A 71,993-nucleotide genomic window follows, 5' to 3' on the forward strand; every position below is an offset into this window, starting at 1 on the left:
ACTCCCTAGAAAGGCCAAAACCTAGGAAGAAACCTAGAGAGGAACCAGGCTATGAGGGGTGGCCAGTCCTCTTCTGGCTGTGCCGGGTGGAGATTATAACAGAACATGGCCCAGGGCTTCTAAAACTTTTTCAGCTCGAGACTCAAAAGAGAAGTTGACCATCCTCCCGTGACCCAAATCATCCTCCCATCACCCAAATTAAGACTAAACTCTATATTTAATTTCTTGTGTTATACACATCCAAATGTAATAAACACAATTCGCTTGACTGTTTCTCTTTGTCCAGGGCACACTGGAGCACGAGGAATCCAAGATTCTGCGTGTGCAGCTGGAGCTGAACCAGATCAAGGGTGAGGTGGACAGGAAGATCGCTGAGAAGGACGAGGAGATGGAGCAGATCAAGAGGAACAGCCAGAGGGTGGTTGACTCCATGCAGAGCACCCTGGACTCTGAGGTCAGGAGCAGGAATGATGCCCTGAGGGTGAAGAAGAAGATGGAGGGGGACCTGAACGAGATGGAGATCCAGCTGAGCCACGCCAACAGGCAGGCCGCTGAGTCCCAGAAACAGCTGAGGAACGTCCAGGGACAGTTCAAGGTAAAGGGACTGGGACATCAGGCTCAAACATCTAAACATGGGGAGGTATTTGTTTGTGAATCTGTAGAAAAGAATAGAACAGAGGGATTCAATAGTGGATTCATATACTGTAGAAAGGTAGGGAAACTGGGGAAATTCTTACCAATTTACATTTCTATCAATGATCCTATCGCCCCTACTTGCCAATGAGTCCTAATGAACCCATGTCATTGTGAACCCCAGGATGCCCAATTGCACCTTGATGATGCCGTCCGCGCCTCAGAGGACATGAAGGAGCAGGCAGCCATGGTGGAACGCAGGAACGGTCTGATGGTGGCTGAAATCGAGGAGCTGAGAGTTGCTCTGGAGCAGACAGAGAGAGGCCGCAAAGTGGCTGAGACTGAGCTGATAGACGCCAGCGAGCGTGTTGGACTGCTGCACTCCCAGGTACGGGTCAAAAGCCATTTCTAATGAAACGCAACCAAGCATCTGGAATTCGACAGTGCTGCCTTTTTAGATTTTCATAATTTCTGCCCTGTGACTTGTAAGTTCTCTTGAGCGTCAAAACAAATGGTCTTGTTTCCTCCTCCAGAACACCAGCCTTCTGAATTCCAAGAAGAAGCTGGAGTCTGACCTGGTTCAGGTGCAGGGAGAGGTGGACGACATCGCCCAGGAGGCCAGGAACGCAGAGGAGAAGGCCAAGAAGGCCATCACTGATGTGAGTCCTTATGATCGATTGAAAAATGTCAACTTGATTTGTCCCAAAGGGCCAATGGTAGCTGGGGCTGGTTAACCACAACAAGGATCTCAGAGGGAGGTTATGATTGGTGTAGTCTTGGACATCCCAGATGTAGGGCAACAGCACTAGGTCTGGGAATCGTGTCAGATTTTCTTGGCCAATTTGGGGAAGGTGCTCTTCAGACTGACAAATCTTCCAACAAATCGTGAGTTTGGCCAGGCGGGGCTTAAAAATAATCTCAACGGAAACATGACAAAGGCAGACCCACAATGCGGACACAGATAGCTAGGCTAATTTAAGCCACAGCCAGTCATTATTATTATTACTATTACTATTATAATCATGACGCATGCAAACTATTTACATGGTCTTGCGAAATACACTAATTGAAAAATATGCTTCATCTAGCTAGCAATTGAAAATGTTTGGCAGGGTTCTGGACAGATTTTACGGCGCCCCACCCTGCCCTTTCCTCTCTGCCAAGCTGACGGTTGTTTTAGTGCGCCCATGTATGCTGGAACGTTGGTAACCCATCTGTCTGGGAGGCAACACATCTTTCTAGAGAGACTATGATTGGTTCCAATTGGTGCATAAATTAAACACACTACCATTCCAGGCGGCCATGATGGCTGAGGAGCTGAAGAAGGAGCAGGACACCAGCTCTCACCTGGAGAGGATGAAGAAGAACCTGGAGGTCACAGTCAAGGACCTGCAGCACCGCCTGGATGAGGCTGAGAATCTGGCCATGAAGGGAGGCAAGAAGCAGCTCCAGAAACTGGAGTCCAGGGTGAGTAAACAGCAGGGTGAGTTAACAGCAGGGTGAGTTACCAGCAGGGTGAGTTACCAGCAGGGTGAGTTAACAGCAGGGTGAGTTACCAGCAGGGTGAGTTAACAGCAGGGTGAGTTAACAGCAGGGTGAGTTAACAGCAGGGTGAGTTAACAGCAGGGTGGATTGAAAGGCTGAATACTGGACATTTATTTAATTATAATAAGGAACATTGAGTTATGACGTTCTGTCAATAATCCACCTTGACAATGAAAAGCTTTTATCATTACAGACCCTTCTATTCAAAGAGTTAAACTACATCGAAACAGACAACAATTGTGCCTCTGACTGAGTAGAATAATATCCATCTGTTTTGAAAATATTTGTTCTGTCTGATTTCACCACCTCAAATGCCTACGTTATTTTCTTCCATAAAGGTGCGTGAGCTCGAGACGGAGGTGGAGGCCGAGCAGAGAAGAGGTGTAGACGCGGTCAAGGGAGTCCGCAAGTATGAGCGCAGAGTCAAGGAGCTCACTTACCAGGTAAGAGAAAGTGTCTTCAACACACACTTGACACTAACACAGACAGGTTTGTGTGTAAAACTATGTGGCAGTGATTCTTTGATCCTCTCCCACAGACTGAGGAGGACAAGAAGAACGTTGGCAGACTTCAGGACCTGGTAGATAAGCTGCAGATGAAAGTCAAGGCCTACAAGAGGCAGGCTGAGGAAGCGGTGAGTCATACTTAGTCAAATACTCTGAAATCATACATTCAAAAACAGATTATCCCCCCTAGTAGACATTACAAAACGTAATGTCTATATAGTTTAGTGTAAGTGCTACTACACATCAGTCCACAATGACTCAACTGAAGAACTTATGTACATTTCTGAGAGCCTCAAATACATCTCTATGCCTATGTGTTGTTAGCAACTTAAAGGAGACGGGGTTGAATATTAATTTGCTGTGCCGGGTGCTGGTCTAGTGGTGGTGCTGCCGCCCCTGGAGTCAGCGGTTTGATCCCCTGTTCTGCATCTCACTTTCTCTGCTGTATCATCCATCTCCCTATTTGAATGCTGACGTTATACCCTCCTATTTCCCCTCACCCAGGAGGAAGCAGCTAACCAGCACATGTCTAAGTTCAGGAAGGTTCAGCATGAGCTGGAGGAGGCTGAGGAGCGTGCTGACATCGCTGAGACTCAAGTCAACAAGCTCAGAGCCAAGACCCGCGACAGTGGAAAGGTACAGAGCTGCTGCTGCACCTACACCTGATTCATCTTCAAATATGATCACATCAACACCACCTATGATTCAGCCTTCACAGAGGTCAATACTGACCTTTTACACTCACTCAAATGTATTGAACATCTCCAAGAAGCACATCAGGGCAACAACAAAAAAGAATCATTCAAACTAAGTTGGTATTTCAAAATCGAAAATTAAAACTTAGCATTGAGCCTTAAATGCTTGGTCCATCATACTTTATAGTGTTATATATTTAGCATGTTTATAATTAATACTGATCCATTCTTGTCTTTTTTCTTAAAGGGCAAAGAAGCTGCTGAATAAACGAAGATCAAAGTATTGAACATTAAAGTCTTTTCATTTTCCTGTGTTGGCATAAAATATGATTTTCATGGTAAAATGTTGAGCATTGATTAAAAACACCTAGGCCTACGTACACTTCCTTTCTGACTGTGGACTTATTACTCAGCTACCAGCTTTTTCATATTATATATTGTGCTTTAATTAAAGGAGCAATCTGGGAATCCAACAACAATACAGCGGTCACCTTGTTAGGTAAACAGCCACGGTGTGAGGTTGGAGAAATGTAACAACTCTCAAATTGATACAGAGCTATGGAGGAATGGACTGACCATTCATAACATCAAGAAAATAGTTTTAACCTTTTACAGTTGGGGGGGAAAAGAAAACAAGGCAACAGTAAACATGTTATCCCCCACATTCGGTGCAAGAAGAGTAGCGTTTTAAGTGTTTTTCACAAAATTCTAAATGGCGTAAAATCTATAATGGTGGACCATATGGGGCCCTGAGGCAAATGTGTCACTTGTGAGGATAGGGACCTACAGTATGTACAGAATTTCATGGCGTTAGGTCAAACGGGGTGAGGGCTGTGAACTTTCAAAGTTAGCATTTTCAATTTCTTATAGCGCCACCATCTGGCCAAGACGCATAATTCACCCAAATCGTCAAAATCGGGCCACTGTTGTCTGAGACATATTTGTGTGACTAACGTTGTATGAATGTTGGAACGTACTAACAGACAGAGTCAGATTCATAGTCCCCTCCCCGATTTCATCGTGGGGGACAAAAATAAGAGAAACACGTTAATCTCCCGTGGACAGACTACGTAAACATAAATGGTAATCGAGCATCTGACCAAATGTCGGTGAGAATTTATTTCTGGGTTATTATCAGAGTTCACACATAATTGGAAAAGGAAATGACGAACACGATATTGAGTGATTTTCAGCAGACATACACTTACAGTTGGCCTAGTGTTGGGCCAGTAACCAAAGGTTGCCAGTTTGAACCCCTGAGCAGACAAGGTGAAAAGGATCTGTCGTGTGTGTGTGTGTGTGTGTGTGTGTGTGTGTGTGTGTGTGTGTGTGTGTGTGTGTGTGTGTGTGTGTGTGTGTGTGTGTGTGTGTGTGTGTGTGTGTGTGTGTGTGTGTTCTGTCGTTCTTCCCTTGAGCAACGCCGATAACGCCACACAACAACAGCTCCCCGGGTGCCCATTTGTGGGCCATCAGTTGATTGATAGACGTAGGCCTTAATTAATTAATTATTAGTTATTTATTTTACTTGTCACATGCGGCGAATACAACAGGTGTAGTCCTTACCGTGAAATGCAAGCCCTCAACCAACAATGCAGTTTACAAGCCCTCAACCAACAATGCAGTTTACAAGCCCTCAACCAACAATGCAGTTTACAAGCCCTCAACCAACAATGCAGTTTACAAGCCCTCAACCAACAATGCAGTTTACAAGCCCTCAACCAACAATGCAGTTTACAAGCCCTCAACCAACAATGCAGTTTACAAGCCCTCAACCAACAATGCAGTTTACAAGCCCTCAACCAACAATGCAGTTTACAAGCCCTCAACCAACAATGCAGTTTACAAGCCCTCAACCAACAATGCAGTTTACAAGCCCTCAACCAACAATGCAGTTTACAAGCCCTCAACCAACAATGCAGTTTACAAGCCCTCAACCAACAATGCAGTTTACAAGCCCTCAACCAACAATGCAGTTTACAAGCCCTCAACCAACAATGCAGTTTACAAGCCCTCAACCAACAATGCAGTTTACAAGCCCTCAACCAACAATGCAGTTTACAAGCCCTCAACCAACAATGCAGTTTACAAGCCCTCAACCAACAATGCAGTTTACAAGCCCTCAACCAACAATGCAGTTTACAAGCCCTCAACCAACAATGCAGTTTACAAGCCCTCAACCAACAATGCAGTTTACAAGCCCTCAACCAACAATGCAGTTTACAAGCCCTCAACCAACAATGCAGTTTACAAGCCCTCAACCAACAACGCAGTTTACAAGCCCTCAACCAACAACGCAGTTTACAAGCCCTCAACCAACAACGCAGTTTACAAGCCCTCAACCAACAATGCAGTTTACAAGCCCTCAACCAACAATGCAGTTTACAAGCCCTCAACCAACAATGCAGTTTACAAGCCCTCAACCAACAATGCAGTTTACAAGCCCTCAACCAACAATGCAGTTTACAAGCCCTCAACCAACAATGCAGTTTACAAGCCCTCAACCAACAATGCAGTTTACAAGCCCTCAACCAACAATGCAGTTTACAAGCCCTCAACCAACAATGCAGTTTACAAGCCCTCAACCAACAATGCAGTTTACAAGCCCTCAACCAACAATGCAGTTTACAAGCCCTCAACCAACAATGCAGTTTACAAGCCCTCAACCAACAATGCAGTTTACAAGCCCTCAACCAACAATGCAGTTTACAAGCCCTCAACCAACAATGCAGTTTACAAGCCCTCAACCAACAATGCAGTTTACAAGCCCTCAACCAACAATGCAGTTTACAAGCCCTCAACCAACAACGCAGTTTACAAGCCCTCAACCAACAATGCAGTTTACAAGCCCTCAACCAACAATGCAGTTTACAAGCCCTCAACCAACAATGCAGTTTACAAGCCCTCAACCAACAATGCAGTTTACAAGCCCTCAACCAACAATGCAGTTTACAAGCCCTCAACCAACAATGCAGTTTACAAGCCCTCAACCAACAATGCAGTTTGAAGAAAATAGAGTTAAGAAAATATTTACTAAAACGAATGTCATGTTTTTTTTTTTTTAAGTAAAACAATAAAATAACAATAACGAGGCTATATACAGGGTGTACCGGTACCGGCTATATACAGGGTGTACCGGTACCGAGTCAATGTGTGGGGGTACAGGTCAGTCAAGGTAATTTGTACATGTAGGTAGGGGTAGAGTGACTATGCATAGATAATAAACAGCGAGTAGCAGCAAATGTAAATAGTCCAGGTGGCCATTTGAGTAATTGTTCAGCAGTCTTATGGCTTGGGGGTAGAAGCTGTTAAGGACCATTTTGGACCTAGACGCTCCCGTACCGCTTGCCGTGCTGTAGCAGAGAGAACAGTCAGAACACTTGGGTGACTGGAGTCTTTGCCAATTTTATGGGCATTCCTCTGACACCGCCTGGTATAGAGGTCCTGGATGGCAGGAAGCTTGGTCCCAGTGATGTGCTGGGCGGTACGCACTACCCTCTGTAGCGCCTTACGGTCGGATGCCGAACAGTTGCCATACCAGGCGGTGATGCAACTGGTCAGGATGCTCTCGATGGTGCAGCTGAAGAACTTTTTGAGGATCTGGGGACCCATGCCAAATCTTTTCAGTCTCCTGAGGGGGATAAAGGCATTGTCGTGCCCTCTTCACAAGTTTATTGGTGTGTTTGGACCATGATAGTTTGTTGGTGATGTGGACACCAAGTAACTTGCAGCTTTCGACCCGCTCCACTTCAGCCCCGTCGATGTGAATGGGGAGTGTTCGGCCCTCCTTTTCCTGTAGTCCACGATCAGCTCCTTTGTCTTGCTCACATTAAGGGAGAGGTTGTTGTCCTGGCACCACCCGGCCAGGTCTCTGACCTCCTCCCTATAGGCTGTCTCATAGTTTTTGGTGATCAGGCCTACCACTGTTGTGTCATCAGAAAACTTAATGATGGTGTTGGAGTAATGCTTGCCCACGCAGTCGTGGGTGAACAGGGAGTACAGGAAGGGACTAAGCACGCACCTCTGAGGGGCCCCGTGTTGAGAATCAGCGTGGCAGATGTGTTGTTGCCTACCTTTACCACCTGGGGACGGCCTGTCAGGAAGTCCAGGATCCAGTTGCAGAGGGAGGTGTTTAGTCCCAGGGTCCTTAGCTTAGTGATGAGCTTTGTAGGCACTTTGGTGTTGAACCCTGAGCTGTAGTCAATGAACAGCATTCTCACATAGGTGTTTCTTTTGTCTAGAGTTTCCAGGATGATGGTGTTGATTTGAGCCATGACCAGCCTTTCAAAGCACTTCATGGCTACCGACATGAGTGCTACGGGGTGGTAGTCATTTAGACAGGTTACCTTCACTTTCTTGTGCACAGGGACTATGGGGGTCTGCTTGAAACATGTAGGTATCACAGACTCGGTCAGGGAGAGGTTGGAAATGTCAGTGAAGACACTTACGCATGCTCTGAGTACACTTCCTGGTAATTTGTCTGGCCATGCGGCCTTGTGAATGTTGAGCTGTTTAAAGGTCTTGCTCACATCGGGTATGGAAAGCGTGATCACACAGTCGTCCGGAACAGCTGGTGCTCTCATGCATGCTTCAGTGTTGCTTGCCTCGATGCGAGCATAAAAGGAATTTAGCCAGTATGGTACGCTCGTGTCACTGGGCAGCTCACGGCTGCGTTTCCCTTTGTATACCGTAATAGTTTGCAAGCCCTGCCACATCCGACGAGCGTCAGAGCCGGTGTAATAGGATTCAGTCTTAGTCCTGTATTGACACTTTGCCTGTTTGATGGTTCGTATGGTGGCATAGTGGGATTTCTTATAAGGATTAGTGTCCCGTTCCTTGAAAAGCGGCAGGTCTAGCCTTTATCTCGGTGTGGATGTTGCCTGTAATCCATGGTTTTTGGTAGGAATATGTACGTACGTTCACTGTGGGGACGACTTTGTCGATGCACCGGTGACTGAGCTGGTGTACTCCTCAATGCCATTGGATGAATCCCGGAACATATTCCAGTCTGTGCTAGCAAAATAGTCCTGTAGCTTAGCATCCACGTCATCTGACCACTTATATATTGAGCGAGTCACTGGTACTTCCTGCTTTAGTTTTTGCTTGTAAGCAGGAATCAGGAGGATAGAATTATGGTCAGATTTGCCAAATGGAGGGCGGAGGAGAGATTTGTATGCATCTCTGTGTGTGGAGTAAAGGTCGTCTAGAGATTTTTTTCCTCTGGTTGCACATGTGACATGCTGGTAGAAATGAGGTAAAACGGATTTATGTTTGCCTGCATTAAACTCCCCTGCCACTAGGAGCGTCGCATTTGGATGAGCGTTTTCTTGTTTGCTTATGGCCTTATACAGCTTGTTGAGTGCGGTCTTAGTGCCCAGCGTTGGTTTGTGGTGGTAAATAGACGGCTACGAAAAATATCGATGAAAACTCTCTTGGTAGATAGCAGTAGCGGCAGCGTATGTGATGAGTCAAAAGAATTAGTGCAAAAAGGGGGTCAATCCAGATAGTAACTATTTGGTTAACTATTTATCAAATAAATAAACTTTGATTTGATTTGATTTCCGGCTTGGGAGTAGAGTCCGTTCTGACCGTTCTCTCGGAGGACCTGAGCCCTAGGACCATACGTCAGGACTACCGGGCATGATGACTCCTTGCTGTCCCCAGTCCACCTGGCCTTGCTGCTATTCCAGTTTCAACTGTTCTGCCTGCGGTTATGGAACCGCCACCTGTCCCAGACCTGCTGTTTTCAACTCTTAATGATCGGCTATGAAAAGCCAACTGACATTTATTCCTGATTATTATTTGACCATGCTTGTCATTTACGAACATTTCGAACATCTTGGCCATGTTCTGTTATAATCTCCACCCGGCACAGCCAGAAGAGGACTGGCCACCCGTCATAGCCTGGTTCCTCTCTAGGTTTCTTCCTAGGTTTTGGCCTTTCTAGGGAGTTTTTCCTAGCCACCGTGCTTCTACACCTGCATTGCTTGTTGTTTGGGGTTTTAGGCTGGGTTTCTGTACAGCACTTCGAGATATTAGCTGATGTACGAAGGGCTATATAAAATAAACTTGATTTGATTTGATTTGATGGCTTGGGAGTAGAATCTGTTCAGGGTCTTGTTGGTTCCAGACTTGGTGCATCAGTACTGCTTGCCGTGCGACAGCAGAGAGAACAGTCTATGACTTGGGTGGCTGGAGTCATTGACAATTTTTAGGGCCTTCGTCTGACACTGTCTTGTACAGAGGTCCTGGATGGCAAGGAGCTCGGCCCCTGGGAGCTCGACCAATGCATTATAACCCATTTATTAATAGTTTATAATGCATTTTACAAATGATTAAAGACATGCTCCGGTACTTTGACCACTAAGAAAGTCTTTTGTTAAACCTCCCGCTGTGGGCTGGATATGTTAATGTGTAGTTCCTACATGCATAATCTATGAGCAGAATTACTGCCACGAAAATCCCTAGTTTGAAAGCGACTGTTTTCTTGAAGCTGTGCTGCGCCATTTTCTCTACATTTTCTCCCACGTGGGCCAGACCTTTAGCAATTAGAGTTCTAGCCAATGAGCTTCAGCCTCCTTGCATTTGAGTGACAGCTAGCAAGAGGCCTGCCCAGCGTTATCCAATCAGGTCACAATGTATGTGACATAGTACACCAATTTCCGGGGACCACTTTTGGCTTGTGAGTGATACTTTCAGAACTACTGGCTAAAAAGTATACAAAAGTACCAGATAATCTCTTTAAATAACCAATAACAATGTAATTATTAACTTTAGAAACCCTTTACAAATAGAACCTTATTGTAAAGTGTTACCATAAAACGTGCTGATATAGTCCCTAGCTACTATTGTTGATGCAGGTTTAGGGTATTTCCTAATTGGCCCATTCTCTACATACTGTTGTGTCCTATTGAGCCTGGTCAATGCATGCTTACAATTTATGTTTTATTTTACACAGTTTCCTGTTAAAATAGTGTGTGTGTGTGTGTGTGTGTGTGTGTGTGTGTGTGTGTGTGTGTGTGTGTGTGTGTGTGTGTGTGTGTGTGTGTGTGTGTGTGTGTGTGTGTGTGTGTGTGTGTGTGTGTGTGTGTGTGTGTGTGTACAGCCCTATGGGAACAGATTCCAGGGCTTTGATGACCTCTCGCCTAAATTGTCTGTTTTCTGTTCTTCTTGTCTATACCTGTGACGAGAGAGAGACAGGGAAGACAGAGAGAGAGACAGGGAACAGCGAGAGAAAGTGAGAGTTCGAGAGAGACAAGAAACAGAGAGAGAGAGAGAGAGAGAGAGAGAGAGAGAGAGAGAGAGAGAGACAGAGACAGAGAAAGCAGAAATGAAAGCTAAAACCAAAACAGAGAGGCAGCCTGACAGTGAAACAAAAGAGAAGTTAAAGAAAACATGAGTACAACTCAGCCACTTCTTATGCAGAAACCTGGGATGAGGAACCTGAAACGCACGCACGCACACACGAATGCACGCACGCACGAATGCACGCACGCGCACACACACACACACACACACACACACACACACACACACACACACACACACACACACACACACACACACACACACACACACACACACACACACAGGTGATTAAAGCGCACCCTCTTTCTCTGATTCAAACCCAACCGGGCCTGTGAGAGTATGACATCATACATGAGAGAAACACAAGGGGGGTGTATGCTACCTATTCACACTACATCAAAAACACTGTTACCACCTTTAGGAGGAAGAGGAGGAGGAAGAGGAGGAGGGGGGAGCAGATAAGGAAATACACTTCAGATTTCAGAGGAAACAGGCATGTCATGGTTTACTGTGGTTTACTTAAGTGATAATGCCCGAGAAGCCGGTGTTTGGAGGATATATTGACACAGGTGTTGTTAGGCCCGAGTCGAGGGCCGGCAAACCGAGCCAATATACCCTCCAAATACCGGCTTCTCGGGCATTATCACTTTTATACAACGGGATACCAACATATTCAAATAATGATTGACATATATTCATTAAAAAATGTTATTTTGAGAAATTTATTCATACTATTTAATCCTTTCACAAGATATAGTCCCGACACAAATCTAGGGTTGCTACCTAAACCAGCTGGACGTTTATTCAGTCGGTTCGGTTACTAGAGACGCGACTCAGTCGTTTTAAATGTTTCATTGCCATGCTGCCTGGCAACGTTCCTATCCCTTACTTGCTAGCTAGCCAACTACGGCTAACTTACAGTCACGTCAAAAAGTGCAGCCAGAATAACAGCAATGAATAGAATAACAGAATAGCTGCATTTGTTTAATTTATTCGGATACATCCGTAACAATGAGCTAATGAGGTGCGATTTCCCCTGGCATAGAACATTTGCTGACTCGTCAGGACACTGTTGTTCAGAGGAGCTAGCCAACAACACATCTAACACAATCACTTAAATCTGAAGCTGGAAAGACAAACTAGCTGCACTTTATTTAGTTTGACATTTCTTTGTATATATCCATAAAAACGATGCCAGCTGACTCATGATTTTGACTGGCTGAGAAACGCTGCCTGCCTGCCTGTTTGTCTCATCCCGACTCTTACTATCAGACGGCTGGAGATAAAATCTGAATATTGAAACAATGTTGCAAATGTCAGAGAGGCAGACGGTAAGGTTTATACAAATCTCCGGTGATGAAAACTAAATGTTAGTCTAAAAGAAATATGAGATAAAGTCGAGATGATTTTTATAGTGGAGATCAAGTTTATAAATTGCCTGGCTGGGCTGATGAGACAGTGGATTGAGCAGACAGATGGAACAGAGTAAATAGGCATTTCATGGTCATAGAGTTGGCAGGTGGTCACTTCTGGAATAGACACCGACTGGAATGCGGTTTTAACCAATCAGCATTCAGGATTAGACCCATCCGTTGTATAATTTGTAGAGTTTTAGGAAATTTAGATTTTCACACGGTCCATTAAATGTTATGAAATGCCCTCAATGAAACACACATGCATTAACGCATATGAACACACACACACGCACAAACGCATGTGAACACACACACACACGTAGAATCTGATCGCGCAAGTGCAAATTCTTCTGAATAATCTTACCAATTATCACAGGGAATTTCACAGTAATTTCAACATGAGTCACAGTTTTTTAAGAGCGAAGAGGAACCAGTTAAAAGGTCTTCCACTTCCCTTCCCTTTAACTTCCAATGCATCAACAGTTGTGTCTCTCAGACGTCTCCAGCCCAATTGCATGTGAAACCCCACAACCACATGTTAGTAAAAACCTTTTGACTTGTCATACCAGTTGTCTCCAAATACAGTGTGGAACAATAGCCCCACCTGGTGGAGAAGGGAGACACCTTTTATTTAAACTCATCTGGAAAAATAGCAGTACATTTATGTAAATAATAATTATGAATAATGAGAGAAGCAGTACTACAGTGTGATGTCATCTATAAATATGGGTGGATTCTTCTCCAAACGCTGACGAAGACTGCGGCCAAAACGCGTGCGTTTGTTCTGACCGTCTACTGCTAGAAAAAATACATTTAAAAAGTAAAAAATATTTCAGTGACTGCAGGTTTTTTTTCAAGTATTTCGAACCCGGCATCCTAAGACTTTTTGTTACTGCAAACATTTGAGCAGAGCACGTCAATTTCTCTGTCTAGAGACACCAACATATGACAGAAATCATTTTGTGGAGGAAACAAAAGACAAGGGAGACGTTTGAGGTGTGATCACATGAACGTTTTTGTTATTTAACTACGTTGATAATGTCATACATACACGTCATATAGCATCAGACAGTGACTTCAGAAAGTATTCACACCCATTGACTTTTTCCACATTTTGCTGTGTTACAGCCTGAATTTAAAATGGAGTCACTGGCCTAGACACAATGCCCCATAATATACAAGTGGAATTTCGTTTTTTGAAATTATTACAAATTAATTAAAAATGAAAAGCTTAAATGTCAGAGTCATTAAGTATTCAATCCCTTTGTTACGGAAAGCCTAAATAAGTTCAGGAGTAAAAATGTGTTTAACAAGCCACATAATAAGTTGCATGGACTCACTCAGTGTGCATTAATAATGTTTAACATCATGTTTGAATGATTACCTCGTCTCTGTACCCCACACATATAATTATCTGTGGGGTCCCTCAGCTGAGTAGTGAATTTCAAACAAAGATTCAAACACAAAGACCAGGGAGGTTTACCAATGCCTCATAAAGAAGGGCACCTATTGGTAGATGGGTAAAAATGTAAAATGCTGACATTGAATATCCCTTTGAGCATGGTGAAGTTATTCATTACACTTTGGATGGTGTATCAATAAACCCAGTCACTACAAAGATACAGGTGTCCTTCCTAACTCAGTTGACGGAGAGGAAGGAAACCGCTCAGGGATTTCACCATAGGGCCAATGGTGACTTTAAAACAGTTACAGAGTTTAATGGCTGTGATAGGAGAAAACTGAGGATGGATCCACAATGTTGTAGTTACTCCACAATACTAACCTAAATGACAGAGGGAAAAGAAGAAATCCTGTACAGAATAACACTATTTCTATACGAAAACCCAGATCAAACTGCTTTCCACCAGACACTGGAAGATGAATTCATCTTCCAGCAGGACAATAACCTAAAAGACAAGGTCAAATCTACACTGGAGTTGCTTACCACAAATTATCAAGGAACCTACCGGGTACAACCCTAAATCTGTAAACATGGGCACCCCCTTAGATATCATCCTGACCAACTTGCCCTCTAAATACACTGCTGTCTTCAACCAGGATCTCAGCGATCACTGCCTCATTGCCTGTGTCCGTAATGGGTCCGCGGTCAAACGACCACCCCTCATCACTGTCAAACGCTCCCTAAAACACTTCAGCAAGCAGGCCTTTTTAATCGACCTGGCCCAGGTATCCTGGAAGGATATTGAGGTCATCCCGTCAGTAGAGGATGCCTTGTTGCGTTTTAAAAATGCTTTCCTCACTATCTTAAATAAGCATGCCCAATTCAAAAAATGTAGAACTAAGAACAGATAAAGCCCTTGGTTCACTCCAGACTTGACTGCCTTGACCATTACAAAAACCTATTGTGGCGTACTGCATTGGCATCGAATAGCCCCCACGATATGCAACTTTTCAGGGAAGTTAGGAACCAATATACACATTCAGTTAGGAAAGCAAAGGCTAGCTTTTTCAAACAGAAATTTGCATCCTGTAGCACTAATTCCAAAAAGTTTTGGGACACTGTAAAGTCCATGGAGAATAAGAGCAACTCCTCCCAGCTGCCCACTGCACTGAGGCTAGGAAACACTGTCACCACTGATAAATCCACAATAATCGACAATTTCAATAAGCATTTTTCTACGGCTGGCCATGCTTTCCACTTGACTACCCCTACCCCGGCCAACAGCTCTGCACCCCCCGCAGCAACTTGCCCAAGCCCCCCCCCCCCTTCTTCGCTTCTCCTTCACCCAAATCCAGATAGCTGATGTTCTGAAAGCACTGCAAAATCTGGACCCCTACAAATCAGCCGGGCTAGACAATCTGGACCCTCTCTACAATTATCTTACGAAATTGTTGCAACCCCTATTACTAGCCTGTTCAACCCCTATTACTAGCCTGTTCAACCCCTATTACTAGCCTGTTCAACCCCTATTACTAGCCTGTTCAACCCCTATTACTAGCCTGTTCAACCCCTATTACTAGCCTGTTCAACCCCTATTACCAGCCTGTTCAACCCCTATTACTAGGCTGTTCAACCCCTATTACTAGCCTGTTCAACCCCTATTACTATCCTGTTCAACCCCTGTTACTAGGCTGTTCAACCCCTATTACTAGCCTGTTCAACCCCTATTACTAGCCTGTTCAACCCCTATTACTAGCCTGTTCAACCCCTATTACTAGCCTGTTCAACCCCTATTACTAGCCTGTTCAACCCCTATTACTAGCCTGTTCAACCCCTATTACTAGCCTGTTCAACCCCTATTACTAGCCTGTTCAACCCCTATTACTAGCCTGTTCAACCCCTATTACTAGCTGGTTCAACCCCTATTACTATCCTGTTCAACCCCTATTACCAGCCTGTTCAACCCCTATTACTAGCCTGTTCAACCCCTATTACTATCCTGTTCAACCCCTATTACCAGCCTGTTCAACCCCTATTACTAGCCTGTTCAACCCCTATTACTATCCTGTTCAACCCCTATTACCAGCCTGTTCAACCCCTATTACTAGCCTGTTCAACCCCTATTACTAGCCTGTTCAACCCCTATTACTAGCTGGTTCAACCCCTATTACTAGCCTGTTCAACCCCTATTACTAGCTGGTTCAACCCCTATTACTAGCCTGTTCAACCCCTATTACTAGCTGGTTCAACCCCTATTACTAGCTGGTTCAACCCCTATTACTAGCCTGTTCAACCCCTATTACTAGCTGGTTCAACCCCTATTACTAGCCTGTTCAACCCCTATTACTAGCTGGTTCAACCCCTATTACTAGCTGGTTCAACCCCTATTACTAGCCTGTTCAACCCCTATTACTATCCTGTTCATCCCCTATTACTATCCTGTTCATCCCCTATTACTAGCCTGTTCAACCCCTATTACTAGCTGGTTCAACCCCTATTACTAGCCTGTTCAACCCCTATTACTATCCTGTTCATCCCCTATTACTATCCTGTTCATCCCCTATTACTAGCTGGTTCAACCCCTATTACTAGCTGGTTCAACCCCTATTACCAGCCTGTTGAACCTCTCTTTCGTATCATCTGAGATCGCTAAAGATTGGAAAGCTGCCATGGTCATCCCCCTCTTCAAAGAGGGAGACACTCACCCAAACTGTTATAGACCTATATCCATCCTGCCCTGCTTTTCTAAAGTCTTCGAAAGCCAAGTTAACAGATCACAGACCATTTCGAATCCCACCATACCTTCTCCGCTATGCAATCTGGTTTCCGAGCTGGTCATGGGTGCACCTCAACCACGCTCAAGGTCCTAAACGATATCATAACCGCCATCGATAAAAGACAGTACTGCGCAGCCGTCTTCATCGAGCTGGCTAAGGCTTTCGACTCTGTGAATCACCGCAGTCTTATCGGCAGACTCAATAGCCTTGGCTTCTTTAATGAATGCCTCGCCTAGTTCACCAACTACTTCGCAGACAGAGTTCAGTGTGTCAAATCGGAGGGGCCTGTTGTCCGGACCTCTGGCAGTCTCTATGGGGGTGCCACAGGGTTCAATTATCGGGCCAACTTTTTTCTCTGTATATATCAATGATGTCGCTCTTGCTGCTGGTGATTCTCTGATCCACCTCTACGCAGAAGACACCATTCTGTATACATACCCACCACTGCGACCTGTATGCTCTCAATGGCTGGCCCTCGCTACATATTTGTCGCCAAACCCACAGGCTCCAGGTTATCTATAAGTCTTTGCTAGGTAAAGCCCCACCTTAACTCAGCTCACTGGTCACCATAGCAACACCCACTCGTAGCACGCGCTCCAGCAGGTATATTTCACTGGTCATCTCCAAAGCCAACACCTCCTTTGGCCGCCTTTCCTTCAAGTTCTCTGCTGCCAATGACTGGAACAAATTGCAAAAATCACTGAAGCTGGAGACTTATATCTCCCTCACTAACTTTAAGCATCAGCTGTCAGAGCACTGCACCTGTACACAGCCCATCTGTAAATAGCCTACCCAACTACCTCATCCCCATATTGCTATTTTTGTTGATGCTCTTTTGCACCCCTGTATCTCTACTTGCACATCATCATCTGCACATCTATCACTCCCGTGTTAATGCTAAATTGTAATTATTTCTCCACTATGGCCTATGTATTGCCTTACCTCCCTAATCTTACTACATCTGCACACACTGTACATAGATTTTTCTACTGTTATTAACTGTACGTTTGTTAATTCAATGTGTAACTCTGTGTTGTTGTTTTTGTTGCACTGCTTTGCTTTGCTTTATCTTGGCGAGGTCGCAGTTGTAAATAAAGGTGAAATTAAAAATTACAACAAAAAATATATATTTTTTTTTAAATACCAAGAAGACAGTGAATGTTCCTGAGTGGCCGAGTTACAGTTATGACTTAAATCTAGTTGAAAGTCTATGGCAAGACCTGAAAATGGTTGTCTAGCAACGATCAACAACCAATTTGACAGAGCTTGAAGAATTTTGAAAAAAATAATGGGCAAATGTTGCACAATCCAGGTGTAGAAAGTTCCTTAGAGACCATAAAGATTCACAGCTGTAATCGCTGCCAAAGATACTCCTACAAAGTATTGACTCAGGGGTGTGTTAACGTATATATATTAGATATTTCTATTTCATTTTCAATAAATTTGCAAACATATCTAAAAACATGTTTACACTTTGTCATTATGGGATATTCTGTGTAAAAAAAAACATATTTAATACATTTTGAATTCAGGCAGTAACAACAAAATGTGGAATAAGTCAATAAGTCATATGAATACTTTTTGAAGTCACTGTATGGACACGGAGAACAGTAGTAATGCCATGGTGCTACAGAATACAAACAGGAATACAAAAAGGAATAACAGTTTACCTCTTTTAGAACATGTAGGAAAGTAACATAAGAGGAAGAGGAAGAGGGAGAGGAAGAGGGAGAGGAAGAGGGAGAGAGATGATCTTTTAGTTTTTTCTACTCCCAGAAACAGCTAGCTATTACGAAGAAGGGAAAAAAGAATCTGCACTATTTGACACATTTATCTGTATCTCCTCACTCTGTTATGTCCCCATTAAAACCTCCAGTTCATGTACAAATACTGTCCGACCTGTCTGATGACCCAGCAGCAGCAGCTGAGGAGGATGTCAATGAAGAGTAAACTGTGCCTGAAAGACCAACAGAAACCTCATCCTGCATATTTTCTGCACATCTGACAGCTTTCCTGCCATCCATCTTTTCTCGAGTTATGGAGATAGATACAGTGCCCTCAGAAAGATTTCAAACCCCTTGACTTATTGCAGATTTTGTTGTTACAGCCTGAATTCAAAAATGGATTAAATATACAGTTTGTTTTTTACTCACCCATCTACACACAATACCCCATAATGACAAAGTGAAAACATGTTTTTAGAAATCTTTGCTAATTTATTGAAAATGAAATACAGAAATATCTCATTTATATAAATCTTTAAAAACACCAGCAAATCAGCTCCAAGCGATTTTAAGTTATGAAATGTGTTCCTGTCACACCCTGACCATAGAGAGCCATTGTTTCTCTATGGTGTAGTAGGTCAGGGCGTGACTAGTGGGTGATCTAGTATATCTATGTCTATGTTGTGTTCTAGTTTCTTTTTCTATGTTGGTGTTTTGTATGATTCCCAATTAGAGGCAGGTGGTAATCGTTGTCTCTAATTGGGGATCATATCATACCACCCTCATGGAGTCTGTTTCTGACCGTTTGAGCAGACACATGCACATTTGTGGCCTGCTGGAGGTCATTTTGCAGGGCTCTGGCAGTGCACCTCCTTGCACAAAGGCGGAGGTAGCGGTCCTGCTGCTGGGTTGTTGCCCTCCTACGGCCTCCTCCACGTCTCCTGATGTACTGGCCTGTCTCCTGGTAGCGCCTCCATGCTCTGGACACTACGCTGACAGACACAGCAAACCTTTTTGCCACAGCTCGCATTGATGTGCCATCCTGGATGAACTGCACTACCTGAGCCACTTGTGTGGGTTGTAGACTCCGTCTCATGCTACCACTAGAGTGAGAGCACCGCCAGCATTCAAAAGTGACCAAAACATCAGCCAGGAAGCATAGGAACTGAGAAGTGGTCTGTGGTCACCACCTGCAGAATCACTCCTTTTTTGGGGGTGTCTTGCTAATTGCCTATAATTTCCACCTTTTGTCTATTCCATTTGCACAACAGCATGTGCAATTTATTGTCAATCAGTGTTGCTTCCTAAGTGGACAGTTTGATTTCATAGAAGTGTGATTGACTTGGAGTTACATTGTGTTGTTTAAGTGTTCCCTTTATTTTTTTGAGCAGTGTAGTTGATGATCCCTTCTATAGAAATGGTATCAGCTTGATCTCTGTCGAAGGCGCCTGGACCTTCTTTTTTTGATATTTTCAGTGGTATTGTTAACAAACACGCCCCCATAAAGAAAATGAGAATTAAAAACAGGTCCAGCCCCGTGTTCGACCGTGATCTTGCAGAGCTATTCCACCTCAAGAATTGCATTTGGCGAAAGGCTCTGCACACGCATTCTCAGGCTGACTGGCTCTCGTTCAGGCAAATGAAAAGTAAGTGCACTCAGGCTATCCGGAAGGCCAAAGTTAGTTACCTTAAGGAGCAGTTCTCTCTCTGTGGGTCTAACCCCAAGAAGTTCTGGAAAACGATTAAAGACCTGGAGAATAAAACCCTCCTCACAGCTGCCCATGTCCCTTAATGTTGATGATGTGGTTGTTAATGAGAAGGAGCACATGGCTGAGCTCTTTAATCACCACTTCATTAAGTCAGGATTTCTATTTGACTCAGCCATGCCTCCTTGCCCGTCCAACATTTCCTCATCTCCCACCCCTTCTAATGGACTATCCCTGATGCTCCTCTCAATTTTTACCCCTGCCCCACTACAAAGTTTCTCCCTGCAGGCAGTCACTGAGTCCGAGGTGCAAAAGGAGCTCCTGAAACTTGACCCCCTAAAAAAACATGGTTTAGATCCTTTCTTCTTTAAGGTTGCTGCACCTATCGTCGCCAAGCCTTTCTCCGACCTTTAACCCTGTCAGGGGAGGTTCCCATTGCTTGGAAGGCAGCCACGGTTCGTCCTTTATTTAAAAAGGGGGAGATCAAGCTGATCCAAACTGTTATAGGCCTATTTCTACTTTGCCCTGGTTTATCAAAAGTGTTTGAAAAACTTGTCAATAATCAACTGACTGGCTTTCTTGATGTCTATAGTATTCTCTCTGGTATGCAATCTGGTTTCTGCTCAGGTTATGGATGTGTCACTGCTGACTGCTGTTTGGTAAGAAGAGTCCCCCTCTCCCCACAGGTGTGATTACTACCTCTGAGGGTTTAGAGCTTGAGGTAGTCCCCTCATACAAGTACTTGGGAGTATGGCTAGACTGTACAATGTCCTTCTCTCAGCACATATCAAAGCTGCAGGCTAAAGTTAAATCTAGACGTGGTTTCCTTTATCGTAATTGCTCCTCTTTCACCCCAGCTGCCAAACAAACCCTGATTCAGATGACCATCCTACCCATGCTAGATTATGGAGACATAATTTATAGATCAGCAGGTAAGGGTGCTCTCGAGTGGCTAGATGTTCTTTACCATTCGGTCGTCAGATTTGCCTCCAATGCTCCTTATAGGACACATCACTGCACTCTATACTCTTATGTAAACTGGTCATCGCTGTATACCCGTCTCAAGACCCACTGCTTGATGCTTATTTATTAAACCCTCTTAGGCCTCACGAGCTGCAACAAACACTCAAACTGGACAGTTTTATCACAATCTCTTCATTCAAAGACTCAATCATGGACACTCTTACTGACAGTTGTGGCTGCTTGTGAGATGTATTGTTGTCTCTACCTTCTTGCCCTTTGTGCTGTTGTCTGTGCCCAATAATGTTTGTACCATGTTTTGTGCTACGACAATGTTGTGTTGCTACCATGCTGTGTTGTCATGTTGTGTTGCTACCATGCTGTGTTGTCATGTTGTGTTGCTACCATGCTGTGTTGTAATGTGTTGCTGCCTTGCTATGTTGTTGTCTTGAGTCTCTCTTTATGCAGTGTTGTCTCTCTTGTCGTGATGTGTGTTTTGTCCTATATTTATATATTTTATTTTTAATCCCAGTCCCTCCAGGAGGCCTTTTGCCTTTTGGTAGGCCGTCATTGTAAATAAGAATTTGTTCTTAACTGACTTGCCTAGTTAAATAAAGGTTAAATAAAATAAATTAAAATCCCTGTTGTAGAAGTACCCTTGGGTATGTACTTATCAGCTTTGATTAGTCTTGGGTATGTACTTATCAGCTTTACACATCTGGATTTGGGGATTTTCTCCTATTCTTCCTTGCAGATATTTCTAAAGCTCTGTTTAGTTATATGGGGAGTAGTGGTGAACAGCAATCTTCAAGTCTTTCCACAGATTTTCAAATGGGATTCAACTATTGGCTTTGGCTGGGCCACTCAAAGACATTCACATTCTTGTTCTGAAGCCATTCCAGCATTGCCTGGCTGTATGCTTGGGGTCATTGGCCTGTTGGAACTTAGATCTTCTCTCCCAGTCTAAGCTCGTTAGCACTTTGAAGCAGGTTCTCATCAAGGATTTGCCTGTATTTGGCTCCTTTCATTGTTCTCTCTATCATTACCAGTCTCCTAGTCCCTGCCACTGAAATGCATCCCCATAGCATGATGATAACACCACCATGCTTCACGTTAGGGGTGGTGTTAGACTGGTGATGAGCTGTGCCTGGTTTTCTTTGAATTCAGGCCAAACAGTTCCATTTGTGTCTCATCAGACTACAGAATATTTTGCCTTATACTCTCAGAGTCTTTCACATGCCTTTTTGCAAACTCCAGGCCTTTTGCCTTTTTCTAAGGAGTGGCTTCCGTCTGGCCACTCTCCAAAAAAGCCCAGATTGGTGAAATGCTGTAGAGACTGTTGTCCTTCTGGAAGGTTCTCCCATCTCAGGCAAGGAACTCTGGAGTTCTGTCAGAGTGTTCATTGGGTTCTTGGTCACCTCCCTGACCAAGGTCCTTCTTGCCTGGTTGCTCATTATGGCCAGCTATAGGCAGAGTCTGGGTAGTTTCATATTTAACATTTCCCAATGATGGAGACCACTTTGCTCATGGAAACGTTCAACCCTCTGGAAATTGTTTTATACTCTTCCCCAGATATATATCTCAGAGATCAAAGGACAGTTCCCTGGACTTCATGGAATAGTTTCTGCTCTGACATGCGCTGAAAACAGTGGGACCTTATATAGACTGGTGTTATTCTTTCTAAATCATGTTGGACACAGGTGGACTCCAGTCATGTTGTAGTGACATCTGAAGGACGGTAAAAGGAAATTGGATGCACCTGAGCTCAATTTGGAGAGTCATGGTAAAGTGTTGTGAATACTTATGTAAATTAGATATTTCTGTATTTCATTATTTTCATAGATTTCTACAAACATGTTTTCACTTTGTCATTATGGGGTATTGTGATGTCATTATGGGGTATTGTGATGTCATTATGGGTATTGTAAAGTCATTATGGGGTATTGTGATGTCATTATGGGATATTGTGTGTGAGAGAAAAAAAGACATTTAATCAATTTTGACTTCAGGCTGTAACACAACAAAATGTGGAATAAGTCAAGGGGTATGAATACTTTTTGAAGGCACTGTATGTGCCAAAAACACAATAACAAATATGTTGTTATAATCACAATTTTGGCAGCCATTTATCCCCATAGCTGTCCTTTCACCATGCCCATAACATAATACTAAGTCACATTTACAAATGCTTGTTATTAATGCAATAATGTATTTATATACACTGAGTCTACTAAACATTAGGAACACCTGCTCCTTCCATGACATAGACTGACCAGGGGAATCCAGGTGAAAGCTATGATCCCTTATTGATGTCATCCACTTCAAATCAGTGTAAATGGAGGGTAGGAAACAGGTTTATGAATGCTTTTTAAGCCTTGAGACCATTCAGACATTGATTGTGTATATGTGCCATTCAGAGGGTGAATGGGTAAGACAAAATATTTAAGTGCCTTTAAACAGAGTATGGTAGTTGGTACCAGGCGCACCGATTTGAGTGTGTCAAGAACTGTAACGCTGCTGGGTTTTTCACGCTCAACAGTTTCCCATGTGTATCAAGAATGGTCCACCATCCAAAGGACATCCAGACAACCTGACACAACTGTGGGAATCATTGGAGTCAACATGGGCCAGCAACACCTTGTAGAGTCCATGCCCCGACAAATTGAGGCTATTCTGAGGGCAAAAGGGGGTGCAACTCAATACTAGGAATGTGTTCCTAATGTTTTGTACATATCCATACCTCATATCTATTTCTATCTTTAAAAAAATAATTATTGAAGAAATTAAATATATTTACAATTCAGAGCTAACAAAATATTTAAATTATTTATGCAGAATCCAAAGGAATTGACAAAAATTATATTAAAAAAAAATGTAACTGTACAACAAAAGAGAATAACGGAAGAACGAAATACATTTAAACAAAACCATTTAAAAAAAAAAGAATAATAATACAGTTACAAGCTAAATGAACTATTGGTCTGATTGAATCTAGGCCTAACTCTTGTCCAGTGTGAATTCGTCCTGGCAATTTTTATGTTTCGCTAACCCATATTTGTCTTAAAGTTACATTACATAATTTCGTTGCAGATTATTTTGGCTCTACCAAACCCTAATCTAGGGCTTAATCCACAAGGTTTTGACATATAGAGTTTAAACCTAATCCCTAACTTTTTGCCAGCTCTAGTTTCCTGTACAGCTCAATCTGAACCTAAGGCCACACCTGACACCAACAAATGCCTACAAAGCCACCAAGAAATGTGTTGGGGTCTATTTTAAGATGAGTCCCACCCTAAAAAATATCCATATACTTTTTTCTATTACCAGAGAAAATATATACTCTTTTTCCGACTGAAACCCAGGGAAAGTGGCTGGTTGGACGCACCGTCACATATATAAAGAATCACGTGGGGACCATAGGCATGGTCAAACGCTAGATACCTCCAACACAGCAGCTCTCTCTGTGGTTCTTTCTCAAAGACTTTAAGGCATACACGAGAAACATTACTCTCTTTCTCTGTTACATACTACCAATCAGAATAATTTGAAGCATTTTAAAACGTTAAAACATGATTTTTCTCTTTAGTAGACCCATTTTACAATAGGGAGGTTTGGGTGGGGGTGGGGGTGGCCATGGTGATTATACAGCCTTCCAACCAACACATTCAGTTAAGAACACCAAAACACCTAAACAGACCTCCAAAGTCATACGTTGCTTTCATTGAACATCCTTCCTTCTTTATCCACCTCTACTGCCTTTCCATTCACACGGTTTCCCTCAACAATAATACATGACATCATCATTAGTCAATAAATAAACGTGTGTAAGTATATGCATTTACAGTATGTATGGATAGATATACAGACACAGAGTTCAAAGCTTAACATAGCCTCTTGAATCACTTGGTTTTGTCTGTAATCGTGGTACTGCAGCTTCTCCTAAAGCTGTGCAGTCGTATTGGTTAAGGGGTAGAGAGGCGGGGTAGGTGGGAGGAGCTAGGGTTTTGGGTTCAGAACAGGGGTGAAGAAACTGTAAAAAGACACAAAATGTTGTCCGTCTGTTGCTAGGTTACATGCACTAGGCCCGGCTCTACCCTTTTCTTTCCTGACACTTGCAGTGATAGGTCAGTTCATCCCATCCATCAAAACAACAGGATGTGAAGGGAGGAGCCAGAGGATGTTATTGGGCTTGTCCAATCAGAGTCAGGTTTGACAGTCCATCATTGGTAATCATTGGTAGTGTTCCCCTGCTCAGACATTGCATGCATCAACCAATGGTTGCGTGCCACGTCCGTGACTATTTCATCGACTGACAGATTGCTATAACATACGGATGATGTGGTTAGCCGATACGTAAAATACGTATCCAAGCGTTGTAAGATCTGGCATGCGTCAGCAACGCATGGGCAGAGGAACGTACCCATAGCGTTAACAAGATGATGAAAATCAGGAATCTGCAGATGACGATGAATTGAAGAAGCAAGTTTAAACCGGTTGTCCATTTGTATTGAAGAAGCAAGTTTAAACCGGTTGTCCATTTGTATTGAAGAAGCAAGTTTAAACCGGTTGTCCATTTGTATTGAAGAAGCAAGTTTAAACCGGTTGTCCATTTGTATTGAAGAAGCAAGTTTAAACCGGTTGTTCATTTGTAATGAAGAAGCAAGTTTAAACCGGTTGTCCATTTGTAATGAAGAAGCAAGTTTAAACCGGTTGTCCATTTGTATTGAAGAAGCAAGTTTTAAACCGGTTGTCCATTTGTAATGAAGAAGCAAGTTTAAACCGGTTGTCCATTTGTATTGAAGAAGCAAGTTTAAACCGGTTGTCCATTTGTAATGAAGAAGCAAGTTTAAACCGGTTGTCCATTTGTAATGAAGAAGCAAGTTTAAACCGGTTGTCCATTGTCGACAGCTGTCAGAACTCACAGCTGTCATACCCACAGCTATATCACACTAAGAAAGTTTGTATTTTCTGTTTTATAACAAAACTACTTTTCCTACTTACATCCTATTACAAAGCAGGGGATCTCTGGGTGAATGAAGCTCAGAGAATAGCATGTTGGTGTGGATCCATTGGATGACAAGTCCTTTAACCAGTCTCTGAAATTTTCCATTAACAATTAGCACTGGCATTAGCACTAGCATTAGCACTAGCATTAGCACTGGCATTAGCGCTAGCATTAGCGCTAGCATTAGCATTAGCACTAGCATTAGCACTGGCATTAGCACTGGCATTAGCACTAGCATTTAGCGTTAACATAGCATTGGCATTCAAAGAGTGGCACAGCTAGATGAATGATAGATAGAGTATGCTCTGTAGCATGGTAAAGTAAAGCACGGCTAGGGATAGTATACAGTATATGATGGGACCAAGGCAGTCTGTAGCTAGCCTTGTCTCCTTTCTGTAAAAGATCCCCAGGCAGTTTGGTGTGTGTGTGAGTTTAGTGGACATGCATACATAGCGTATTTGTGCCTGCATGCTTGCATGTGCATATATGTACATTAATGCATGTTTACGTCTGTGTGTGAGTGTGTGTGTGTGTGTGTGTTTCATACGCCTCTCCATAGTACAATAATTACACTTTAAACCAGTCATATCAAGGTCTCTCCTCCATGAGTATCCATCGTCTTGTGCTGTAGTATGCTGTATATCCATCTTTGGCCCTCTGAATCCTTTCCCCTATCCACCTTCCACCCTCATCCTCTACTGTGGCCTCTGGGCCCTGGGTTCAGTCTAGGGTTGCAAAGTTCCGGCAACTTTCCCGAAATCCCTAGGTCGGAGGATATACAGATGTCCTACTTATTCCCTCCTTATCTCCCAACCAGGATTTCTGGAAAACCTGAATTTTGGAACCCTAGTTGAGTCGGTCAGGTCAGTGTGGCCCCTGAGGCTCTTGGGGCGCCTGGCTGTCCTCCAGACCCCTCAGGGTAACGTAGATGAAAGGCACCAGGCCCCGCTGGGCCCCCAGGGAGCAGAGGAGCCAGTCGGAGTCAGCCCGACTCAGGACACTCAGTACGTCCCCTTTATGGAAACTCAGCTGGTCAGGCTCTGTGGCTATGTGGTGGCACAGGGCACGCACCTCACTGGGGGGGGGAGTGGGAGTGGGCGAGAGAGTGAGAGAGAGAGAGAAAGAAGGACAAAACATATTATTGCTTGTATCCTGTATTTTTTAATTGTCCATGTTTCTGTTTTAAGTGTAATTTCATTATATTGCTGTGTTTTTAAGTGTAATTTCATTATATTGCTGTGTTTTTAGTCTATTGTATTGCTGTGTTTTTAGCCTTTAAGTCTGATAAAAAAATCAAATAGATAATCGGATATATTGTATTTCGTACAGCTTTGGTTTATCTTACCACAGCTGTTTGGTGTGGCTCTCCTGTGGCGGCTGAGGAGGTGGAGAGGGTTGGTTCAGAGTGGGAGGGGCCGGAGGAGCTGAAGGCTCCACCCTCTTCACTGTCCCCGCCCCCACCGTCTGGGCTAAGAGGTCCAGCACGGACATGTCCAGACCTGTCAGCCATCCAGACGGCAGCCTGCGAGGGACAAACAGAACAAAGAGAAATGTATTATAAAGAGGTAACTAATTTATTACTGTAGCACCTGTTCATCACTTCACTTCAGTCACCTGCTCCTCTTGCTTTTGGATGCTCTCTGCTCTGCTCCGTCTGGCCTGGAGGGGGTGCCACCACCACCCATGCTGGACCCAAACAGTCTGACCCAGCGCATGCCCTGGCCCTGGGAGGGGTCTTCAGTCTGGGCCGCTGGCTGGGTCGCTGTGGCTTCTGTGGCCCTTGTGGTTCCTGGATCCTTCTCTTTCTCCTTGTCCTGGGTGAGCACTGACTCTGGGGGACTCCCCATCCAGGATGGTCTTCCTCTTCCCCTGGACCCCGTCCACTCACCACTGGAGCTGGAGCTGCTCTTCCTGCTTCTCTCCCTAAGAACCTCCTCTTCCTGGCTAGACTCTGCCCCTTCCACAACACCCTTCCTGGGGAGTGGGTGCTGACTCTGGCTCTGCCTCTCTGCAGACTTCTTCCTCTTCTCGCTCTTAACGAACTTCGACCCACCCTGAGCTGATTGGTCGATATAGACCTGGGAACTCTGCATGAGCTGGTACCACCAGCCCGCCTGGCGATCACGCTCCTGCTGCTGACGACCCTCCTCCGCCCAATCCCTCTCTCTCTCCTTCCTCCTTTCCTCCTTCTCTCCATCCTCCTCATGGCTTACTCCTTCCACCCCCTTCACTCTCTTTCCTGTGCCCTTCCCCCTCCCGCTCTCTCTCCACAGGTTTGCAAATCCTGTCCCTACTTCGGTTATCATTGGCTGTGCTTCTACAAGCCCCGCCCCTAAACGATCAATCCCCTCCCCCGCCCCCTCTCTCCTCGACCCCATCCTCTGCATCATCCCCTCTCTCTTCCCTCTCTCTCCAACCCCTTCCATCCTAGGCCACGTCCCCTCTCGTCTCAGCCCCAACCTTTCTCTGTTCCCCACCCCGCCTCCTTCCTTTTTAACCTCCGCCCCTTCTCTCATAGACTCTGCCCTCTGTGACTCCGAGCTCCACCCCCTCATGAGCTGGAAGGTGGAGCATGCTGATTGGTCCAGGCTCTGGCCGGCGGAGGCGGAGCAGAGCTGTTCCTTGCTTCTCAGGTGCTCCTGGCTCCTCTGGACCAATCGCGGCTCAAAGAGCAGATCCAGATCAAAGGGCAACAGAGACAGAGGCTGGAGGAGGAGGAGGAGCTCCTCCAAGAGAGGTTGGCACGGCCCCTGGGACAACGGCAGGAAACCCCACGGGTGGTAGTGAGCCGCTACGATGTCTGGGGAGACAGGCAGAGAGAAGAAGAACAACAACAAGAAGAACAAGAAGAAGAACAAAAGAAGAAGAAGAAGAAACGAGATGTTAGACTATCGGAAGCACACAATACCAAACCTGGGTGAAGCAAGTAATCTGTTATCTTTCAAAGACCTTAGCTAGGTGTGCTTGATTTGGACTTACCTTCATGAGTGTAGAGATGATTGAACCAAAATTCCAAAGATCGCAAGCTGAAACAGAGAGAAACAAAAGAGAGAGTCGTTAACTTGACTCTTTCACTTGTACATGCTGACAACAAGAAACCTGTCTGTTTGATGGTGAGGAGACACCAGTAAACAGTTGTAGTATAGAGCACATAGAGGGTACTCACTTCAGCAGTCCGAAGATGAATGAGTTGAGTCTCATGCTGTGGCTGGTGAGCTCTGAGTACTGGGACACCTTGGAAAACAGGCTGTGGACAACACAGGTGGACGGGCCTGATGGGGGGGGGAGAGAGAGAGAGAGAGAGAGAGAGAGAGAGAGAGAGAGAGAGAGAGAGAAAGAGAGAGAGAGAGAGAGAAAGAGAGAGAGAGAGAGAGAGAGAGAGAGAGAGAGAGAGAGAGAGAGAGAAAGAAGGTGGAGAGATGGAGAGAGTGAGGTCAGAATTACAACAGAAAATACTCTTTCATCTGTTCATTCACACATAAACATTATTGAATCATCTTCATAGTCATCATCATCATCATTAATACCATCTTCCTCACCACTCCACCTGCTCCATCCCCTCCTCCGCCTGCCTCCTCCTCGTCCTCCTCCTTCACTCTCCAGACATACCTAGTTGTGTGGAGGCCTCTACCAGGCTCCAGGGATTATGCTCTAATCATCATCATCATCATCATCATCATCATCATACCTAGTTGTGTGGAGGCCTCTACCAGGCTCCAGGGCTGGTTGCGTCTCTGTCCGATGATCAGGTCCAGGACGTAGGCCTTCAGCCCATCCCCCAGCACCTCCCTTAGAGCCGGACACAGGTACTTCAGGATCAGGTGGCCCACGTTGGGACTCACCCAACTGTTACCCAGCTTCGCCTAGAGGACGGGGGAGGGTAGGGGGAGACGAAGGAGGGGTAGAAGGAGAGAGTGTGAACGGAAGGAAGGGAGAGAGAGGATGAGAGAGAGAGAGGATGTGGAAGGAAGGAGAGAGAGGAGGTGGTGGAAGGGGAGAGTGTGAACAGGATGCAGGTGGAAGGAGAGAGAGGAGGTGGTGGAAGGGGAGAGTGTGAACAGGATGCAGGTGGAAGGAGAGAGAGGAGGTGGTGGAAGGGGAGAGTGTGAACAGGATGCAGGTGGAAGGAGAGAGAGGGGGTGGTGGAAGGGGAGAGTGTGAACAGGATGCAGGTGGAAGGAGAGAGAGGAGGTGGTGGAAGGGGAGAGTGTGAACAGGATGCAGAAGGAAGGAGAGAGAGGAGGTGGTGGAAGGGGAGAGTGTGAACAGGATGCAGAAGGAAGGAGAGAGGTTAGACAGATCGATAGAGAGAAAAGGGGAGAGAAATAGAGAGAGAAATAGAGAATTAGAGATATTATGATTAGGAAAAAAGACATTCTAATGTTGCAAAATCAAAACACTCCCTAGCAACCATCAAGAAAAGTATACTCACAGAATGCAATATAACATAATTATATAGTTGTCTTTAGGGGTAAATCACCCAGTAGAACACGATACCTTAACATCAGGGTCCCGACTGGTGCCAAAATGAGCCACGATTAAATCTACCGCTGTATTGATGGCTTTGACTAAACCTGAGAGAGAGAGAAAGGGAGAGAGAGGGAGAGAGAGAAGAGGTAGTCGATTACAAGAGGCCCTTCACAGCCTCTCAGCAGTAAGTAAGCAGTAAGTCTAATACAAGCTGCAGTCACACTCTTTTATGTTATGCTAATCACACTCGTTTCTCCTTTCCACAAGGAGAATTAGTTAGTCCCCAATGGACAACCTAAAGCAGAAAATGTTGATTTGCAAGGCTTGAAAGTAGATATACATTTCTTAAATTATTGACAAAGCAGTTGTGAAGATGGGGAGGGGTATGTCTGTTAGAAAAAAGTATTCTGCATTTGATACAAATCAACTGATCAGGCTCTGTTCTTTTGTTACATATTTTTTCTAATTTAACATTTATTTAACTAGGCAAGTCAGTTAAGAACAACTTCTTATTTACAGTGACGGCCGAGGAAACAGTGGTTTAACTGGCTTGTTCAGGGGCAGAACGACAGATTTTTCTTATCTTGTCAGCTTGGGGATTTGATCTAGCAACCTTTCGGTTACTAGTCCAACGCTCTAATCACTAGGCTACCTGTCGTTCTTGATCACTGTAATATGGTCAAGTGCAGTAAAGAATTATATATCAAAGGAACATGTTCAAAAACAAAAGTTATACTTTGACAGAATATTTTGTTCAGATCATTGACAAAAAAAGGACAATTAAATACATTTTAATCCCACTTTGTAACAACAATAACATGTGGAAAAAGTCAAGGGGTGTGAATACATTCTGCAGGCACTGTATCTTTATAATATTTTGTGGATACTGGTTTAGGAGTTCAGAGTCACTAGTCGGAGTTAGTGGGGTCTAGTGGAAGGACCAAGATCAAAGACCTAGTGACACTCAGAGAGAGATTACAGGGAGAGAAAAGAAAGATAGAGATAGAGAGAGAGAGAGAGAGAGAGAGAGAGAGAGAGAGAGAGAGAGAGAGAGAGAGAGAGAGAGAGAGAGAGAGAGAGACAGAGAGACACAGAGAGACACAGAGAGAGAGGTAGTGAGAAAGAGAGAGAGAGCGGTAGTGAGAGAGAGAGAGAGAGAGAGAGAGAAAGCTGTAGTGAGAGAGAGGGAGAGCGAGAGAGAGCGAGAGAGAGAACGAGAGCGCGAGAGGTAGTGAGAGAGAGAGCGAGGTAGTGAGCTCATTGGCCTCTGAGTGTGAAGGTGAACGGAAAAGCACTGGAGCAACGAACCGCCCTTGCTGTCTCTGCCTGGCCGGTTCCCCTCTCTCCACTGGGATCCTCTGCCTCTAACCCTATTACAGGAGCTGAGTCACTGGCTTACTGGTGCTGAGTCACTGGCTTACTGGTGCTCTTTCATGCCGTCCCTAGGAGGGGTGCGTCACTTGAGTGGGTTGAGTCACTGACGTGATCTTCCTGTCTGGGTTGGCGCCCCCCCTTGGGTTGTGCCGTGGAAGAGATCCTTGTGGGCTATACTCGGCCTTGTCTCAGGATGGTAAGTTGGTGTTTAAAGATATCCCTCTAGTGGTGTGGGGGCTGTGCTTTGGCAAAGTGGGTGGGGTTATATCCTTCCTGATTGGCCCTGTCCGGGGGTATCATCGAGTGGGGCAACAGTGTCTCCCGACCCCTCCTGTCTCAGCCTCCAGTATTTATGCTGCAGTAGTTTATGTGTCGGGGAGCTAGGGTCAGTTTGTTATATCTGGAGTATTTCTCCTGTCTTCTCCGGTGTCCTGTGTGAATTTAAGTATGCTCTCTCTAATTCTCTTTCTTTCTTTCTTTCTTTCTTTCTTTCTTTCTTTCTTTCTTTCTTTCTTTCTTTCTTTCTTTCTTTCTTTCTTTCTTTCTCTCTCTCTCTCTCGGAGGACCTGAGCCCTTAGACCATGCCTCAGGATTACCTGGCCTGATGACTCCTTGCTGTCCCCAGTCCACCTGGCCGTGCTGCTGCTCCAGTTTCAACTGTTCTGCCTGCGGCTATGGAACCCTGACCTGTTCACCGGACGTGCTACCTGTCCCAGACCTGCTGTTTTCAACTCTCTAGAGACAGCAGGAGCGGTAGAGATACTCTGAATGATCGGCTACGAAAAGCCAACTGACATTTACTCCTGAGGTGCTGACTTGTTGCACCCTCGACAACTACTGTGATTATTATTATTTGACCCTGCTGGTCATTTATGAACATTTGAACATCTTGGCCATGTTCTGTTATAATCTCCACCCGGCACAGCCAGAAGAGGACTGGCCATCCCTCATAGCCTTGTTCCTCTCTAGGTTTCTTCCTAGGTTCTGGCCTTTCTAGTGAGTTTTTCCTAGCCACCGTGCTTCTACACCTGCATTGCTTGATGTTTGAGGTTTTAGGCTGGGTTTCTGTACAGCACTTTGAGATATCAGCTGATGTAAGAAGGGCTTTATGAATACATTTGATTTGATTTCTTCTGCAAAAAGATAGAATTTGAGTTGGATAAATGTTGATAAACTTACATTTTTTCACAAGGACTTTTACAAGATACTAACCTCAACAACAAAACGTTCAATCCATATCCAAATTCCAGACCTAAAACCTCTCGGAAAAAATGACCTGAATGGACTATTACTACCAAGGACTATCAATAAAACACTTTAACAAACCAAAACCTACAGAAGAAACACAGCGGAACCTGGAAATACCATCCAACACAAAACTGAGTGAGTAATATTCAGCCTGAACCAGTCTTGGATCCAAAAAGTAAAAGACAATCTCTAGGTAATTTTGTTATATAAAGCTTAATAAATAAGGCTACTAAGTTACCAAGCTGCTAGGACAGAACTGACTGGCTGCAACTTCAATTAGCACTGAAGTGGCCTTTGAAGACCCAATGGCATATCCCTGTGGAGAGGTCATTTACAATACAGTATAAAAAATAACACTGCACAAAATAAGTACAGAAACAAGCTCCTCAAGGACAATCCAGAGACACTATTTGCTGACTGCTACAATGAGGGGAACTTAAGCAACTTAATTTTCCACAAAGACCATCCCCTGTGCCTGAAAACCTAATGTCTACCTGGCCCACCACTCCACCCTGGACTAATGTCTACCTGGCCCACCACTCCACCCTGGACTAATGTCTACCTGGCCCACCACTCCACCCTGGACTAATGTCTACCTGGCCCACCACTCCACCCTGGACTAATGTCTACCTGGCCCACCACTCCACCCTGGACTAATGTCTACCTGGCCCACCACTCCACCCTGGACTAATGTCTACCTGACCCACCACTCCACCCTGGACTAATGTCTACCTGGTCCACCACTCCACCCTGGACTAATGTCTACCTGGCCCACCACTCCACCCTGGACTAATGTCTACCTGGCCCACCACTCCACCCTGGACTAATGTCTACCTGGTCCACCACTCCACCCTGGACTAATGTCTACCTGGCCCACCACTCCACCCTGGACTAATGTCTACCTGGCCCACCACTCCACCCTGGACTAATGTCTACCTGGTCCACCACTCCACCCTGGACTAATGTCTACCTGGCCCACCACTCCACCCTGGACTAATGTCTACCTGGTCCACCACTCCACCCTGGACTAATGTCTACCTGGCCCACCACTCCACCCTGGACTAATGTCTACCTGGCCCACCACTCCACCCTGGACTAATGTCTACCTGGCCCACCACTCCACCCTGGACTTGAACAGCCTTTACAACCAGGTCCACCTCTACAAGGCAGCAAACACAACTTTTGTCAGGACCCTGAAGGACGTCACCCTCAACCTGTAGCCCCAGCACCTCACACAGGAGCAACGGACACCCCGCCCAGACCAGAGAGACACCCTCCCAGACCTGCAAGACCCCCCACCTGAAGGACCTGTAAGACCCCCTCCTGAAGGACCTGCACCGAGAGAACCTACGCCTAGAGAACCTACACCCAGACCACAGCATCACCAGCCACACCCCAACCAGCTAAAACCACCCCAAGCAAACCACGGCCACACCCGATATACTATAGGCCCCCCCCATATCAGATCTATGCCCCTTCTTCCCACCCCATGCCCCCCGCCCCTGTGGCAAGGACCTCAACATGACAGTAGGAGATATGCCCAGGCCGTGAGAAGAGCAACAGGCCCAACCCCCACTATTAAACCTGCCCAAGCCCCATTCTGCGGCCTAAGAGGTATGTATCAGAAGCTCAAAATTCTCTGCTCACACCTACTGTGATGGTCCGGGGCCTAAACCACACAGAAACAACATTAGACACTATGGAACACAAAGCTTTTACTATCTCATCCTGGAATATACAAAGTCTGAGGTCATCTGCTTTTGGCATAATGAGCAGCAACCCAGAATTCATCAAAAAAAAATGGAAATACAGACATTATCATCCGACAAGAAACATGGTATAAAGGAGATGGACCCACTGCTTTCCCTCTAGGTTACAGAGAGCTGGTAGTCCCATCCACCCAACTACCAGGTGTGAAACAGGGAAGAGACTCAAGGGGTATGCTAATATGGTATAGAGCAGATCTGACCCACTCTATTAAATTAGTCAAAACAGGAACATTTTACATCTGGCTAGAAATTAATAAGGAAATTATCTTAACAGAGAAAAACTTCCTCATGTGTGCTACCTATATCCCCCCCACTAGAATCCCCATACTTTAACGATGACAGCTTCTCTATCCTGGAGGGGGAAATCAAGAATTTCCAGGCCCAGGGACATGTACTTGTCTTTGGTGACCTAAATGCCAGAACCTGACACCCTCAGCACACAGGCGGACAAACACTTACATGGAGGTGACAGCACTCCCTTCCTCATATGCCCCCCTAGACACAACTACAACAACATAACCAACCAAAAGGGTCACAACTCCTGGAGCTCTGTCGGACGATGGGTATGTACATAGTCAATGGTAGGCTTCGAGGGGACTCCTTTGGTAGGTACACCTATAGCTCATCTCTTGGCAATTCCCGTACGACAGACCACGTATTCACCCTGCACATCATAATTGACAAACAAACAAACCAAAACAAAGGCAAAGTCTTCACATGCTTTGTTGATTTCAAAAAAGCTTTCGACTCAATTTGGCATGAGGGCCTGCTATACAAATTGATGGAAAGTGGTGTTGGGGAAAAACCATACGACATTATAAAATCCATGTACACAAACAACAAGTGTTTGGGTTAAAATTGACAAAAAAACACACGTCTTTTTGCAAGGCCTGGGGGTCAGGGATTCAGCTTAACCCTCTTTAACATATATATCAATGAATTGGCGAGGGCACTAGAACAGTCTGCAGCACCGGGCCTCACCCGACTAGAATCTAAAGTCAAATGTCTACTGTTGGCTGATGATCTGGTGCTTCAGTCAACAACCAAGGAGGGCCTACAGCAGCACCTAGATCTTCTGCACAGATTCTATCAGACCTGGGCCCTGACAGTAAATCTCAGTAAGACAAAAATAATGGTGTTCCAAAAAAGGTCCAGTTGCCAGGACCCCGAATACAATTTCCACCTAGACACTGTTGCCCTAGAGCACACAAAAAAACGATACATACCTCGGCCTAAACATCAGCGCCACAGGAAACTTCCACAAAGCTGTGAATGATCTGAGCGATAAGGCAAGAAGGGCCTTCTATGCCATCAAAAGGAACATCAAATTTGACATACCAATTAGAATCTGGTTAAAAATATTTTAATCAATCTTTATGGTTGTGAGGTCTGGGGTCCGCTCACCAACCAAGAATTCACAAAATGGGACAAACACCAAATTGAGACAACGTAAAACCCCAAATAATGCATGCAGAGCAAAGTTAGGCCAATATCCTCTAATTATCAAAATCCAGAAAATAGCCGTTAAATTGTACAACCAACTAAAAGAAAGTTATTCCCAAACCTTCCATAACAAAGCCATCACCTACAGAGGAAAGAAACTGGAGAAGAGCCCCACTAAGCAAGCTGGACCTGGGGCTCTGTTCACAAACAAACCCCACAGAGCCCCAGGACAGAAACAGAATTAGACCCAACCAAATCATGAGAAAACAAAAAGATAATTACATGACACATTGGAAAGAATTTACAAAAATACAGAGAAAACTAGAATGCTATTTGGCCCTAAACAGAGAGTACACAGTGGCAGAATACCTGACCCTGTGACTGACCCAACATTCAGGAAATCTTTGACTACAGGCAGACCTGGCTGTCAACAGAAGACAGGCTTCCCATGCCAATAAACACCCTTACATTGAAATTGATAGAAATAGGGAGCTAGGGAGAGAGAGAGAAACTACACTTAACATACTGCTGTGTTCAGTACCACAGTCAAGGAAAGTAAAGAGGAGAATCCACAGTCATTTTTATGCTATATCCTGATGTCACAAGCACAAACATACAATGCCTTCGGAAAGTATTCAGACCCCTTGACTTTTTCCACATTTTGGTACGTTACAGCCTTATTCTAAAATGGATTAAATAGTTTTTTCCCCTCAATCTACAGTACACACAATACCCCCATAATGACAAAGCCAAAACAGTTATATTTTTTTACAAATTTATATGAAATAAAAAACTGAAATATCACATTTACAGAAGTATTTAGACCCTTTACTCAGTACTTTGTTGAAGCACCTTTGGCAGCGATTACAGCCTTGAGTCTTCTTGGGTATGACGCTACAAGCTTGGCACACCTGTATTTGAGGAGTTTCTCCCAATCTTCTCTGCAGATCCCCTCAAGCTCTGTCAGGTTGGATGGGGAGCGTCGCTGCACAGCTATTTTCAGGTTTCTCCAGAGATGTTCGATTGGGTTCAAGTCCGGGCTCTGTCTGGGCCACTCAAGGACATTCAGAGACTTTTCCCAAAGCCACTCCAGCGTTGTCTTAGCTGTGTACTTGGGGTCGTTGTCCTGTTGGAAGGTGAACCTTCGCACCAGTCTGAGGTCCTGAGCGCTCTGGAGCAGGTTTTCATCAAGGATCAATCTGTACTTTGCTCTGTTCATCTTTACCTTGATCCTGACTAGTCTCCCAGTCCCTGCCGCTGAAAAACATCCCCACAGCATGATGCTGCCACCACCATGCTTCACCATAGGGATGGTGCCAGGTTATCTCCAGACGTGACGCTAGTCATACAGGCCAAAGTGTTCAATCTTGGTTTCATCAGACCAGAGAATCTTGTTTCTCATGGTCTGAGAGTCTTTAGGTGCCTTGTGGCAAACTCCAATCGGGCTGTCATGTGCCTTTTACTGAGAAGTGGCTTCCATCTGGCCACTCTACCATAAAGGCCTGATTGGTGGAGTGCTGTAGAGATGGTTGTCCTTTTGGAAGGTTCTTCCATCTCCACAGAGGAACTCTGGAGCTCTGTCAGAGTGACCATTGGGTTCTTAGTCACCTCCCTGTCCAAGGCTCTTCTCCTCCGATTTTTCAGTTTGGCCGGGAGGCCAGCTCTAGGAAGAGTCTCGGTGGTTCCAAACCTCTTCCATTTAAAAATGATGGAGGCCACTGTGTTCTTGGGGACCTTCAATGCGGCAGAATTTTTTTGGTACCCTTCCCCAGATCTGTGTCTCGACACAATCCTGTGTCTGAGCTCTACAGACAATTGCTGCGACCTCATGGCTTGGTTTTTGCTCGGACATGCACTGTCAACTGTGGGACATTATATAGACAGGTGTGTGCCTTTCCAGATAATGTCCAAACAATTTAATTTAGCACAAGTGGGCTCCAATCAAGTTGTAGAAACATCTCAAGGATGATCAATGGAAACAGGATGCACCTGAGCTCAATTTCGAGTTTCATAGCAAAGGGTCTGAATACCTATGTATATAAGAGGATCTTTTTTTTGTTGTAAATTTGTCAAAGGACCCGTGACCTTTTAAAAAAATGTAATCCATTTTAGATTAAAGCTGTAATGTAACAAAATGTGGAGAAAAAGTCAAGGGGTCTGAATACTTTCCGAATGCACGGTTTATACTACACCACTTGATCACACCTCTCTTCTGCTGCAGGTTCACAGAGATGTGGGATTGTGAGGAAGTGGAGGACGATGACGAAGAGGAGGCGTCAGGAGAGAGACAGAACTCGTCTGGAGGACGCTCCGTCAGGGAGAAGTAGTCTGGCAGGAAGTCACTGTAGTACTGCTGCAGCTGCTTCACAGACTGGCCTGAGAACACACACGTAGGATGAGAAAATAACACACACACACACACACACACACACACACACACACACACACACACACACACACACACACACACACACACACTCACACACACACACACACACACACACACACAGCATCTAATCAGCAAGGTTAGTAGTATATGTGCACCATTGAGTCGTCCCAGGGCGTGGCCACTAGAGGCTGGAGGGAAGTCAAACACATTCCGTCGTGTGATTCGCTGTCCCCTGGCCACGCCCCTACGACCATTCCCGTCCAGACTGCCTGATAGGGCGGGTACGCCTGATCCCCCAGAGGAACACCTCTCCACCCCCAGGGGGTTCCTACGACGATACTCCCTCCATTTCAGAGTCTGGGGAGAGAGGTGGTGTCCTGTGGGGGAGGATGGGCGGAGGGGACGGGGGAATGATGGGGGTGAAGAAGTGGGTGTGAAAAGAGAAGGAGCCAAAAGAGGGGTGATGGTAGACAGGGAGATGAGAGAGGTTGGTTATCATGTGGAGGATTGGGGAAAGCAAGATTAAATGAGGAGAGAGAGGTCGACGAAGTGTACATGGTAGAAGGCAGAGGAAGAGGAACGTTGAAAAAATGAGAGAGATGGGGTGAGTGTACATGGTACGAAAAATAGGATAAAAGAAGAAATGATTATGGATAAGAAGAAAAAGAAAGACAAGAGAGTCAGTAAGAGAGTATATCTGTTAAATCACCATGACTACAGTATATAATAGTATATCTGTTAAATCACCATGACTACAGTATATAATAGTATATCTGTTAAATCACCCTGACTACAGTATATCTGTTAAATCACCATGACTACAGTATATCTGTTAAATCACCATGACTACAGTATATAACAGCATCGTGTAAATCACCATGACTACAGTATATAATAGTATATATGTTAAATCACCATGACTACAGTATATAATAGTATATCTGTTAAATGACCCTGACTACAGTATATAATAGTATATCTGTTAAATCACCATGACTACAGTATATAATAGTATATCTGTTAAATCACCATGACTACAGTATATAATAGTATATCTGTTAAATCACCCTGACTACAGTATATCTGTTAAATCACCATGACTACAGTATATCTGTTAAATCACCATGACTACAATATATAACAGCATATCTGTTAAATCACCATGACTACAGTATATAATAGTATATCTGTTAAATCACCATGACTACAGTATATAATAGTATATCTGTTAAATGACCCTGACTACAGTATATCTGTTAAATCACCATGACTACAGTATATAATAGTATATCTGTTAAATCACCATGACTACAGTATATAATAGTATATCTGTTAAATGACCCTGACTACAGTATATCTGTTAAATCACCATGACTACAGTATATAATAGTATATCTGTTAAATGACCCTGACTACAGTATATCTGTTAAATCACCATGACTACAGTATATAACAGTATATCTGTTAAATCACCATGACTACAGTATATAACAATATATCTGTTAAATCACCATGACTACAGTGTGTCTGTTAAATCACCATGACAACAGTATAAAATAGTATATCTGTTAAATCACCATGACTACAGTATATAACAGTATATCTGTTAAATCAACCTGACTACAGTATATCTGTTAAATCACCATGACTACAGTATATAACAGTATATCTGTTAAATCACCATGACTACAGTATATAACAGTATATCTGTTAAATCACCCTGACTACAGTATATCTGTTAAATCACCATGACTACAGTATAACTGTTAAATCACCCTGACTACAGTATATCTGTTAAATCACCATGACTACAGTATATCTGTTAAATCACACTGACTACAGTATATAACAGTATATCTGTTAAATCACCATGACTACAGTAGATCTGTTAAATCACCATGACTACAGTATATCTGTTAAATCACCCTGACTACAATATAAAATGGTATATCTGTTAAATCACCCTGACTACAGTATATCTGTTAAATCACCCTGACTACAGTATATAACAGTAGATCTGTTAAATCACCATGACTACAGTAGATCTGTTAAATCACCCTGACTACAGTATATCTGTTAAATCACCATGACTACAGTATATAACAGTATATCTGTTAAATCACCATGACTACAGTATATAACAGTATATCTGTTAAATCACCCTGACTACAGTAGATCTGTTAAATCACCATGACTACAGTATATAACAGTATATCTGTTAAATCACCCTGACTACAGTAGATCTGTTAAATCACCATGACTACAGTATATCTGTTAAATCACCATGACTACAGTATATCTGTTAAATCACCATGACTACAGTATATCTGTTAAATCACCATGACTACAGTATATCTGTTAAATCACCATGACTACAGTATATCTGTTAAATCACCATGACTACAGTATATCTGTTAAATCACCATAAGATGTGAGTTGACCGCAAACAAATAATGTATAACAGAAAGAAAATAAGAAAAAAGACTGAAAGAATAGAAGACATGAGAGGGACAGGACTGGCCAACCCATAATCCAACAACCTCACTGATACCACCACATACATGACAACTCCTGACCGGACCGCACTGAGACAGAGACACCTACCATGTTGTGTCCTGGACCCTGGTCCTCTGCTCCCCTCCACAGGGTCTGACGTCTCCTCGTATCGCAGTGAAATCTCACTGTCCTGGAGCACGACCGGCAAGATGGGGAGAGTCCCACGGTGACACTGACCCTGCACCTGGCCCTGGACCGGAGGCAGCATGGGGGGCACCGCACCCCGCTTCACCCCCAGGGGCGGAGGTGGATGAGTGGGAGGCAGAGGGGCAGCCGCCAGTCGTGCTGGTGGGGGATGGGTATGGTGGAGGGGCAGGAGCCCGGCCGACAGGGGGCAGGAGAGGCTGAGAGGAGTCTGGGGGCTGGGGGTGCAGGTAGAACAGGAAGTGGAGGTCACCCCCTGGAGGCGGACGGGGGAATAGCTACCCAGCGGCGAGGGTCGGACAGAACCAGGGCCGAGCGGAGCCACCGCTGACACCATCCCACCCATCGTACCACCACTCTGGCATCGACGCAGAGAGTCTTCCCATCGGTCGTCGTCGACCCCATCAGACCCCTCTGGACCTCCAGAAGGCCCTCCACCCCGCGCCTGCATCCCAGAGACGTAGCCCGGCAGCAGGGGAAGAATGGGCTTGGGCCGGGACAGCTTGGAGAACTGGTGGTGGAAGGTGAAGGGTTGGATGGGGAGGGTGGTAGGACGCTGGTCTTTAGTGTAGCGGACAACAGCAGAGCTGCACGAAGAGCTGGAGAGACCACCTGAAGGAGAGAGAGAGAGAGAGAGAGAGAGAGAGAGAGAGAGAGAGAGAGAGGGAGAGGGAGAGAGGAGAGAGAGAGAGAGAGAGAGAGAGAGAGAGAGAGAGAGAGAGAGAGAGAGAGAGAGAGAGAGAGACAGAGAGACACAGAGAGACACAGAGAGAGAAGGTCAGTAAAGGGTAGCATTTTTCTCTTGGCACAATTCTCAATTTTAGCTCCGTCATCATAATTTACAAAGCATGTGTTATTCCCTGATAATAACTGACGACACAGGAACTGTATCAGCCATTACACGGTCTGTATTACAAATGAATAAACATGTAGGGGAAATGAAGGTTAAGTTGAATTGATCCACAGAGACAAACACAAATTGCCCAGAAAGCTGCTAGTGTCAACAGACAGATAGTCCTGATCACATACAGCCCAGACTGCCTTGTAACTAGAGACACAGTATACTGTGATAGGCACACACACACACCTGGAGAATACTGCGTCAGTCTGTCCTACAGCAGAAACACCAAAGAACAGCCTTTTTCCAGTATTCTCTTCTTTCTGTCTCTCTGTGTATCCGTATCAGTGTGTGAGCATGTACTGTAGCATGTCAGTGTGTGTGTGTGTGTGTGCGTGTGTGTTGTATTCCTCGATCTGGTCGCTGCGTGAGCAACGGGGGTGTGTGTGACGTCAGCAGCAACATTGCGCAAGCTGTTATGCTCCCATGGAATGTCAGTCAGCATGGATGCAGTAACACATCTCAGCCACAGAGGCAGTATTGAGTTCGAGTTCTGTCCTCTGACTGGGAAAAAATATCTGCCTCTCTGTCTGCCTCTCTGTCTGCCTCTCTGTCTGCCTCTCTGTCTGTGCCTCTCTCTCTCTGTCTGTCTCTCTCTCTCTGTCTGTCTCTCTCTCTGTGTCTGTCTCTCTGTGCCTCTCTGTGCCTCTCTGTGCCTCTCTGTCTGCTTGTCTGTCCGTCTGCCTCTCTGTCTGCTTGTCTGTCCGTCTGTCTGTCTGTCTGTCTGTCTGTCTGTCTGTCTGTCTGTCTGTCTGTCTGTCTGTCTGTCTGTCTGTCTGTCTGTCTGTCTGTCTGTCTGTCTGTCTGTCTGTCTGTCTGTCGGTCTGTCTCTCGGTCTCAATTCAATTAAATTAAATTTAAGGGTCTTTATTGGCATGGGAAACATATGTGTACATCGCCAAAGCAAGTGAAATGGATAATAAAGAAGTGAAATAAACCAAAAATGAACATTAAACATTACTCTCACAAAACGTACAAAGGAAGAGAGACATTTCAAATGTCCTATTATGTGTAAACAGTGTGGTAATGATGTGCAAATAGTTAAAGTACAAAAGGGAAAATAAATAAACATGGGTTGTATTTACGATGGGGTTTGTTCTTCACTGGTTGCCCTTCTTGTGGCAACATGTCACACATCTTGCTGCTGTGATGTCACTGTGGTATTTCACCCAGTAGATATGGGAAGTTATCACACTGTGGTATTTCACCCAGTAGATATGGGAGGTTATCACACTGTGGTATTTCACCCAGTAGATATGGGAGGTTATCACACTGTGGTATTTCACCCAGTAGATATGGGGTTATCACACTGTGGTATTTCACCAGTAGATATGGGAGGTTATCACACTGTGGTATTTCACCCAGTAGATATGGAGGTTATCACACTGTGGTATTTCACCAGTGATATGGGAGGTTATCACACTTGGTATTTCACCCAGTAGATATGGGAGGTTATCACACTGTGGTATTTCACCAGTAGATATGGGAGGTATCACACTGTGGGATTTCACCAGTAGATATGGGAGGTATCACACGTGGGATCACCCAGTAGATATGGGAGGTTACACCCTGTGGTATTTCACCCAGTAGATATGGGAGTTATCACACTGTGGTATTTCACCCAGTAGATAAGGGAGTTTATCACACTGTGGTATTTCACCCAGTAGATATGGGAGGTTATCACACTGTGGATTTCACCCAGTAGATATGGGGGTTATCACACTGTGGTATTTCACCAGTAGATATGGGAGTTATCACACTGTGGTATTTCACCCAGTAGATATGGGAGGTTATCACACTGTGGTATTTCACCCAGTAGATATGGGAGGTTATCACACTGTGGTATTCACCCAGTAGATATGGGAGGTTATACACTGTGGTATCACCCAGTAGATATGGGAGTTATCACACTGTGGTATTTCACCCAGTAGATATGGGAGTTTATCACACTGTGGTATTTCACCCAGTAGATATGGGAGGTTATCACACTGTGGTATTTCACCAGTAGATATGGAGGTTATTACACTGTGGTATTTCACCAGTAGATATGGGAGGTTTCACACTGTGGTATTTCACCCAGTAGATATGGGAGGTTATCACACTGTGGTATTTCACCCAGTAGATATGGGAGGTTATCACACTGTGGTATTTCACCCAGTAGATATGGGAGTTTATCAAAATTGGGTTTGTTTTCTAATTCTTTGTGGATCTGTGTAATCTGAGGGAAATATGTGTCTCTAATATGGTCATACATTTGGCAGGAGGTTAGGAAGTGCAGCTCAGTTTCCACCTCATTTTGTGGGCAATGTGCCAGGCCTATGGCAGTCTCTCTCAATAGCAAGACTATGCTCACTGAGTCTGTACATAGTCAAAGCTTTCCTTCATTTTGGGTCAGGTATTCTGCCACTGTGCACTCTCTGTTTAGGGCCAAATAGCATTCTAGTTTGCTCTGTTTTTTTGTATTTTCTTTCCATTGTGTCAACTAATGATCTTTTTGATATTTTTGTTCTCTCTCTCTCTCTCTCTCTCTCTCTCTCTCTCTCTCTCTCTCTCTCTCTCTCTCTCTCTCTCTCCTCTCTCCTCTCTCTCCTCTCTCCTCTCTCTCTGTCTCTCTCTCTCTCTCTCTCTCTCTTCCTCCCTCCCTCCCTCCCTCCCTCCCTCCCTCCCTCCCTCCCTCCCTCCCTCCCTCCTCCCTCCCTCTCCTATTTCATGGATGAATCGATTATCCAGCTAAGGGTTTTTAGCCAGCTCATCTCTCCCTGTAGGCATCATTAGCTTGGTTTGGTTTAGGCTACTACATGATACTAGAATTTTCCCAATAACCATGGCGTTAATCATGACGTTAACCATGACGTTAACCATGACGTTAACCATGACGTTAACCATGACGTTAGTCATGACGTTGCTACAACCTAGCTTACGATGTAAAGTTCACAACGTAGGTAGAAAGAAATTAGAGTCATCAAGGTGACAGACAGTGACACATTCAATAACACCTTGCACACTCTGGCCTGCATCTAGGTGATCTAGGGGTTTAATCATTAGTCCAACAGTTGCAAACGAGAGTTTCTATTGGACAAATTCAGGTATGTTTTATCCTCGTTTCATTCCGTTTTAAGTAACGTTTTTTCAACAGAATCAGTGGAATGAACTGATCACACGCAAACACAGCCACAAATAACGTATTACCGCATGATCACTTTGCTCGTTGTATAAATAATACCTTCTCGCATCTACGCTCTCTCCTTCTCTCACCTTTTCTTTTCGCTTGTGGACTTCAGTGTACAATACAACAACTGTCTGTGACCAGGGGAATAAACCTTTAATACCATAACAGCTACACACAGCCTACATCGTTTTCACCATATTAACGTCATAGTCAACTTAGCTACTAGATCTAACACGTTAGTAAACCCGTTACAATCATGCAGTAGTGTACAGCAAGCAGTTTAGCAGTTACACCGGTGGGCTCCGCTGGCAATAAATTAATACCCACCAAAAGTTTACCTTGACTTGGTAGAGTTCCAGTGTTGAGTTGGATAGTCATTGCCAGCTAGCTAACATAGCATCCCTCTGTTTGAGCAGGGTGTTTGAGTAGGAAAAACTAGCTAGCTGCATTTGCTAGCTAAGTAAGTGAAACTGAAAGTGGGGGAAAAATGACGAAATATCTCTCTCTCTCTTTCTCCCTCTTAATTCTTCTTCATTTTGGAAGATATTAATTTGTTCAAAACTATTGTCTTTCTCACTCTTTGAGTCAACTAGCTAGCTGTAGCTTATGCTTTCAATACTAGATTCATTCTCTGATCCTTTGATTGGGTAGACAGCATATCAGTTCATGCTGCAAGAGCTCTGATAGGTTGGAGGACTCCGGAAGTTGTCTTAATTACTGTGTAAGTCTATGGAAGGGGGTGAGAACCATGAGCCTCCTAGGTTTTGTTTTGAAGTCAATGCACCCTGAGGAGGATGGAAGCTAGCTGTCCTCAAGCTACACCATGGTGCTACCCTACAGAGTGCTGTTGAGGCTACTGTAGACCTTCATTGCAAAAGTGTGTTTTAATCAATTATTTGGTGACACGTGAATATATTTAGTATAGTTTTATCTAAAAAGTATAGTTTTTTTAATGCTTCACTATTTTTATTTTTAAGAAATTTACTGAGAATGATGGTCCTCCCCTTCCTCCTCTGAGGAGCCTCCACTGACTTAACTTATAGTTATAAGCAGTGGCGTAGCACACACCCTGTGAAGCAGGCGGGGACCCCGCAAAGCGTGGGTCCCTCCAACCACAAAAAATGGTACTGAAAAATCATACCGTCGGTATTTCGAAATACCCCGGAATATCATATTTGTATTTATTATGGATCCCCATTAGTTCCTGCCAAAGCAGCAGCTACTCTTCCTGGGGTCCAGCAAAATTAAGGCGGTTTATACAATTTTAAAAACATTACAATACATTCACAGATTTCACAACACTGTGTGCCCTCAGGCCCCTACTCCACCACTACCACATATCTACAGTACTAAATCCATGTGTATGTATAGTGCACATGTTATCGTGTGTGTGTGTGTGTGTGTGTGTGTGTGTGTGTGTGTGTGTGTGGTGTGTGTGTGTGTGTGTGTGTGTGTGTGTGTGTGTGTGTGTGTGTGGTGTGTGGGTGTGGTGTGTGTGCTTCACAGTCCCGCTGTTCCATAAGGTGTATTTTTATCTGTTTTTTAAATCTGATTCTACTGCTGCATGAGTTACCTGATGTGGAATAGAGTTCCATGTAGTCATGGCTCTATGTGGTACTGTGTGCCTCCCACTGTCTGTATAAACGGTATATAAGCCTAAATGCCCTTATTATACACTGTATTAATTGATTCCCTTATTATACACTGTATTAATTGATTCCCTTATTATACACTGTATTAATTGATTCCCTTATTAACAGATTATTGTATATTTTTATGTTTATAAGTATTATGTTCCCTTATTTTATATGTATTTATTGATCCTATTTACATATTACATTATGTCCTTATTATACGTATAAAATGTCTTATTTCCTTTTATTATCATCCTCTTTCACTCTCTCTCTCTTCTCCTCTTTCAACCCCGTCAGTCTCTCCTTCCAACTTCTCCTCCTCTCTCTCTCCTCTTTCAACCCCACTTCTCATTCTCCGTCTTCTTGCCCTCTAAATGCCATCCCCACTCTCCATCCTTGCTCTCTCATTTCAACACATCACCCCCCTCATCCACATTAATCTCACACCCTCCACCTCTTCCTTGCTATCTACTGCATGTAATGTAGCTTAAAGTTCAGTACTTCTCATTAGTCCTGTGGTCTTATATAGATCTGTGTATCGGTAGTCATGCATGTATTACCAAGTGATAAACCTAAACGCATTGAACACTGCTGACTAGCTATATGACATGCATATAATGCCTATTCTCACTATGTTATAGCCTAGGCTACCCTACAGCTGCTTCTCCCTAGTCAAGACCCCCCCGAAAGCACAATAGGCATTACACCTCCAGGCTTACTGAGGATAGAATCCACTTTTGCATCACTTCTCCCCCTTCCCTCCCCCCCCCTCTCCTCTCCCCCCCTCTTCTTCCCCTTCCCCTCCCTTTCCTTCTCTTCGTCTTTCACCCTCCACACACCAACCCCTCCTACCCCCCCACCCTCTCTCCTGCCCTCCCTCCTCCCTCCCTCTTCCCTCCCTCCCTCATTCACCTCTTCAGTCCTCCCTCTACACTGCCATCTGTCGATCCACATCTCCTGCCTCCCTCCCTCCTTTCCCCACACCTCCAGCCACACCTGCACCCAAATCCCTGTCCACCACATCCCCTGGCTTAATCCCAGCCCTCCTAATGCTCCATATTCTCAACCTAAATTAAAAAGCTGCCTCTCTGTTTTACTGTGACAACGTGTCTGTACGTCTGTGTTGGCCACTCTAGTGTGACTGGAATGTGTGTTTCTCTCTCTCTCTCTCTCTCCCTCTCTCTCCCTCTCTCTCTCCCTCTCCCTCTCCCTCTCTCTCTCCCTCCCATTGGACTGATGCCTGTGTTCCTTCTGAAGCACTAGTATGTTCTCTCGGAGTCCCTCCCACATCGGGAACAGCTGGCCAGTCTGTCTGTCCTACTAGAACATTCCATTCTTAGTCCTCTGACACTCAATGTTCCACAGAGGAATTCATAGGAATTTCAAACACTTTCAAACACTGTCACTTTAGTCCTGAGGCCTGGAAAGGACACGTCAAGGACCAAAGCGTTACTATCAGAAGGGACAAACACAGTGAGCAGGGGGAACAGGCCTGTTCTGCTACTGTTTATATCATCATCATCATCATCACCACCTGCGCTCTCACATACACACATACTATTTCATTCTGTTCCCAAACACTGTACATCTTGGCTACTGTACATCTTGGCTACTGTACATCTTGGCTACTGAACGTCTTGGCTACTGTACATCTTGGCTACTGTACCTCTTGGCTACTGTACCTCTTGGCTACTGTATCTCTTGGCTACTGTACATCTTGGCTACTGTACCTCTTGGCTACTGTACCTCTTGGCTACTGTACATCTTGGCTACTGTACATCTTGGCTACTGTACGTCTTGGCTACTGTACGTCTTGGCTACTGTACCTCTTGGCTACTGTATGTCCAGAGTATATCTGGTTACAGAGATTCTTATCTGTTCAAACATAATATGGAAAGGAAAGATATTGTATAAAGCACGTAGAAAACCAAACTAGTTGATACATAGAGTAGAGAAAAAAAACACTGTCCACAAAACACCCTATAGCACTAGACCCTTAGAAGCTGTGTATGTAGCAAGAGTATAGCTCAGTGGGGGCTGTTCTCTGCAGTACAAACTACTGTCTCTACTTTCCTATTCATCTCACGTTCGCCACAGTTCCCCTTGCTGACAAAGTTTACAATACTATATGATTAAAGTGAGTTTCAGTAGTCTACGCACGTACACACACACACACAACACTTTTCCCTGTCCTCAGTTCTCTTCAAACATGAAGTTAGATAAGATACAGTACAAACTCACCTCTTACCAGTTGTGTTGTGTAATAAAACGCACAAACAACCAAACTTTCCCTATCATACCACTGCACTTATCAATGATCAACCAAACAACCTCAGCCAATGACCCTTGACCCTATGCAACAGGAAGCACATCATTTTAATGGATCTCCTGTCCACAAAGGCGCCTAATAAATAAAAAGGTATTGGTTACGTCGCAGTCGTGCTGCAGGCATCAATGGTTTGTCTGCAACATCATCGTCTGAACAATCAGGCATCAGATTGGTTAGTTGATATGTTAAATAGGTCATCAGATTGGTTAGTTGATATGTTAAATAGGTCATCAGATTGGTTAGTTGATATGTTAAATAGGTCATCAGATTGGTTAGTTGATATGTTAAATAGGTCATCAGATTGGTTAGTTGATATGTTAAATAGGTCATCAGATTGGTTAGTTGATATGTTAAATAGGTCATCAGATTGGTTAGTTGATATGTTAAATAGGTCATCACAGCACTGGTTAGCTATATGTAAATAGGTCCATCAGACTGGTTAGTTGATTATGTTAAATAGGTCATCAGATTGCTATGATCATATGTGGTGGGTTAGTTGATACTGTTAAATAGTGTCATCAGGATTGTATCTCATATGATAGTGGTTAGTTGATATGTTAAATAGGTCAATCAGATGGCTATATCATATGATGTGGTTAGTGATATGTTAAATAGGATCAATCAGATTGCTATATCAATGATGTGGTTTAGTTGATATGTTCAATAGTGTCATCAGATTGCTATATCATATGATGCTGGTTAGTTGATATGTTAATATGAGGTCATCCAGAATGCTATATCATATGGATTTGTGGTAGCTTGATTATGTTAAATAGGTCGTCAGAATTGCTATCTCCTATGATGTGTTTAGTTAGATATGTTAAATAAGGTCATCAGATTGACTATATGCATATGATGTTGGTTAGTTGATATGTTAATAGCTCATCAGGATTGACTTATCACTATGATATGGTTAGTTGATATGTTAAATCGGTCATCAGGATGCTATATCATATGATTGGGTTAGTTGATATGTTAAATAGATCATCAGATTGCTATATCATATGATGTGGTTAGTTGATATGTTAAATTAGGTCATCAGATTGCTATATCATATGATGTGGTTAGTTGATATGTTAATAGGTCATCAGATTGCTATATCATATGATGTGGTTAGTTGATATGTTAAATAGGTCATCAGATTGCTATATCATATGATGTGGTTAGTTGATATGTTAAATAGGATCATCAGATTGCTATATCATATGATGTGGTTAGTTGATATGTTAAATAGGTCATCAGATTGCTATATCATATGATGTGGTTAGTTGATATGTTAAATAGGTCATCAGATTGCTATATCATATGATGTGGTTAGTTGATATGTTAAATAGGTCATCAGATTGCTATATCATATGATGTGGTTAGTTGATATGTTAAATAGGTCATCAGATTGCTATATCATATGATGTGGTTAGTTGATATGTTAAATAGGTCATCAGATTGCTATATCATATGATGTGGTTAGTTGATATGTTAAATAGGTCATCAGATTGCTATATCATATGATGTGGTTAGTTGATATGTTAAATAGGTCATCAGATTGCTATATCATATGATGTGGTTAGTTGATATGTTAAATAGGTCATCAGATTGCTATATCATATGATGTGGTTAGTTGATATGTTAAATAGGTCATCAGATTGCTATATCATATGATGTGGTTAGTTGATATGTTAAATAGAGTCATCAGATTGCTATATCATATGATGTGGTTAGTTGATATGTTAAATAGGTCATCAGATTGCTATATCATATGATGTGGTTAGTTGATATGTTAATAGGTCATCAGATTGCTATATCATATGATGTGGTTAGTTGATATGTTAAATAGATCATCAGATTGCTATATCATATGATGTGGTTAGTTGATATGTTAAATAGGTCATCAGATTGCTATATCATATGATGTGGTTAGTTGATATGTTAAATAGGTCATCAGATTGCTATATCATATGATGTGGTTAGTTGATATGTTAAATAGGTCATCAGATTGCTATATCATATGATGTGGTTAGTTGATATGTTAAATAGGTCATCAGATTGCTATATCATATGATGTGGTTAGTTGATATGTTAAATAGGTCATCAGATTGCTATATCATATGATGTGGTTAGTTGATATGTTAAATAGGTCATCAGATTGCTATATCATATGATGTGGTTAGTTGATATGTTAAATAGGTCATCAGATTGCTATATCATATGATGTGGTTAGTTGATATGTTAAATAGGTAATCAGATTGCTATATCATATGATGTGGTTAGTTGATATGTTAAATAGATCATCAGATTGCTATATCATATGATGTGGTTAGCTGATATGTTAAATAGGTCATCAGATTGCTATATCATATGATGTGGTTAGTTGATATGTTAAATAGGTCATCAGATTGCTATATCATATGATGTGGTTAGTTGATATGTTAAATAGGTCATCAGATTGCTATATCATATGATGTGGTTAGTTGATATGTTAAATAGGTCATCAGATTGCTATATCATATGATGTGGTTAGTTGATATGTTAAATAGGTCATCAGATTGCTATATCATATGATGTGGTTAGTTGATATGTTAAATAGGTCATCAGATTGCTATATCATATGATGTGGTTAGTTGATATGTTAAATAGGTCATCAGATTGCTATATCATATGATGTGGTTAGTTAATATGTTAAATAGGTCATCAGATTGCTATATCATATGATGTGGTTAGTTGATATGTTAAATAGGTCATCAGATTGCTATATCATATGATGTGGTTAGTTGATATGTTAAATAGATCATCAGATTGCTATATCATATGATGTGGTTAGTTGATATGTTAAATAGGTCATCAGATTGCTATATCATATGATGTGGTTAGTTGATATGTTAAATAGGTCATCAGATTGCTATATCATATGATGTGGTTAGTTGATATGTTAAATAGGTCATCAGATTGCTATATCATATGATGTGGTTAGTTGATATGTTAAATAGGTCATCAGATTGCTATATCATATGATGTGGTTAGTTGATATGTTAAATAGATCATCAGATTGCTATATCATATGATGTGGTTAGTTGATATGTTAAATAGGTCATCAGATTGCTATATCATATGATGTGGTTAGTTGATATGTTAAATAGGTCATCAGATTGCTATATCATATGATGTGGTTAGTTGATATGTTAAATAGGTCATCAGATTGCTATATCATATGATGTGGTTAGTTGATATGTTAAATAGGTCATCAGATTGCTATATCATATGATGTGGTTAGTTGATATGTTAAATAGATCATCAGATTGCTATATCATATGATGTGGTTAGTTGATATGTTAAATAGGGCATCAGATTGCTATATCATATGATGTGGTTAGTTGATATGTTAAATAGGTCATCAGATTGCTATATCATATGATGTGGTTAGTTGATATGTTAAATAGGTCATCAGATTGCTATATCATATGATGTGGTTAGTTGATATGTTAAATAGGTCATCAGATTGCTATATCATATGATGTGGTTAGTTGATATGTTAAATAGGTCATCAGATTGCTATATCATATGATGTGGTTAGTTGATATGTTAAATAGGTCATCAGATTGCTATATCATATGATGTGGTTAGTTGATATGTTAAATAGATCATCAGATTGCTATATCATATGATGTGGTTAGTTGATATGTTAAATAGATCATCAGATTGCTATATCATATGATGTGGTTAGTTGATATGTTAAATAGGTCATCAGATTGCTATATCATATGATGTGGTTAGTTGATATGTTAAATAGGTCATCAGATTGCTATATCATATGATGTGGTTAGTTGATATGTTAAATAGGTCATCAGATTGCTATATCATATGATGTGGTTAGTTGATATGTTAAATAGGTCATCAGATTGCTATATCATATGATGTGGTTAGCTGATATGTTAAATAGGTCATCAGATTGCTATATCATATGATGTGGTTAGTTGATATGTTAAATAGGTCATCAGATTGCTATATCATATGATGTGGTTAGTTGATATGTTAAATAGATCATCAGATTGCTATATCATATGATGTGGTTAGTTGATATGTTAAATAGGTCATCAGATTGCTATATCATATGATGTGGTTAGTTGATATGTTAAATAGGTCATCAGATTGCTATATCATATGATGTGGTTAGTTGATATGTTAAATAGGTCATCAGATTGCTATATCATATGATGTGGTTAGTTGATATGTTAAATAGATCATCAGATTGCTATATCATATGATGTGGTTAGTTGATATGTTAAATAGGTCATCAGATTGCTATATCATATGATGTGGTTAGTTGATATGTTAAATAGGTCATCAGATTGCTATATCATATGATGTGGTTAGTTGATATGTTAAATAGGTCATCAGATTGCTATATCATATGATGTGGTTAGTTGATATGTTAAATAGGTCATCAGATTGCTATATCATATGATGTGGTTAGCTGATATGTTAAATAGGTCATCAGATTGCTATATCATATGATGTGGTTAGTTGATATGTTAAATAGGTCATCAGATTGCTATATCATATGATGTGGTTAGTTGATATGTTAAATAGGTCATCAGATTGCTATATCATATGATGTGGTTAGTTGATATGTTAAATAGGTCATCAGATTGCTATATCATATGATGTGGTTAGTTGATATGTTAAATAGGTCATCAGATTGCTATATCATATGATGTGGTTAGTTGATATGTTAAATAGGTCATCAGATTGCTATATCATATGATGTGGTTAGTTGATATGTTAAATAGGTCATCAGATTGCTATATCATATGATGTGGTTAGCTGATATGTTAAATAGGTCATCAGATTGCTATATCATATGATGTGGTTAGTTGATATGTTAAATAGATCATCAGATTGCTATATCATATGATGTGGTTAGTTGATATGTTAAATAGGTCATCAGATTGCTATATCATATGGTGTGGTTAGTTGATATGTTAAATAGGTCATCAGATTGCTATATCATATGATGTGGTTAGCTGATATGTTAAATAGGTCATCAGATTGCTATATCATATGATGTGGTTAGTTGATATGTTAAATAGGTCATCAGATTGCTATATCATATGATGTGGTTAGTTGATATGTTAAATAGGTCATCAGATTGCTATATCATATGATGTGGTTAGTTGATATGTTAAATAGGTCATCAGATTGCTATATCATATGATGTGGTTAGTTGATATGTTAAATAGGTCATCAGATTGCTATATCATATGATGTGGTTAGTTGATATGTTAAATAGGTCATCAGATTGCTATATCATATGATGTGGTTAGTTGATATGTTAAATAGGTCATCAGATTGCTATATCATATGATGTGGTTAGTTGATATGTTAAATAGGTCATCAGATTGCTATATCATATGATGTGGTTAGTTGATATGTTAAATAGGTCATCAGATTGCTATATCATATGATGTGGTTAGTTGATATGTTAAATAGGTCATCAGATTGCTATATCATATGATGTGGTTAGTTGATATGTTAAATAGGTCATCAGATTGCTATATCATATGATGTGGTTAGTTGATATGTTAAATAGGTCATCAGATTGCTATATCATATGATGTGGTTAGTTGATATGTTAAATAGGTCATCAGATTGCTATATCATATGATGTGGTTAGTTGATATGTTAAATAGATCATCAGATTGCTATATCATATGATGTGGTTAGCTGATATGTTAAATAGGTCATCAGATTGCTATATCATATGATGTGGTTAGTTGATATGTTAAATAGATCATCAGATTGCTATATCATATGATGTGGTTAGTTGATATGTTAAATAGGTCATCAGATTGCTATATCATATGATGTGGTTAGCTGATATGTTAAATAGGTCATCAGATTGCTATATCATATGATGTGGTTAGTTGATATGTTAAATAGGTCATCAGATTGCTATATCATATGATGTGGTTAGTTGATATGTTAAATAGGTCATCAGATTGCTATATCATATGATGTGGTTAGTTGATATGTTAAATAGGTCATCAGATTGCTATATCATATGATGTGGTTAGTTGATATGTTAAATAGGTCATCAGATTGCTATATCATATGATGTGGTTAGCTGATATGTTAAATAGGTCATCAGATTGCTATATCATATGATGTGGTTAGTTGATATGTTAAATAGGTCATCAGATTGCTATATCATATGATGTGGTTAGTTGATATGTTAAATAGGTCATCAGATTGCTATATCATATGATGTGGTTAGTTGATATGTTAAATAGATCATCAGATTGCTATATCATATGATGTGGTTAGTTGATATGTTAAATAGATCATCAGATTGCTATATCATATGATGTGGTTAGTTGATATGTTAAATAGGTCATCAGATTGCTATATCATATGATGTGGTTAGTTGATATGTTAAATAGATCATCAGATTGCTATATCATATGATGTGGTTAGTTGATATGTTAAATAGGTCATCAGATTGCTATATCATATGATGTGGTTAGTTGATATGTTAAATAGCTATCCACGCATTGTGACATCTGGCAGGCGACTGCAATGTAGTCAGGCTGGAACATGACCATAATCATTTTATATAATTACAGCTCCTAATAGGTGCTCTTCTCTTCTTACCTTCAGCCGTGGCGTGTGTCTCTCTGGCGCCACCACCAGGTGAGTGGCGGTCCACACTGCCCTGGCTGTAGCAGCGCTGGAAGGGCACACTGTGGCTGTGGCTCGGACCCTGACCCAGGTTCTCCAGGATGGGGGAGAAGTCGGTCGAGGAGTGGGAGTTGGCCGAGTGGGTGGAGGAGAAGGGATCTGAACATCCCCCCATCCTGAGAGAAGGAGATCCAGCGCTTCCTCCGTTTTTCCTCTTGCTCCTGGCGATCTCAGCGAAGGAAGTGACCCGTGGCGGAGTGGGAGGGCCGAGGGGGGAGGCGCCCTCACTGAGACGGACAGGGCAGCTCTGCATGCGCTCCAATGAGCCGAGCCGAGGGGGCGGGGACTTGTCCAGGTTCCGGTCGTAGCTACGGGAATGGGGGCGGGGAGTCATGCCTCCGATGGGTCCTCGGTCAACCACGGGAGGGGAGATGTTAATGTACACCTGTCCCTCAATGATGAGGTCTGAACAGGCTCCGCCCATCTGCTGCTGCTCCCTCTTCTTCTTCCTCTCCTCGTCGTCATCCTCTTCCTCATCTTCATCACGCTGTGGAGAGAGAGGGACAGAGACGGGTTAGATCCAAGTTCACCAAGCCTCCAATACCCACAGCCACTCCACTTATTGTGCGCTCCACTTATTATGCGCCGCCCTATGGGACTCCCAATCACAGTCGGTTGTGATACAGCCTGGATACGAACTAGGATGCCTGTAGTGACGCCTCTAGCACTGAGATGCAGTGCCTTAGACTGCTGCGCCACTCGGGAGCCCCAATAATAGCATGGATATCCTCAGACTGCAGCGCTGATAGCTACTGTAAATAGAACTCTCTTTATTGGGTCAACAACACACCCACTGAAGGCACGTAGACAGAATCTGGGACAGACACACTCTCCAGGAATACACCCTTACAGGATTCCCAGCTGCCTCAGTACAACGGTAATAGATGGTAGTAATGGTCTATTACGTCGCCTGGCCCGGGACTCAAACCAGCAATTAAACGTGCCAATTCTGACAAACAAACAGGTGTAATGTGTTTCCACTCAAAAAGATGACCGCATTAAGCCGTCATTGTAAATAAGAATTTGTTCTTAACTGACTTGCCTAGTTAAATAAAAGGTTAAAAAAAAACGTACTGAATTATTAATTTAAAAATAAATATTTTCACTGAATCAGGGATAGTGTACACAGACATTTCGGCTTTACAGACTTCTTTAGTGTGTAGGTACAGTTTTATTTTAATTCAAAACAGCATTTGTAAATAACTACAGATGAGTAGCAGGTGGTTTTAATCAGGATTGATACTCATCAGCCAGTCAGGGACGTGGCCCATCTTGTCTACCTGTATACAAATGAGTCACAAAGAAATACAGAATTATGGGCTATGGGACCAGGCAAGAAGGGCGACTCACAAATGAACCGCCCCAGGTGTCCGCTCACCTAAATACATCATATCAATTCATGAGATTAGCCCACCACAAAGAACATGAGGCACAACCGTTCATAAATATGTGGGGACAACTCATAAACGATATGCAAAATCTGATATGGACAGTGTTTCTTGTATAACGGTCTATATCTGGCTTATAGGAAGGAGGTGAAATCTAATTATTTGTTTAAACTGTGTGGAAATACAGAATTTAATGTATAAATCCACACGGCTTCTCTATGGAGTTATTTGTTGTCATAGTTACCTCCTCTACGTTGGTGGGTGAACTTTTTCCATCCCGACGCGACCTAATTCATGAATAGAAAGATGTTGTTCTATAAAGTGTCTCTCTACTGGTGAGGTGATATCTTTACGTGTAGTAGGGGATTTGTGTTTTCCAAGGCGTACTTTCAAAGAGTGGGATGTTTTTTACAATAAAAATCTGATCACAACAACACTGTACCGTATCAATAACTCTTGAAATAATCTGTCTGTAAACAATTGTTGGAAAAAGTACTTGCGTCATGCACAAAGTAGATGTCCTAACCGACTTGCCAAAACTATAGTTTGTTAACAAGACATGTGTGGAGTGATTGAAAAACAAGTTTTAATGACTCCAACCTAAGTGTATGTAAACTTCAACTGTATCAATAACTCCTTTAGTAGTGCAAATTATACATTACTTTACCGAATAGGTTATAGAAGTCGGAGGTCATACTAAGTTATAACATTTCCTTATGGTGCTACAAGGAGGGTACAGTACCAGTCAAAAGTTTGGACACACCTACTAACCAGATGGGATGGAGTATCGCTGGAGAATGCTGTGGTAGCCATGCTGGTTAAGTGTGCCTTGAATTCTAAATAAATCACTGATAGTGTCACTATCAAAGCACCCCCCACACCATCACACCTCCTCCTCCTCGCTTCGCGGTGGGAACCAAACATGCGGAGATCAGCCATTCGCCTACTCTGCATCTCACAAAGACACAGAGGTTGGTTTCTTTGCAGAAATTCGACCATGAAAGGCCTGATTCGCACAGTCTCCCCTGAACAGTTGATGTGGAGATGTGTCTGTTATTTGAACACTGTGAAGCATTTATTTGGGCTGCAATCTGAGATGCAGATAAATAGGGCTATCTTCTATATACCACCCATACCTTGTCACAACACAACTGATTGGCTCAAACGCATTAAGAAGGAAAGAAATTCCACAAATTAACTTTTAACAAGGCACACCTGTTAATTAAAATGCATTCCAGGTGACTACCTCATGAAGCTGGTTGAGAGAATGCCAAGTGTGTAAAGCTGTCATCAAGGCAAAGGGTGGCTACTTTGAAGAATCTCAAATATAAAATATATTTTGATTTGTTTAACACTTTTTTGGTTACTACATAATTCCATATGTGTTATTTCATAGTTGTGATGTCTTCACTATTATTCTACAATGTAGAAAATAGTAAAAAAAATAAAATTAAAATAAAGAAAAACCCTTGAATGAGTAGGTGTGTCCAAACTTTTGACTGGTACTGTACATGTTGGTAATTGAAATCTCAATCCTCACCTCCCTTATCTGATCTCTGTAATATGAATTGAGTTGTCATTCATTAAGTCATCAAGAGCATTTTTTTTTTTTGACCCCTGGAAATATTGTGTTTTACGTTGTAACACTGGTTCACCTCTCCGAACCTCTGAGCTACATATCACCCCATTAAAAAAAAACAGAACTCTGTCTGACTCTTTAAAAAAAACGAATTATACCATTTAGCAGACACTTTCACCCAACGTGACCTACAGTACATTTTATACATATGGGTGGTCCAGGGCATCGGACCCTCTATCATTGTGTTGCAGGCAATATGCTCTACCAACTGAGCTTCAGACCAAACTTCCTCCTCCGCTTACCTGTGACAACTCTCCCTCCTCATCTTCCTCTTCTGCCTCCTTTTCCTCTCCCCCAGGTGGCCGTCTGAACAGGTAGTATTCGGTTGGCTGGGTGGCGTTGGGCGTGTCAGGAGCGGGGCTTTCCTTGCTGTGCTCGTCAGAGCAGCTGGTAAACGACGCGGAGCTTCCCACAGGGCTCGGGGGCGACTGAGATGAAAGGTCACAGGTCACCAACTTGTAGTAGTTCTGGGTGGCTACCACCAGACGGGCCTGGCTCTGCCGAAGAAGAAGAAGCAGAAGAAGAAGAATGATTACTTTATTGTGCAATTAAATACAATTCTAACTAGAAATGGACTCCCTCTTTATCCCCTCGGAAAGGCTGGAGCAGAGGGCAGCCATATTACGGCGCCCATGAAGCAGTTGCTCGAAGGCTCAACAGAAGGAGATTTAGGATTTCATACCTGCAGACAGGATGTGAGGTCACTTCCTGAGTCTGAGTGGTGGGGAGGCTGGTAAGAATTGCAGTTGGCGTCCAGATCTAGAGCCCCCTGGTGTTCGGCTGAGCAGGTGCATGAGGAGGTGTTGGTGTGGGGGTGGAGTCCAAACGGCAGGGTGCTATTGGAGGAGCAAGAGGGTTGATGAGAGTTGGGGGGCTCGGTGGGGGAAGTGTGGAGGTCTAGGTAGAAAGCAACCCTCTCTCTGGCACTTCCTGGGCTCCCTGCCTCCCCATCCAGTACAGAAGAGGTGCAGACAGAGGAGGTGTAGGAGTGGTCAGTGGAACTGTTCAGGTTGGTGGTTGTGGCAGGAGGAGGTGGCTCGGAGGAGGTCGAAGGGACACTGTTATTGATCTTGTTATAAATGGCACTGAAGTTGACCAGCATGCCATCCGAGCTGTTACAGGACGATACGCTGCCGTAGCCCAGCTGGCATTCCAATGACTGGGAAAACTGTTCCGGGAAGTGTTCGTGAAACGTCTGTGAGAGGCCGTAGCAGGAGCAGAGCTGATGGGTGGAGCTGGAGGAAGACGAGTCAGCCTGGCTACTGCTCCTCCCACCACCCCTCATTGGGTCTTCCTCCTCCTCCTCATCCTCGGCCCACTCCTGCTCTCCGCAGTCCATGGAGAGGGTGGAGCCGCTGCTGCCGTGTCGGCGAGGACCATCCAATACCAGCAGGTCTAGGCCCTCCAGGTGGGCGGAGAGATCGGAGGCAACACCCCTGAGGGAGTCCCGTTCCCCAGAGCAGCCCCAGGAGTGCTTTCCAAGGGTGCTTTGCAACAGGAAGGGCTTGTGTGTGGTGAACCCCAGGTCGTGGAGGTGAAAGGGCGTGACCCCGTCTCCCTCCTCATCTAGGGCGGAGTTTGTATTGCCATGAAGATGGAAGGATGAATCTTCCAGGTAACCGTTGAGATTATCACTATCGTCTTCGTCCTCTTCCTCCTCCTCATCATCATCCTCCTCCGTGTTGAGCAGAAAAGGGTTGTGGCGGAGCCGGAGAGGGTTGTTGGCCTGTTCCCTTGGTTTCACCCTGGGCAGAGTGTTGGCCACCATCACCTGGTCCTCCGAGTTACTGGACGTCACAGACAAATTATCGCTACCTGTGCTGCCACCTCCTACTCCTCTTCTCCCTCCTTCTCCTCCCTCTCCTCCCCCTCGTCCTCCTCCTCTCTCTCCTCCGTGTCCTCCACTCTCTCCTCCCCCTCTTCTTCCTCCTCCTCCTCTCCCTCCTTCTCCTCCCTCTCCTACTCCTCGTCCTCCTCCTCTCTCTCCTCCGTGTCCTCCACTCTCTCCTCCTCCCCCCCCTCCTCCTCCTCCTCCTCCTCCTCCTCTCCCTCCTCCTGTAGAGGTCTGGATGAGGCTGCTGTACACCAGGGCTTCCCTCTGGAGTACATCTCGCTCAGGGAGGGAGGTGGTGGGGCTCAGGCCCAGGTTCTCTGGTTGGTTCGATCTCCTCAGGGACCCCCCTCCTCCTCTGCTGTAGCCCTGCCGACCCCCAGTCACCTGGCAGTGTACCAGGGGGATGTGATGAACGACCAGGGTCTCGCCAGACAGCTTGGGGGGGCTGTCCATGGTCCTCTGGGTATGGGGGTTTGGACAGGGGGTAGGGAAAAGGCTGTGTGAGTGCTGGTGTGGGGGTATAGGATATGTGGAGGGATATAGGACAGGGGGTTGGTTCAGTGGTTTGATGCTAGGCCCAAGGCTCCAGGGATTGGGATGGTGAAGGAGAGGTCAAGGAAATCGACTATGTGGTCCGAGTGGTACATCTGGGAGAGAGAGAGAGAGGGAGAGAGAGGGTATGAGAGAGAGAGAGATGGTATATGTCATTCGGAAATGTAATGTTAACTTTCACTGCTATGCAGACGAAAAACAGCTATACATTTCGATGAAACATGGTGAAGCCCCCAAATTGCCCTCCCTGGAAGCCTGTGTTTCAGACATAAGGAAGTAGATGGCGGCAAATGTTTTACTTTTAAACTTGGACAAAACAGAGGCGCTAGTTCTAGGTCCCCACTAGATTCTCCAATTACCTTAAATGAACTACAGGACAAAATAAAAACCCTCCAACCCAAAAAGGCCAGTGGGGTTGATGGTATCCTAAATGAAACTATAAAATATACAGACAAATTCCAATTGACTATACTAAAACTCTTAAACATCATCCTCTGCTCTGGCATCTTCCCACATATTTGGAACTAAGGACTGATCACCCCAATCCATCAAAGTAGAGACAAATTTGACCCCAATAACTACTGTGGGATATGCGTCAACAGCAACCATGGGATAATCCTCTGCATTATCATTAACAGCAGACTTGTACATTTCCTCAGTGAAAACAATGTACTGAGCAAATGTCAAATTGGCTTTTTACCAAATGATCGTACGACAGACCACATATTCACCCTCCACACCCTAATTGACAAACAAACAAACCAAAACAAAAGCAAAGTCTTCCAATGCTTTGTTGATTTCCAAAAAGCCTCCGACTAAATTTGGCATGAGGGTCTGCTATTCAAATTGATGGAAAGTGGTGTTGGTGAAAAAACATATGACATTATAAAATCCATGTACACAAACAACAAGTGTGCGGTTAAAATAGGCAAAAAACACCTGGGCCCTGACAGTAAATCTCAGTAAGACCAAAATAATGGTGTTCCAAAAAAGGTCCAGTCACCAGGACCACAAATACAAATTCCAACTAGACACCGTTGGCCCAGAGCACACAAAAAAACGATACATACCTCGGCCTAAACATCAACGCCACAGGTAACTTCCACAAAGCTGTGAACGATCTGAGACAAGGCAAGATTCTATGCCACCAAAAGGAACAAAAAATTCAACATACCAATTAGGATCTGGCTAAAAATACATGAATCAGTTATAAAAACCCATTGCCCTTTATGAGGTCTGGGGTCCTTATAGAACCCATTGCCCTTTATGAGGTCTGGGGTCCTCATAGAACCCATTGCCCTTTATGAGGTCTGGGGTCCTTATAGCACCCATTGCCCTTTATGAGGTATGGGGTCCTTATAGAACCCATTGCCCTTTATGAGGTCTGGGGTCCTTATAGAACCCATTGCCCTTTATGAGGTCTGGGGTCCTTATAGAACCCATTGCCCTTTATGAGGTCTGGGGTCCTTATAGAACCCATTGCCCTTTATGAGGTCTGGGGTCCTTATAGAACCCATTGCCCTTTATGAGGTCTGGGGTCCTTATAGAACCCATTGCCCTTTATGAGGTCTGGGGTCCTTATAGAACCCATTGCCCTTTATGAGGTCTGGGGTCCTTATAGAACCCATTGTCCTTTATGAGGTCTGGGGTCCTTATAGAACCCATTGCCCTTTATGAGGTCTGGGGTCCTTATAGAACCCATTGCCCTTTATGAGGTCTGGGGTCCTTATAAAACCCATTGCCCTTTATGAGGTCTGGGGTCCTTATAGAACCCATTGCCCTTTATGAGGTCTGGGGTCCTTATAAAACCCATTGCCCTTTATGAGGTCTGGGGTCCTTATAGAACCCATTGTCCTTTATGAGGTCTGGGGTCCTTATAGAACCCATTGCCCTTTATGAGGTCTGGGGTCCTTATAGAACCCATTGCCCTTTATGAGGTCTGGGGTCCTTATAGAACCCATTGCCCTTTATGAGGTCTGGGGTCCTTATAAAACCCATTGCCCTTTATGAGGTCTGGGGTCCTTATAGAACCCATTGCCCTTTATGAGGTCTGGGGTCCTTATAAAACCCATTGCCCTTTATGAGGTCTGGGGTCCTTATAGAACCCATTGCCCTTTATGAGGTCTGGGGTCCTTATAGAACCCATTGCCCTTTATGAGGTCTGGGGTCCTTATAGAACCCATTGTCCTTTATGAGGTCTGGGGTCCTTATAGAACCCATTGCCCTTTATGAGGTCTGGGGTCCTTATAGAACCCATTGCCCTTTATGAGGTCTGGGGTCCTTATAAAACCCATTGCCCTTTATGAGGTCTGGGGTCCTTATAGAACCCATTGCCCTTTATGAGGTCTGGGGTCCTTATAAAACCCATTGCCCTTTATGAGGTCTGGGGTCCTTATAGAACCCATTGTCCTTTATGAGGTCTGGGGTCCTTATAGAACCCATTGCCCTTTATGAGGTCTGGGGTCCTTATAGAACCCATTGCCCTTTATGAGGTCTGGGGTCCTTATAAAACCCATTGCCCTTTATGAGGTCTGGGGTCCTTATAGAACCCATTGCCCTTTATGAGGTCTGGGGTCCTTATAAAACCCATTGCCCTTTATGAGGTCTGGGGTCCTTATAGAACCCATTGCCCTTTATGAGGTCTGGGGTCCTTATAGAACCCATTGCCCTTTATGGGGTCTGGGGTCCCCTCACTAACCAGGAATTCACTAAATGGGACAAACACCAAATTGAGACTCTATATGCAGAATTCTGCAAAAATATCCTCCATGTACAACGTAAAACACCAAATAATGCATGCAGAGCAGAATTAGGCAGATACCCGCTAATTGTCAAAATCCAGAAAAGAGACGTTAAATTCTACAACCACCTAAACGGAAGCGATTCCCAAACCTTCCATAACAAAGCCATCACCTACAGAGAGATGAACCTGGAGAAGAGTCCCCTAAGCAAGCTGGTCCTGGGGCTCTGTTCACAAACACAAACAGACCCCACAGAGCCCAGGACAGCAACACAATTAGACCCAACCAAATCATGAGAAAAGAAAAGATAATTACTTGACATATTGGAAAGAATTAACAAAAAAACAGAGTGAACTAGAACGCTATTTGGCCTTAAACAGAGAGTACACAGTGGCAGAATACCTGACCACTGACTGGCCCTAAACAGAGAGTACACAGTGGCAGAATACCTGACCACTGTGATGGACCCAAACTTAAGGGAAGCTTTGACTATGTACAGACTCAATGAGCATAGCCTTGCTATTGAGAAAGGCCACCGTAGGCAGACCTGGCTCTCAAGAGAAGACAGGCTATGTGCCCACTGCCCACAAAATGAGGTGGAAACTGAGCTGCACTTCCTAACCTCCTGCCAAATGTATGGCCATATCAGAGACACATATTTCCCTCAGATTACACAGATCCACAAAGAATTCAAAAACAAACCCGATTTTGATAAATATCTATAGTGTGAAATATCAGTTTTCCATCACAGCAGTAAGATTTGTGACCTGTTGCCACAAGAAAAGGGCAACCAGTGAATTACAAACACCATTGTAAATACAACCCATATTTGCACATCATTACAACACTGTATATATACATAATATGACATTTGTAATGTCTTTATTCTTTTGGAATGTTTGTGAGTGTAATGTTTACTGTTCATTTTTATTGTTAATTTCACTTTTGTATATTATCTACTTCACTTGCTTTGGTAATGTTAACATATGTTTCCCATGCCAATAAAGCCCCTTGAATTGAATTGTCGGTATGAGAGACAGAGCCAGAGAGACAGAGACAGAGACAGAGACAGAGACAGAGACAGAGACAGAGACAGAGACAGAGACAGAGACAGAGACAGAGACAGAGACAGAGACAGAGACAGAGACAGAGACAGAGACAGAGACAGAGAGACAGAGAGACAGAGAGACAGAGAGACAGAGACAGTACACACAACGGGCAGATACTCTACACTGTCACATGATTTCCATCACCATATGATATCTAAAGATTTTAAGCGACTTGTGGAGCTGTTAAATAACCAGTCTTCTCATACAGCAGGGGAGTCATGAGTCACTGCCATGTGAGCTGGAAACAGTGAGACAGGTTCTCTCTCTCTCACACACACACAGTGCTATGAGCTCACACATCTGATCTTCCACTCTCTCATACTTTCATTGCTAACATCTAATCAATGCCGTTGGATATGTCTACGATTAGACAGGCATCTCATAAACTCCCTGTCATAGGGCGGTGACAGGTGTCGACACGGGCAGAAAGGTGGCAAATTAAAATTACTCTAATCCAGACTCAACACCTACTCGGGAGTAATCCTGGATAGATTAATTCTTACTCAAGACATAATCCTAGATATATTTATAATCCCAATTGTTACAGAGACTGACAGTGCAGGTGGGGTTAGAGACAGCAGACCAGTAGCTCTATCTGCTCAAACACACACACACACACACACACACACACACACACACACACACACACACACACACACACACACACACACACACACACACACACACACACACACACACACACACACACACACACACACACACACACACACTGGCAGGTCAAATCCATTCAATTTCAAGGGTCAATTACAGGGCTATCTGAAATGCCTGAGGCAGAAGGGAGGCACAGACACAGACAACTACACTGACGGAATCCCCACACCCCACTTCCTGTCTCTGAGCCAGCTACAATGAGTCATACAGGAAGTTGTCAGAGGATCATCCCCTTAAGTAAATCTGCTCCCCCCTCTTCTCCTCCTCAACGTCCCCCCCCCCCTTCAATAATTATCACTCCTTCTCTACCTTATCTCCATCCATCTCCATCCATCTCCATCCAACTTTCAAAACAAACTTCTCTCCTCCATTCTCCTTAAAAAGAAACTAGCGTCTCCTGACGTAACAATGTCCAGCACACGGCCATCTAGCTAATCAGTTACAGTACCCAGCAAACTTAGAACAACCTTTCAAACAGGGAATACGGTTTAAATACCGTCCTAAACCCACAGTTGCAGCTACACTGCTGCAGTGTTTCTGTATGACCAGCTGTTCCCAGAGAGAGAGAAAGTGGTCAATGCTAACAGGATTAGCCTAGCCTATTAGCTCAGTTTAGCACTTTGAGGACAAGCCAACACCCACCACACCAGATCCTAAAAGCAAAAGCCTAGCGTATTAGCAGTCCAAGGACAAGCCAACAGTCAAACCACACAAATTCAGACTGAAGCTAACCGCATTGGCCTAAAGTGTAGCACTCACCCACCCCACCGTTGACTCTTCAAATGGGATTAAGGGATTGGCTGAAGGATTAGATTGGGGTTAACTGTCCTGCACTGTTATTTTTAAGACTAGAACGGTACAATCCCTGCTTAGGCTACTATCTTAGGCTACTATCTTAGGCTACTATCTTAGGCTACTATCTTAGGCTACTATCTTAGGCTACTATCTTTGGCTACTATCTTTGGCTACTATCTTTGGCTACTATCTTTGATGGCTTTCCTGTATCAAAATCAACAGAGGTAGTAATAACACTTCACTTTAATATGACTTATGTTCAATGGCATCTGCAAGAGCACACAGCGTAGGGGGTTATTGGTGCTTATGATAAGTCTTACGATGCATTATGACACCATTATAATGCATTATTGCATACTTATTGACTTTAGTAAAAAAGTGTTACCAGTTGGCACTAGTGTTCCACTGATGTGACATTCTGTTCCTTTCTGTTTCAGTGGAAGAATGCCAAGGAACAAACAACCAGAGTCATGGGATAACAGAGTGCCCGAAACACATGGTTAAAGTTCCAAATGAAGAAACACATGGATAATGTTCCAAATGAAAAAACACATGAATAATGTCACAAAATTAAAAAACACATGGATTATGTCCCAAATGAAGTAGTACACTATATTGAGAATAGGTAGCCATTTGCTTTAAAGTTAAAACCACATAGTCTGAAATAAACATCCAGAGAGCTTCTGTATTGCCCAAAACCCCCTCTATTTACATGAAATGGTTCGGTCCTGCCCCCATACCAGGCACAAACGGTAATTGCTAGCAGTGAATTGTGAGTGAGGAGTGCCGGTGGACCATCATGTCTCAGCTTCCTAAAGAAAAATCTGGCTTCCAAAAATTAAAAGAAAGAAAAGACAGGAGAGAGAAAAGAAATGGCGACAGTATGTCACCCAATTTTTCACAAAGGAAGGAGGGTGTCGTTCCGTGAGTGGTGGAAATGAACCTGTTAGTTTAGTCCATAGTGAAATAGGCTACTTTTGCTCCCCTTAACATTAGTTACTTAATATCTTCACAGACCATTCTGAGTGTTTACATTTCGCTCCTCTTTTAGCCGACATTTAATCAATGCAGGCAAACTATTAGCAAGCTATTCATGCTAAATCAGTTGTCCCTGCCCCTGCCTGGTGCCAGGCCCAACAGATGCAGCTTCAGGCTCAGCAGCCCTGTCTCCCCATCTCCATACCCCTGAACCAGCCCTGTCTCCCCATCCCCATCCCCCAGAACCAGCCCTGTCTCCCCATCCCCCTGAACCAACCCTGTCTCTCCATCCCCATACCCCTGAACCAGCCCTGTCTCCCCATACCCATACCCCTGAACCAGCCCTGTCTCCCCATACCCCTGAACCAGCCCTGTCTCCACATCCCCATACCCCTGAACCAGCCCTGTCTCCCCATCCCCATACCCCTGAACCAGCCCTGTCTCCCCATCCCCATACCCCTGAACCAGCCCTGTCTCCCCATACCCCTGAACCAGCCCTGTCTCCACATCCCCATACCCCTGAACCAGCCCTGTCTCCCCATACCCCTGAACCAGCCCTGTCTCCCCATCCCCATAACCCTGAACCAGCCCTGTCTCCCCATCCCCATACCCCTGAACCAGCCCTGTCTCCCCATCCCCATACCCCTGAACCAGCTCTACTCCCAACTGAAGGAGGTGAGCAGCATTGTGTTGAATGACATGTCAGTTGGCATAATTGCAGGTACAGCAATGCACTGTGGACAGGAATGTGATTCTCCAGTCAGGAAAAATCTCACTTGACACAGAGGCAGCCAATATCAGAGCCTTAAAGGAAGAGATGCAGGCTCTTAGAGATGAGTGAGAGTCTCTCTTGTCTGAGGCAACACTGATTGCTACGCAAATGGATGTTGCACCTCAATTTGATTTGATTTGAATTTAGCATGGAACACAGCCGCCAGAGGAAAAGGAAGAGATTCCATGGCGAGACCTCCTAAGAGGAGACAGCTCAGGACAGTGCAGCAACGCTGTTTCAGAACACAGTGTTTTTTACTGCTATGGAAAACATCATACTTGGACACTAGGTTCCACACCACTGCAAAACTTGTAGAAGAATGTTCTGCTGTTCTGAAAGTTGGGCAGATTAGTGAGGATAAAGTCCCTTCTGTGTGCCATCCACTGATCATGAAGTATTCCAGAGATCTCACACCTGAGTTTCAAAATGAAGTGAGACACCTGAACACAGTATATGCTGCCACTTTCCCCCCTAACTTGTCCCCTCTTGGTCTCCTGAATGCAATTTGTAAGATGCAGCTGCAAAGCATTTTTGGAGAAGTGTGCATTGCTTTAAGTATGTTTTGCACAATGCCTGTGACTGTTCCTGGTGGTGAGAGAGTTTTCAGTAAGCTAAAACTGATAAACTACTTGAGGTCCACTATGTCCCAGGACAGGCTTTGCAGTCTTGCCATGCTGTCCATTGAAAGTCAGTTAGCTAGAAAGCTGGACTTCAAAGACTTGATCAGTGACTTTGCTAGCAAGAAGGCTCGGCGCTGGGCTCTTGGTGAGTAAGGCTGAGCAAGGCCCAGTGATAACTGTTAAATGACTATGGATATTGGATCACTACACACATGATGCCCACAGGCTGAGAACAAGATATATCTCAAAGTAATGGCTGGATTGACATAACATTTGTTGTGCACAAACAAGACCCCAAGTGGAAGAAACCTATTGATTTGGTGACCTCTTGACCTTTCCTCTAGCGCCACCATCAGGCCTTTTCATTTCCATTTTGTTTTCCATTTTCCATTTCCACTTTTACAGCAGCTTATGTTCTCGTTGGTACGTATACTTAGTTCAAACATCTGCTGCTGATTTTATTATTTTGTTTGTTATATCATTCTATTGATCTATTATTTTAAATATAAGAGGTTAATTCAAGTTATATTTATTTTAAGTTATTCATTAATGTTAAGATAATTTTTCAGTGTAAGACTGTAAAAGATGGCCTTTAGCACATTTCTTATAGAGGGTAGCAGTCTTGCATCAAATAGTGAATTCCACTCTATACAGAATGTTTCATGAATGTCTGCACAGTGTTATATTTTCACAGCTCGCTGTCAGTAAATATCGCACAGTAAATATTGGACTACAAGAGAGTTGCAAGCCTGCAAAGGTAGAGTTATTTAAAGCTTTGAATGTGTCGATTGGGTTCTGGAGGTGTGCGGTTACAGCAATTACGCAGGGTTGGTGTGGCCTGTGGTGGTGGGGTCCAATGTGATATCTATTCATGGGGCCCACAATCCTTGGCGGCGTCACTGCCAGCAGGCCTTGTTTGGGTAAATATTAGCCTAAACTCAACACATGCAATGGATAGAGAGAACCGGACAAACACGTGGCTAACGCCCCAAAACCTACATCTCATATTGAGGCCAGGCATCACAGGCTGAAATGTTTGTCCAATAATATTAGCATTTTCAAGAAAGTACTTGATGAAAATGTATATATTGTTTTACTTAATCATACTACCGTCGTCAACATTTTCATAAATTTTAACCCCTTTATAATGGACTTACATCAATACTTTTAAAAGCTCACTTCATTAAATTACACATCATTGTTTTAACTTGAAAGAGCTGGTGATTGGGTCTAGGCATCAGAAGGATTCTAGAGCTGGTGATTGGGTCTAGGCATCAGAAGGATTCTAGAGCTGGTGATTGGGTCTAGGCATCAGAAGGATTCTAGAGCTGGTGATTGGGTCTAGGCATCAGAAGGATTCTAGAGCTGGTGATTGGGTCTAGGCATCAGAAGGATTCTAGAGCTGGTGATTGGGTCTAGGCATCAGAAGGATTCTAGAGCTGGTGATTGGGTCTAGGCATCAGAAGGATTCTAGAGCTGGTGATTGGGTCTAGGCATCAGAAGGATTCTAGAGCTGGTGATTGGGTCTAGGCATCAGAAGGATTCTAGAGCTGGTGATTGGGTCTAGGCATCAGAAGGATTCTAGAGCTGGTGATTGGGTCTAGGCATCAGAAGGATTCTAGAGCTGGTGATTGGGTCTAGGCATCAGTGTCTTTAACTGCCATTTCCTGAACGTCAGACACTTCCCACATGCCAACGGGTTTCTCTCAGCCTCAGAAACATCTGCATCTACTACATGTTGTGAGGTTATCCTGAGATACAGTATTTTCCCCAGACTGGTCAAGAGGGAATTGTTGATAAAGTATGTTGTCCGTTTAAAAAAAATTCTAGATAACATTTTCTTTGAATTTCTCAGCACGTATTTTACTGATAGAAAGATGAAAAAAAATGTCCGGTCGTGGAGCATCTTAACAAATTTAAACCAAAATATTTAGGCTGACTTCAAATCATCCAATGTCCAGAAAAATGGATTACCCTGATATGCAAATACGTGCATATGAGATATTGCCTCATTTGCATATTTTAATAACATACTTCAGAAAATGTTTAATACAAAAAAGTATTATAATTTGTGTCAACATTCAACTGGTAAAAGTTGACTGTGATATGATTAAGGGTAAAGAATTACCCTATGAGGGTGTGGTGCCTGGCCTTAAACTCTGTCATACTTCAAACTGGTACACCCCCAGCTCTAACATGACACACATAAACTCACACATGCTGGCCAATCCGGGATGCACATACATACACATTCTCTGAACGAGTTCCACTGAGTACATTTTCCACCCTGGTCTTAATCTTTTGTGGGCAGATTCTGTAGACTGAAGAATCTGTAGGGACTGAGAGTTTCCTTTTGCGAGGGTGGAGACTTCACAAACTGACCTAACTCTCAACTTCTAACAGGCTGACTACACCGCCCGTGTCGCGGGCGCGAGCGTTGCAAAATAAATTTAGAAATCTATCTTATTCAATTATGGCACGCGCGCCAACGAGCATCTGCGTTGCCAAGGGCTAAAATAGAAATCAGTTCTATTTCTGACGCAGATCGCGCTGCAAGTCCTACCTCTCCCATCTCCTCATTGGTTTATAGAAGCAGGTACCCACGTGCCATCTCCTCATTGGTTATACCCACGTGGGTGACTGAAAGACGAACGAGGTCAGTGGCGGTAATGCACCTAATTTATGAAAGTTGCCAATCGCATTACGAAGTCAAGAGAAGAAAAAGCCTGGAAGGAAGAGAAATGACTAGAAACGATTCAGTTGACCGTTTTATGTGTAGATTAATTGGTGGAGTAGAGGACCTTGTGCATTTCAGGTAAAATAACAACTCAATGTTTATATCCCAGGACAAATTAGCTAGCAACAGCAAGCTAGCTAAAAGGGACAAATTAGCTAGCAAGTGCAAGCTAGCTAGCTAAATAGCCATAAATGTTTAATGCTTTTCGACCTGTCCCCAAATTAATATCATTGGTTCAGAGTTTGTTTTGATATTTTAACCTGCGTGTCGTGATCGAGTCTGGTGTGGAGGGACAAAATAAATTTATGCGCGATGGCGGTTTGGGTTC

At 43.5% G+C, this 71,993-nt stretch overlaps 2 protein-coding genes across 4 annotated transcripts in view; one reads left to right on the top strand and one right to left on the bottom strand.

The window, feature by feature from the left end:
* Nucleotides 1-3,759, top strand: part of LOC120062421 (myosin heavy chain, fast skeletal muscle-like) — an 18,095-nt gene extending 14,336 nt beyond the window's left edge. For 2 of the 3 annotated variants that reach the window (XM_039013518.1, XM_039014196.1), the window contains exons 32-39: nt 287-595; nt 818-1,021; nt 1,167-1,292; nt 1,930-2,100; nt 2,517-2,621; nt 2,717-2,812; nt 3,189-3,320; nt 3,627-3,653. In XM_039013518.1, the coding sequence (XP_038869446.1) occupies nt 287-595; nt 818-1,021; nt 1,167-1,292; nt 1,930-2,100; nt 2,517-2,621; nt 2,717-2,812; nt 3,189-3,320; nt 3,627-3,647 (1,164 nt within the window). In that variant the 3' untranslated portion in view covers nt 3,648-3,653. Of the gene's footprint in view, nt 1-286; nt 596-817; nt 1,022-1,166; nt 1,293-1,929; nt 2,101-2,516; nt 2,622-2,716; nt 2,813-3,188; nt 3,321-3,626 lie in introns of all 3 variants that reach the window. The other variant, XM_039012760.1, reaches the window with a different exon arrangement.
* Nucleotides 3,760-23,475: 19,716 nt separating this feature from the next.
* On the bottom strand, nt 23,476-60,735 carry LOC120064411 (iporin-like). The gene is made up of 12 exons (XM_039015334.1): nt 59,538-60,735; nt 59,098-59,352; nt 55,742-56,315; nt 40,971-41,678; nt 38,183-38,353; nt 30,171-30,247; nt 29,362-29,536; nt 28,840-28,945; nt 28,653-28,699; nt 27,288-28,473; nt 27,019-27,195; nt 23,476-26,748 (listed from the first exon to the last, which is right to left on the bottom strand). The coding sequence occupies exons 1-12, from the start codon at nt 60,621-60,623 to the stop codon at nt 26,538-26,540; spliced, it is 4,773 nt and encodes a 1,590-aa protein (XP_038871262.1). The 5' UTR covers nt 60,624-60,735; the 3' UTR covers nt 23,476-26,537.
* Nucleotides 60,736-71,993: the final 11,258 nt, after the last annotated feature.

This window comes from Salvelinus namaycush, chromosome 1 (assembly GCF_016432855.1).
Source record: "Salvelinus namaycush isolate Seneca chromosome 1, SaNama_1.0, whole genome shotgun sequence".
NCBI lineage: Eukaryota > Metazoa > Chordata > Actinopteri > Salmoniformes > Salmonidae > Salvelinus > Salvelinus namaycush.

Coding starts and splice junctions, on each gene's coding strand:
- LOC120064411 (XM_039015334.1), bottom strand. CDS start 60,623: ATGGTGGCCAACACTCTGCCCAGGGTGAAACCAAGGGAACAGGCCAAC. Junction 29,537..30,170: donor GTCGGGACCCTGATGTTAAG/GTATCGTGTTCT, acceptor CCCGTCCTCTAG/GCGAAGCTGGGTAACAGTTG. Junction 26,749..27,018: donor AGCCACACCAAACAGCTGTG/GTAAGATAAACC, acceptor TCCCCCCCCCAG/TGAGGTGCGTGCCCTGTGCC.